The sequence below is a fragment of the Alosa sapidissima genome, chromosome 12, assembly GCF_018492685.1.
Source record: "Alosa sapidissima isolate fAloSap1 chromosome 12, fAloSap1.pri, whole genome shotgun sequence".
NCBI lineage: Eukaryota > Metazoa > Chordata > Actinopteri > Clupeiformes > Clupeidae > Alosa > Alosa sapidissima.
This window is the reverse complement of record NC_055968.1, coordinates 26796203-26855597: the sequence shown is the minus strand read 5'-3', so window position 1 is coordinate 26855597 and position 59395 is coordinate 26796203. Positions and strand designations below refer to the sequence as shown.

At 41.6% G+C, this 59395-nt stretch overlaps 2 protein-coding genes across 4 annotated transcripts; both read right to left on the bottom strand.

Moving 5' to 3' along the window:
- Positions 1–6064: 6064 nt before the first annotated feature.
- tsc22d2 (TSC22 domain family 2) lies at positions 6065–34374 on the bottom strand. Of its 3 annotated transcripts, XM_042056623.1 has the most exons (4): positions 31991–34344; positions 18736–18807; positions 8834–8885; positions 6065–8487 (listed from the first exon to the last, which is right to left on the bottom strand). In XM_042056623.1, exons 1-4 carry the CDS (start codon positions 33592–33594, stop codon positions 8182–8184), a joined length of 2034 nt encoding a protein of 677 aa, XP_041912557.1. In that variant the 5' UTR covers positions 33595–34344; the 3' UTR covers positions 6065–8181. The 3 variants fall into 3 exon arrangements, with proteins under 3 accessions (XP_041912557.1, XP_041912558.1, XP_041912559.1); XM_042056624.1 differs by lacking the exon at positions 18736–18807 and having other exon boundaries at positions 31991–34331; XM_042056625.1 differs by lacking the exons at positions 6065–8487; positions 8834–8885 and adding an exon at positions 12904–13694 and having other exon boundaries at positions 31991–34374.
- Positions 34375–48188: 13814 nt separating this feature from the next.
- LOC121678033 lies at positions 48189–51294 on the bottom strand. The gene is made up of 3 exons (XM_042057212.1): positions 51048–51294; positions 50044–50127; positions 48189–49733 (listed from the first exon to the last, which is right to left on the bottom strand). Exon 3 carries the CDS (start codon positions 49629–49631, stop codon positions 48648–48650), a length of 984 nt encoding a protein of 327 aa, XP_041913146.1. The 5' UTR covers positions 49632–49733; positions 50044–50127; positions 51048–51294; the 3' UTR covers positions 48189–48647.
- Positions 51295–59395: the final 8101 nt, after the last annotated feature.

The window sequence follows — 59395 nt, the reverse complement described above, 5'->3', positions numbered from 1 at the left end:
TATTGTGATGAAAACACCTAATTTTTTGCTTTTTAATTTTTAACTAGGTGGCGCTATACATGAAATAAGTGGTAATGGGATGGGTTGACATGCCCCCTTAAGACCAACATACATAAAAAAGGTGGACCTCCTAGGCCCTACGGTTCTCGAGATATTCACAGAAAACTGTCTCCGGCCACCTACAGGCCAGTTGGTGTATAGTAACATAAATTAATTTATTGTGTGGCCCCCCATGAACGGAATTCCACAAAACTTGGCGTGCATACAGAGGGTGTCATAATGATCCTACACTTCCAATTTCGTGCAGTTTTGACTATGTTAGGTCACAGATACCTTCAATTACAACACCTCATTTTTACTTTTTTGTGTTTAACTAGGTGGCGCTATTCATGAAATGAGTGGTTATGGAATGGGTTGACATGGCCCCTTGAGATCAACATACAAAAAAAAAATGGTCCTCCTAAACCCTACGGTTTTCGAGATATTCACAGAAAACTGTGTCTGCCCTACCCTCCTTTCGGGGGGTCCAGTCCAGCGGGGGGGCTACAGATCAAAAAGAAAAACGATGGTTCCATGCTATCCATGTGGGGTTACATGCCCACCAAGTTTCGTGTACCCCGGTCTTTCAGTGTCCCGGGAATCATTGACGGAAATTTGGGCATGCGAAAAAGAAAAAAAAAAAAATCTGACTAAACCTATATGACCGCCGCTTCACTGCGCGGCGGTCATAATAAAGGAACAGGCTTGTAAGGCTCTTTTGTCCTTATTTTCATGGGATATGTCCACTCCTCAGCATACTGTTGTTCTGTTCTCTGTTCTGAACACACTGGAATGAAACTGTCTCAACTGCCTTACCTAAAATGTCCACATGGCGGTGAAATGGTGGTGGAATGGATGTGCAATACTGGATATAGAAACAGAGTCAAACCTGGAGGGCGCATTCAGGACATGGAGGGAGAAAAAAAAAAGTTCCTTACTTTGCCTTTATGTACATTATGACTATGACTGTCTTACAATATTGCTCAATGACAGCGTCATGTGTTAGACAAAACACAGCCTGATGTATTCAATGTGGAGTCAAAGTAACCTCACCCAGTGTGGGCCAGGATATGAATCATGAGACTGAGTGGCTCCCAGCCCAAAGAGATACCAGCTGATCCATTAATGGGTCCATTACAAGTAACTATGAGTATAGTCATAAGGCATACTGTACAAATGGCTTTACGTGCCTTTTCACATGGCATGTGCAACATTATTTCTAGCTGATGATGTCATAAGTAGATTTGAAGAAAAAGGCACAACCAAAGATCCTTGATTAGCTCCGCTTTAACCCTCTCTGACACAACTGCTGAATGTGCGCATTAGAAAAAAAAGCATGTGAAACACTATTTTACATGACATAAAAATATCATGATTATGCATGTGTCCATGTATCATGTGTCATCCAAAGAAGAAAACACACAGAGACGAGGGTAAACAAGATGATAGGGAATACTTATGACAGGATTTGCTACAGACCTTAATCCTCTTTTTATCTTCAAATGTTTGGTGTAAGTTAAGAGCGTCTTCATAGAAGTCTAAATAGAAGTCTTCAAAATCATCACAACTGAAGCTTGTGTTTCAATGAAAGGTCTATCATATGATCTATAAAATGTGCAAGAAGCTAAACTTTTGCAAAATAGTTTCACAGATGGACATGACATTTGATAAAAGGTAAGAAAAAGCGATTTTTTTTACCTGATTTTGATTTTCTTATGTTAAAAAATGCTGTAAAAAAAGCCAACTTATTTTTTTGGATAAAAATATCCAAATTAGTCATGCTACTTAGATTGTAGCCTATATCTTCTTTCTTATTATTTAAGTATAGCAATACTGTTGACCAGTGCAAAATGTCCTGTGCAATACTTAAAAATAATCCTTTCATACCCTTATTCTAGCTTTAGCTATATATATATATATATATATATGTGTGTGTGTGTGTGTGTGTGTGTGTGTGTGTGTGTGTGTGTCTATATATATAGCTGCCTGTGGAAAGCACACTCAGATTCAGTTTGACGTGACCCGAAAGCCTGACGAAGAGACGACAGGATTGTGAAATTGGTGCTTTCTCAAGCTGTTTTTTTTTTTTTTTTTGGCTCCGGAAAGGACCATGGGGCGGGAATCGAACCCGGGACGCCGGCGTACGGTGCAGTTGTGCCACGGCTGGGGCCTCAAGTTGTTTTAATAGTGAAATTCTGTGTGTACCAGTGCCCTTAGCTGCTTTCAGACCTACGTGTAAGTTTGCATGTTCTGCGGATGTCAAGCAGTTGCCGTATAGCCTATCTGAACACCATAACCGGCCATTTGGAATTCCGAACTTATCCGACTGTTACACTAGCCTACTCCCCTCCTAGTATTTCAGACACACATTATGTAAATGAGCTTGTGCCTGAACGAAAAACATGCAGAGATTCTGAATGTGCGTGTTCAACCACACGGAGATTCTGTTAATGTGCGTCGTGTCATTCACACATATGTAAGGGGTAATGTATAGAACGCCCGTCATTATCGGAAAAAAATAAGTCCCGACAGAGCGAACAGGACAACGATGCGCTAGCGGAGGGGTTTTGTGTCGTCCTGAAGGGACTTATTTTCCAATAATGACCGCCATTCTATTGCACATGATATGACTCTTTACATTAATTTGTTACCGTTTCATTGTGGCTTTTACTGAGAAACAAATAGTTCGTAACTAGCCTGGGTGTTCCCATGCTGCCTTGCGCGCGATTTCATTCACGCTGCTAAGGCAGCCTGGAGACCATGGAGCAAATTTTCGCCTGAGATAGGGGACCAATCACAGAACAAGGGGGAAAGCAAGACAATGATGAGCTATGCACAGACGCATTTGATAGACATCCGTGGCACCCAATAAACGGAAAATTAACGTTTGGTTCACAGACCACGTCTCATTGAGAAGTGGTGGCGCTAGCCAGGCTAGTTCGTAACACACGCTGAACTTGAATCAAACATTCTTTAGAACACAGCTGATCAACCCTCTGCTTTCACTTTTGAATGAAGTTCCATTGCAAGAAGTGACCAGACTACTTGCGGAGTGATATGAAAGACGTGAATAAGAAGCACAAAACCCATTTTCCCTGACAGAGGTCTGTTATACTTAGCAGCAATGGTCTGTTATCGAGAAATATCAGACCACTGAACGTTGGGAAGGCCCATTCAAGTGAATGGAGCATTCTGCAGTATTATGAAGAGCTGTGTAATAGGACTGCATAATGTCAGCATGTTAGCATCATATCTGAATCGCCCGAAGGGTTGGACCTCAGTTTGACAAAGCTCTACATATACCGTGGAAATTTGAATTTATATGTCACATGTGTCACTGTGCAACAACAAATGCAGTGAAGTATATAAATATACCAAGATATTACTGTATATAAATATACTTTTAGGCTTTACTTATGAAGAGTGTCAAAAGGGTATGAAGTGCAAACAGTGTTGTGTTGTGTATTAATGAAGTGATCATGCCCTGTATGGCCTGGGGGAAAAAGCTCCTTCTCAATCTCTCACCCCTGGCTTTGATGGAACTGCGATGCCTAGAAGGCAACTATTGGAAACTAGTGAACCATTGACAAATCACAACTTGAAACGGTGTATTCCACTTTATTCCCTGTAAAGGAAAGATTGTGAACATGAATCTGCTTGTCTAATTACACAGAGGATGTTAAATGGATTCCTGTCCAAACAGGTCCGTGTTGACGCATGGAAACTGGGCCATACATGCATAGGCTTCACCAGCCAACACGTGCATGTGTATTCCAGTGAATGCTCTTAAACTTGGTGAAGTCAATATGGATATCACCCCGTGGGGGACTGTTGCTCTTTGAGAGCTTATGTATTTAACATTTTCCACTCTGATTTTGTTGTCTGTCAACCACTGCACCAAGGGTGTGGTTTAAATGTGACGTGGCTAACCACTCACTGACCAGTGATTCATCACTTGAGTCATCAGTGGTATGAGACTATGACATGCCACTGCTTGCCCTGAGGGCAAATTCACTTGAAATGAGATGTACTGTGTGGCGGTGGATACAGCAATGCCCTGACATAACTTCCTGAGACGGCATCTTTTGAATTTCATATTAACCAGTATTGATACCGCAATCCTCCCACATAAGATTGTAATGGGAAAGTGGGAAACAACATGCCCGCTGAAATGCACATGATGACACTTCTCAAACTGAAGACTTTTATGCTTATCATACAACCCCAAATCAGAAAAAGTTTGGACGTTGTGTAAAATGCAGATAAAAACAGAATGTAATAATCTGCAAATCTCTTAAACTCATTTTTAGTTGCAAAAGGGACACAGACAACATCAAATGTTGAAAATGACAATTTGTTAAAAATTAAATTTTGAATTTGAAACCAGCAACATGTTTCAAAAAAAGTTGTGACGGGGGTAATAAAATGCTGGAAAAGTTGTATAATGATAAAGAAAACAAAAGGAGTTATGTTTCACAACTAATTAGGGTAAGTGGCAACACGATTGGTAATGAAAAAGAGTATCCCAGAGAGGCAGGGTCTCTTATAAGTAAAGATGTATAGGGGGATTCATCACTCTGTGTAAACCTGTGTGCACAAATGATGAAACAATGCAATTTTAATGCTTCTTAACATGAAACTGTGAAGTATTTGGATAGTTCATCATCTACAGGACATCATATATTTAAAACATTCAGAGAATCCAGAGAAATCTTTGCAAACAAGGGAGAGCTGAAAAACAATATTGGATGGCCGTGGTCTTTTGGACCTCAGATGGCATGGCATCAAAACCAGACCTGTTTCTCTAAAGAAAATCATTGTAGGGGCTCAGGAAAACCTCTGATAACCATTGTCTATGTGCACAGTTTGATCATTCAAAAACGTTAAACCATGCAACAGACAAAATTGTATTGAGACATGATACAGAAAATACCACCGTCTTATCTGGGCCTGAGCTTGTTCAAAATGGACTGAGGTAACGTGGGAAATCATTCTTTTTGGAAATCATGGACTCGTCTGGGCTGAAGAGGAGAGGGCCTGTCCAAGTATCCAACCTATCCAACTTGTTTTAGTGCTCAGTTCAAAACCCAACATCTATGACGGTGTGGAGTTGCATTAGTGCCTACAGCATAGGCATCTTGCACATCTGGCAAAGCACAATCAATTCTGAATGATGTATACAGGTTTTGAGCAACATATACTACCATCCAGGCAATGTCTTTTCCAGGGAAGACCTTGAGTCAGGAAAACAATGCCAAAATGAATTCTGCACATATTTAAACAATATGGCCTGTTAATGTTAATGGCCTGTCTGCAGTCCAGACCTGTCAAATTAGGTGTATCATGGATGGAATAAAAAACATGACTAAGAGTACCTGTTGAGCATCTGAAATCCTATATGAGGCAGTAATGGGACAACATTCCATTCTCAAAACTCTAGCAACTGGTCTCCTCAGTTCCTAAACATTTACAGAATTTTGAGAATGAGAGATGAAGCAGCACAGTGGTACACATTTCCTGCCCCAACTTTTTTTGAAACATGCTGCTGGCATCAAATTCAAGATGAAAATATATTTTCCATGAAATAGTTCAAATTTTAATTTTCAACATTTTATGTTATATGTCCTTTTTGCTGTTAAATCTGGGTTTACGAGATTTGTATACATTCTGTTTTTATTTGCATTTTACACAACATCTCAACTTTTTCTGATTTGGGGTTGTAGTAAAAACAATAACTCTCGAGTCTTTATAGTGACATTTCCTATTCAGTAGAAATGTTAGTGTAAGTTCATTGACAATTAAAATATTCAGTAGAATTGAGTGTAAGTTCATTGGGACATTTCCCATTTGTAGGAATGAGAGAGTTCATGGGACATTTCCAATTGAGTAGATATGTGAGTGCAAATTAATTTTTCTTATCTGTATTTCAGCCAAGAAATGTCTGAAGTTCAAAAGCACTATGAAAAGTCTGGTAACCTGCATGTGAACAGGTCAAAAGGAAATAAATACCACAAGGCATCTGACATGATTGGGTTGTTCTAAATAGAACAGTAATTTATTTTTGATGGAGAAAACAAAATGTCAGAAATAGCACATTACAAGGGCATTTCTTTTTTTTTTTTTAAAAGATCTCTCAAAGGCTCAGTGATCAAGTTCATACAATACAATTTGCTTGTTTACTAAATTTCCTTCAGACAAAACACACAATGCCAGTGGAGAATGGAAACGAAAATCTGGCAGAGGAGACAAGACTGTACAAGTAACCCATGTGTGTTTGGTATGGATTCGTACTGAGCTACAAACTATGACCCAGGTCAAGTACAGAAGCAACGGTACAAGAGGCACAGAAAACATTTAGAAAACACAGAGGACATACCATATGCTTCTCACAGATCTGGCGCTTTCAAATGAGATTGCTAAAAAAAAATAATAATAAAAACACACAACTGTTCATCTTTTGTGGGTGTTCAAATTTTGGCTTTCAATTGCCATGTTTTAGGAGTTTCAGTACTCAAAGTACACAGTTCTGAATCTAAAATGATTACATGTCAAACATGTTAGAATTGTCCACACCCCAAAACCTTTTATTCTGCATATGAAGTACATCACTGAACATTGACAAGATGACTGCTCACTTCATTTTTGTACTAGCACATTTTAAATAACTCCAAGCAAATCCTCCAGCAAAACACCATCTATAATACCCCTCCACCTCTCTAAACACCAACACTTGCACCATTCTTTCCAAGATGACAGTTGTTCACAGACTACTATGTTACGATAAGAGTGCCAAGTACAAACATGAGGTAAGAAAGTGGTTGGATTATACATCATGCAGAACATGCTAAACAGATCCCACTCAAACAAAACTGATGTGAAGTTTAAAAAAAAAACAAAAAAAAAAACATAGAGTGTGCATTACAAAATTAAAAAATAGACTTACACAGCTTTGCTTCTTTGGTTACAAACAGGTTGTTGAACAATTTCACAGCTTTTTGCCCCCCACCTCCCAAAACAAACTATGCACCTTTTTAATTTTCTCAACTAGTCTGGGGATGTATGGCAATCACCTCACCATTCTCAAAAAAAGAACAAATGAACAAGTTTTCTTCATCAAAATATCTCACTATAGATTTGTTAAAATTTGTCATTTCATAAGAACTGGTGTTTCACCTGTACAAACTTGCTATGCTCTTAATACTTTACACTCTTTACAAATGTACATTCATTGTAGACTTTACCTACTGTTTGTTAGCAATGCCAGTTTTATAATTGCCATTAGTGTTGAGTTGTCATAGGGATTTCTATTGTCTTCACTGTGTCTAATTCATGTGGTGTAACATTCAAATGTGTGACTATTTGAAATTTCATAAGCCAGGAATTTTATCCACTACTAAACTATTTCTGTGGCATTGTTCATTTACGTTATGAAAATAGCAGCCCAGTAATAAATAAAACAGCAAAACAGTAAAATCTGAACTGTTGTCTTTATCTGTCGTTTTCATGTTGAATAATAACCTCAGGAGACAGAAAAGGAAGGGGGGGAAAATGACTGAATGCGCAGTTCTTGCAACATGAAAACAGGACTTTTAAAACCAAAAAGGAAAAAACAAGGCTGACCATCGCACCCAAGACCCCCGTTTTCCTAAATTAAGCATTCATTCCCCCTCAAAAGTGTCCAATTCCCTGTCAAAACTCATTCCACAGAACCAACACCTTAAGCAGGACTTGCTGCAGCTGGACAAGCTCCTCCGCAGGCCTCTCCCCCCAGCACTGCCTCTAGCCAGCCAGCCACCCAGCCTTCCCGCTCTTCTCTGTACTCCGCACAACCTCCTCGCCCCCTCCGGCACCCCTGGGCCAGCCCCTGCTGCGGATGCTTGGCGCACGGCCAGAGAACAGGAAAGCACTCACATGATGATTGTCTAATACTGGGAAGGCCACACAACACAGCACACTGAAGCATGGCTCTTCACTAGTTAAAAGACGTCGGTGGCAAAAATAAACAAAAAAAAAACAAACAAGGCTGATTTTTTTTTTTTCCTTCTTGACAAAAAGAAAAAAACTGCAAAGATGTTTGCTCTTTTTTGATTCTTAAAATGTTTCTACACATCCCGTGCTGTGCCGGGAGACAGAGAAAGCACTTCAGGCGGAGGAGAGGTTGTGGGGCTGGAGGGGGGGTGCTGCAGGTTCGGCACTGGTGGGGGGGTTCTGCTGGGGCTGATAAGGCTGCTGCTGCTGCTGCTGCTGCTGCTGGGGGGGCGACGTGCTGCCCGGGGGGGTGGTGATCTGGTTCGAGAGCTGGGAGAGCTGGTCAGTGTTGGCCAAAGACTTTAGCACGGCGTTCTCTCTTTCCAGCACAGAGTTCCTTTCGTACAGCTCTTTAATCTGCTCCTTAAGGACCTCCACCTCCTCACGCACAGCATACATTAGATGGCTTTTCACCAGATCCTGGTAGACAAACACAGCCATATAAAAAGTGTAACTATAGGAAACGCATTAGGGACAGTGATGGACAGATTTAAACCTCAAAACAAAGTCAGGTCAGTCAGTTAAAACACTTCAGAACATGATTAACATTTTCAGTTTTTTTTTTTAAATTCACTGGAATTGTGCTACCACTAAACAATAATTTGAAAGTTCAAAGTAGGATCTTTCAAGGCCACTGTGGTTATATGATGACACACTCTGATATGGTCTCACCGCCACTTCCCATCCACTGCAGAGTAAGAATAGCTACCCTGTGCTATTTTAAGATAAAATATAGGCTAGGATAAAAACAAAAAGCCACACTCACCATTGCCTGCTCGATTTTATTATCAATGGCTACAACGCTGGCTCCAGAAGCACTGAAAAGAGAAGGAGAGAAATGTTAGGATGATAACATTCCAACATAGTGAGTGTACCCTCAAAAAAGGGGACAACAGCAGACTCAATTTGAAAGAACAAGCTCCAACAAGATCATTTATGACATCAAGTCAAGGAATCACGTCTCAGGAAACCTGGCAAGAGATCACAATTCCATGTTTTAATGACTCATCTGATCATATTTGCCATCTCCCAATAGGATGGATCATATTACCACGCGACAGCTTAAACCTACTGTCCTGAGATCACATCTGTAGTTTACACGTGAACAATGAAGATGGCGGTGCGGTCATAAAGGGCAGGGTGTGGGACACTGAAAGCGGATACACCCCCCCCACACACACACACACACAGACGCGCAAACACAAGCACTCAAAACGTTATTGTCCGGAAGAACACATTAGTTGGCAACACAATGCCACCTCTCAATAGGTAACATTGAGCCAGCAGCAGAGTGCACAGGCCCCACGTGACAAGGCATTTTGCGCGTGTGGTGCACATCCACAAGCACCGTAAAGGCACACCCAGTAGACCCTGATGTCTGTTTTTTTTTCATGATTAGGCAGGTAATTTGATCAATTAGTAATACATTTCAAGGCACGTATAGCTAGTAATACTTATCGCCAATCTGAAATACCCCCACCCATCCCCTCTAAACGTAAACAAACGTCACCGATTTATCGGATTCTTTTCAGGTAGCCTACCATTTAGTCTATCAAAAGTGTATAATTTCCCAAAGTTTGTGACGGTTCATATCAGCTAGGTTGTAGGCCATCAACGTAAGATTTGAACTCCTATCATTCCGAATAAGGAACACGAGTTGGCCACGAGTCAAATATAGAGAAAACACTTTCTGTACCCATATAACGTACACGATAAGCAGCAAATTGACACAAATCCACCCACTCGACCGGTAAAATCTAATATGTAATCCTATTTTGGGTTGGCGCGGACTAAATTGCATTCTCTTCTCCAGGGAACACGCTGTGCTAACACGACAGAACATAAGACTACCCCTTCTCAGGAAGACCAAGGATATTAATGTTGCAACAATACGTATGGATTTACTCACTTCGTTCTGTGCAAAGCCGATAATGCCTGCGTTACACCGCTGATATCTCTATCCTTATGATATAAACTTAACCAGTTTATCAACACAATTCCATGCTCCCTCCGTGCTGCCTCTCCGTCGTTTTCTGGCGAACAAAGAGACCTCCCCGCAATGCACTACTACTCCAACAGCAGGCGCTCCAGCGGACGCTGTTGGCTCAGCTGTAGGCTACTGTATGATGAATTGCAGCCTATACACTGTGCAAGTTTACAGTGCTAGTGAAGCTTACAAGGCCACATGCAATTGCGACACTAATGGTGTTGGTGGCATTCGATCATCATCGATTCATCATCACGTCGTTAACAAGGAGAATTCAATAGAACGCCTATAGCATCGGCTACAGATTAAAGCAAGCTTAGGTTACTACTTTAAACAAGTTAATACGGTACCACGTCAACCGAACACCAAAACGGCCATCCACACCAAAAGTTAAACCGGTGCAGTCCTAACTGCAAATATAGGCCACAACATGAACCGATCCTATTCATCTGTAGCCTACATGTTGCCAGCGTGTTATGTGCACGTTCCATACGTGACGCGCAACATGTCAGAATGGCACAGAAACACTATACACACACGCCTCGACAGTTATTCCCCGGCGGCGTTTTGGCTACATGAAGGATTTTTTAGAATATCTGGTCCAGTGACCTAGATAAACGGCCAATATATCCACCTTTCCCACCCACACATGTCCATCCGAAACAACTCAAGCCTAGAACATTTGGTTACAATTCAACGTTGTAACAGAATCAAAGAACTGTAGGCTACATCTAAATTCCACCTGACAAACTTCATAACACACATCTACTCTAACACTTAGAAGCACATAAGCAATGTTCAGAAATGCCAAGACCAAGAGATTGTTACCTGCTGCATCGCGCTCGGTAGCACATCAGTCGCCCCGAATAAGGTGGCGATGAGCCGGGGGAGCAGGGAAGACTGTAACTCATTTTGCACCTCATGTCGAATGTTGTTTTCTATCAATTTCTCCTTCAAAAGTCAGAGGAAATCCACTCACACGCGTCCACAATCAGACTGACTACAAACTTACTTCCGAGGCAGTTTTAAACACTCGAGGAGAGGACGCAGTTCATAAGGGGGAGGAGTTGCGCCACGACTGAGTTTGGCGACGTGAGGAATGTGCCTCGGTACAGCTAGGCCCTTCTCTTTATTATTCTAAGCATACTCTAAAGTTCCTTTTAGTGTTATTCCTCCACCCCATGTTTTCCCTCAATTCTCTCCATCCTAACCTTTACAGATTCACACTTGAACCCAACATAACAGGAAAATATGCATTTTTTATGTTAGGAATACAATAAAAAAAATCGCCATATCCCACCAATAATTTATCTAAATAAGTGGGCCAATACCGAAACTGACAAGAACTACTGACTCAGCAACAGCAAACTGATAACAAAATCAAAACAAATGAATGACGCACTATCCATATAAAAAAAGTTTCTCATTACTCATGCTTTGTCCTACATAAACTGATCAAGAAGTATCCTATAAATATTGTTACATCTTAAATGCCTTAATTTAATGTGCATGTATCATTTTCTGCTAAAGCAACATTTGTTGTGTTTACAGTATACACATCCAAACTGACCTCACTCTCTTCAGGTTCAGATAAGATTATTTTTTCATGGGTGTAGTTACAGTCTCTGTGAGTAAGCATGAAGCAGAAAAGTATCTCCATGGCTGACTGATACACCGTGGAATGTTTTATTGCAAACCACTTACTCCCTGGCTGCCACATTTCTCCAGCGTTGGTAACTGGAATGGCCTACTTTCTCTGAGCTAGGTGGATGCCTTGGCCATTGTTCTGGCTGTTTAGTGGTTTCTGCTGGGAGGGGAGCGAATACAGCATGTGCCTGGCAAGGCAGCTGACATTATGTCTCCCAATCCCCTCTGCTATCTCTGGACTGCCATCTAATTGTTTATCCAAACAGTTGGGGGACAAGACATTCTTGCCTTTGAACACTGATTAGCATGGAAGGGACAAGAGCAGAGATAGTACTTCACCAGCTAGACCGGGAATGTGTTTATGAATGCCGGAGCCGTGACAACATTGTCAACATCACATTTGGATTAATGATGGTGTGTGTGTTTGTGATGGTATCCCATTCTTAGAGAATGAGGCAAAACAGTGACCCCCTCCCAAAAAAAACCCCCAACAACAATGGCGCCTGTACATATTCTTCTAGAAGGCATATGAACTGCTTATGTAAGGACAACTTGCTGTGTCACCACCAAGAAAACCCTGCTGGGGACCAAAACATGTCAAGCACTGACCCTGCAGAGACCATTATATCACTTTTTTTTTTTTTCAAAACACCTACTCAAAATCTGTTCTTGATTAAACAGACACACAGACACACACACACAGACACACACACACACACTCACATTTTATTTTTCCAAAACAAAAAAACACATACAGGGGGAGCTTTAAAGTAAAACATCCCTCTCTACTTGCTGTAGCCGAGGTGTCCTGATCATCTAAAAAGCTGAGCCTGCTGTCGATCGCATTTACATGCAAATGTATGATTAAGGCTTTTCACTTTTGTATGCTAATGGATAATCACCCAAATGATCCCAATGGGCTCAACAATGGCCTCTCCGATAAACATGTCATAGGTCTGAGCTGATATTCCATGGCACCACCACCAAATGGGTACAGACTGCTGATAAAGGGGGCGGTGTTAGTGTAGTGGTTAAGGAGCTGGGCTAGCGTGCAGTAGCCTGAAAATTGTCGGTTTAATTCCCGGCTTGAGCAAGACACTTAACCCCAAGTTTCTCCAGGGAAAATGTGATCCCTTGTAACATCTGACATATATAAGTCACTTTGGTCAAGAAGTGTCTGCTAAATGTAATGTAAAGTAATGTAATAAAAGAACTTAAGACTGTCTACAGATGTTATGCGAGAAATGGTCCTGAGATTAACTAGTGGTGGGACGTTTATTTGCAAGCCGTAGGTTATTTCAGGGCAAGCTTGCTGGACATGGTCTGAGGGTTGGTTGTGGTGAAGGATGGGGCTGTAAAGACCGCCTGTCCTCTGGAGCCAATGTGCAAATTCTGAGAAACAGGGTCACCCCGGGGGGGCACATGGAAGTACACGTTCCAAGGCTAACCCTAGAGCCATCAGGCCACAGCCAGGTGACCTGATGCCAGGATATCACGCCCTCGCATGTTTACGTACACACACACACAGACACAGACGATACCACACCAAATCACTCCACCCACAACATACTCCCAAGAAATCAAAGTCTTTTGATTTGAATTCTTAAACCTCGATTTGAGTCGTAAACCAAACTCTTGATTTCACAAGTGAAGCTGTACCAGTGCCAAACCTCACACCAACAAGCTTATGTAACAGCTTTGCATGATGATGATTAATTTCATTCTCAAGAGCTGAATGGCATGTCAAAGGACGCTCACTTGCCTGTTGTAACCCAGGCAGGCTTTTCACCCAAATATCCCAGACCTCCCCCACCCTTTCCAAAGCACCCTGAAAGCGATGATGGGATGACCAAGGGGGGTTTGATCAAGCATGTGTGCTTGTGTGCAGAAGAAGCTGCTGGCCTGGGATGCCCTGCCGAAGGCTCGAGAGCTCGTTACAGCTCTTAAATCAGAGTCATGGGTAGGCTGTCCTTCATCCCCCTCCAGTCCGTTGCTGTAAACAGAGTCAGAGGTTTCGTAAATACAGCCAGAGCACTAATTCGCTCCCCATTCTTTGCTCTTGTTGCATAATCTGCCCGGAGCCTTCACGAACAGCTGGGAAGGGGCACAGGTGGAGAGGCTGGGGCAGGAACAGACATCCCGTGGCAGGACACATCGCCTGAGGCCAGACAGGGTTGTGTTCCTGGCTGTTATGGGTGACAGTAGTCATTAACGGTCATAACCACATGAATTAAATTTGAATATTACATCTCTTGCACAGACATGGCATGAAAAAAAGCATGAAAAGTCCATTTTATAAACATGCTATGACAAAAACATCGGACTGCATGAGACTTGACATTGAACACACAGCTCATGATCTGTGTACAATTTAGAGCAAGATCGAAGACCATATTAATAAATAGGACCTTTCATGTTTTTTTGGCTGCTTATTCTGAGCAGATGATTTCTTTAGTCTGTGTTCTCTCAATGCAGTACCAATCATGGTAAAAATGCTTACCAAAGTGTAAACCAGTGGTTCTCAAATGGGGGTACGTGAGATTATATTTATATATAAATAGAATCCATGCAAAAATACTTTAAAAACTAATCTGATAATGATTTTTTGTGCACACAAAATGTGTTGATATAATTTAGAAAAAAAAAAAAAAAAAAAAATTATATATATATATATATATCTTTTTATAGTTCAAGAGAGAACACTACAAATGAGTGTTTTGCATATTTATGGAGTTTTAATTGGTTCATTTAATAGTATTAAATAGTTATATGGTCATTGTTTTCACTACATTAGTTTGAATCATTTGCAATACATTTAGTCATCCAAAATATTTTTTTTCCAAATGTTTGAATTTTGTATGTATTCATTTGACACTCATGACACAGTGCTCTGTTTTAAGTCTTTTTTCCTCAACTAAAAATGCTTTGTGCTGGTTAGGGGGTGCTTGGCTGAAAAAATATTTCACAGGGGGTACATCACTGAAAAAAGGTTGAGAACCACTGATGTAAACCAATTAATATTAGTCCTGATAAATTTACTTTTTTATACAGCTACAAAAATCTTTTGCAAATTCTCAAAAAACACCTGACTGGCTTTAACGGAGAACATAGCCCCATCTGGTGGAACATTGGGTCTTAAAAAGGGTCCCCAGAGTTGTTCTAGGGTACCTTTCAACACTTTATTTATTTATTTAAATTGAATCTGTATTATTTATTTTTTTGGAGGGGAAAGAAAATCACTGGCCTGCTCTTAGATGTTGGTGATGTAGAAGGTCTTTTCTCTGAATTAAAAAAAAAAAAAAAAAAAGATGTGTTCTTGTGTTTTTCATGTGATCTATTTCTTCTTTTCCATGTTTTGCCTTCATCCTTGCCTTAATGCTTGGCCAATAAAAGGTCAAAGGTTGTTTAAGCGAGCCATACACCAACAACACCCCCCCCCCCCCCCCCCCCACACACACACACTTTCAGGAAAAGCCCATGTCTCTTTCATCAAGTTGATGGTAATATTTACATCCCCTAATACATTTCTTGGCTTAGCTTAGTTTCTTTCAAGAGGCATTCTGTATTTAGTAACTTGAGTGATGTGCTGCAGAACCTTCTGCTTAAACTGACGCCCAAAGAAAGTGTGCCCTTTCAACAGCCCTTGCCATGTGGAAGGTGTTAGCAGCACTGCAGAATGTGTCTGTACTGGGAATACTAGTACAGACACCCTCAGATGGTTATTATTAAGGTGTTGGGCAGTCAGGAGACAGTTTACGGTCACTGAATCTTAGCATTTGCATTGATGAGTAGGCTACTACAAATTAACGGGAAGTTCAGGGTTCATTTACATTTATTCATTTAACATATGTCAGTTCTATTTCAAGGGACTACATTATCCCTGGTTAAGTGCTCAAGGGCACAGCGGTGGAAGCCAAATTGAACCCATAACTTTTCAGGCTACCGCATGCTAGCCCAGCTCCTTCACCACTAATCTACCACTGCCGTGGTGATTTGATCTACTGTTTTTTTCTCTCATTTATTTACTTTGTAATTATATTACATTTAATTCTGTTACAAATATGACTTAACAACACCAATTCATAGAATGCTTATATAACATACTCAGGAAAACATGTTTTAGAGTTACTGAGAACTAATCTTTTTTTTTCTATCTGAAATGTCGACTTTTGACCTACTTCAGAAGCTGTGAAGGTGCACTGTGGGTAAATGTTGCACCTTTAATGTGGCGTTCACAGCTCACTCATTTAATTAGAGTCCAGCTTTTAAAACCCATCACCAGCTAACCCACACCATACCGCATACTGCTAGACAGTGTGTACAACTAGACACACACCTCCTCTAGACCAGAAACAAGTCTGGAGCAAATTACTGACCCCTTACTAAATGGGGACTTACTCAGGTACGTTTAGCAGACACTTAAATCTTTCCCCTACTTTATGACCCATAATCACAAAATCTTTTATTTGGGCGGCAGGGTTATAAAAACCGCTACCTCTGGTCCTGTTTACGGCCACCTCATTTTTTTTTCTCCCCTTCTAGCCCCGACAATGGTCTCCTTTCAGCCAGACATCGCTGCAGCCTTCTTGGAATGTTTACAGAGAGGATAAACATGGTCGTATCCAATTAAACGATCAAAAATGAACTCATCCCCGGGTGGATAATGGCAGAAAGAACCACTGACTTGGGGAAAAATAGCGATGGGAGTTGAGCAGACACATTAGGCCATTGGCCTCATGATACCCCAGTTCTGATGTGGGATGGAGCACTTCTGTGACTCCTTGTGAATAGCATTACCTAACAAGTGACATGTACAGACCAAACATAAACAGGGGTATTTGTTTTCTCAGCTTTGTTGAACAAAACGTATAACGTAAATGCTGGAGGGAAAGCAGGAGAGACAACAATCAACTTGACTAAACGACGGTTTGATCTTCTTCTCTTTTTTAGTTGCACGTTTCACCGTACGTACGAGATCAGGGAAACATAAAAAAAAAACTTTTTCCAATGCATTTGATTTTGAAAAGGAAACAAGATTCAGGAAACACAAGCCAGGCAAGTACAGGCTCTGAAATAATAATAATAATAAAAAAAAACAAGAACAAAAAAGCCAAAGTGACTCACAGCCCTATCGGGCAAACGGCTTCTGTTCAGATGACATGCCAGCTTATTTGATGGCTTTACTGGGCTAAAGCTCAAAACTCATACCATTAGGATAACTACTCTGGAAACCCTCAAGGGAATACAGTGGTGAAAAAATGGTAAATTGACTGTCAGCCAAAAATGTGTGTGCAGGCAATGTTGGGAAAGACATTGGAAAAAAAAAAAAAAAAAACTAAACTAAAAAAGACATTTTCAGATAAGGCAACTTTGACCTCACGGGGTCCTAGGGACGTGCCCTGCTGCATGTCTCCTGAGAATGTGAGGGGCCTCGCACATACAAAAGAAGCTTGGATTAGAAAGGGAAAGGGGTAGGGGTGGGGGGTGACATCAGGACTCACAATCCCCATTGTTTAAACGTAATTCAAGATTAAATGGGAAAAGACTGAAATTCTGGAGATCTAAATCCGAATTTTCACAAATTTCACAAATGTTTTTTCTTGTTTTAAAATGCTGGCCTTACTTCCACAACAGTAACAGACTCTGTAGCCATTTTACTGCACAGAATGCATAAACGACAGTTAAAGAATTCTGTTTAGCCTCAAGGATTTGATGTTTTCCTAACCCTGACTTAGGCTAGCTGACGTTATACCATCTTACCATGTCCAAGTTCAGAGTTTTAAACTTTATCTCCATCTCACATTGATTGTGTACAGTCCCTTTCCAGAGGTACCTGCGAGGATGTTTGTCTTGAAATGGAATACAACTTCTCAAATACGCCCTGTAAGAAGTTTAAATCTTAAAACTACCTCAAGTAACAAATACAAGTTGTGTAACAGGTCCTCTAGATACGTGTCAGAATTGTTCGATGTAGTGATGGATAGTTCAGTATTCACAAAACTTAAGACCTAACAAAACGGCTCAAGGGAGACTGTGAGGGCACAATGAGCCAAAATTCTTCTAATGTGACCCACATTCAAATGCTGGCAAGAATCCTGCTGCATAGCATTTGGCAAAATGTCAAACACACAATTCAAAAATGTGTGTATGGCAAGCTGCTTCTCCAATACAAGCATGATCGAACATGAAGCCTATTTGGAAAGGCTTTCATCTCATCCCACTTATTCATTCATCATAAGGCAGTAAATAATTTGTTTCCCAGCCCGTCACACCACATCAGTGAAACACGCAAAAAACCTGATGTACATGCACCCATTTGGCTACATTACCAGGCAACTGTTCACCACAATGTGAGTTACATCAAAGTTGACAACAAGAAACAATGGTAATAATAAAAATGTAAAAAAAAAAAAAAATAAATAAATAAAAAAGTTGCAAATACAAGACTGACAGATAGATGGGCTGTAGAGAATGTTATGGAGATTTCAATGAGTATCGTTAACTTTGTTAGGAATCAGAAGCCATTAGTAGACCAGTGGTTTAAGTCCTCCTGAAGGGGTGGATATCTACCCTCATTCAACTTTCGTTTTTGTTACTCTGTGCCTAACTCGAGTCTTTACTGCAACAGGACTCCAACATGGTGATGGAGGGGCCACTTAAGGTGAACCACCTCTCAGCTCATAAAGCTGGGTCCCTTCCAGGGTCTGCACAGAGCTTACAAAAACGGTGCAAGGTTTCTCAGGTTTCTTCCATGATTTTCATGTCATTTTTGCTATTTACAGACCTCCACTCTGGCATCAGCCCACAGAACTTATACTGGTTTTGGCTGGCCGTAGGAAACCTGAGCGCTTGTGTCTTATGACTGGGAGATTACCGCATCCGAAGTGTTAACAACCTTGAGAAAACCCTGCTAATGCATGTGAGTGAGAGAGAGTGAGAGAGAGAACCATGATGGCATGCTCCCCGCAAGCCCATTCACATGTGACTAAAACATCAATATTCCCAAAAAAATGCAAACACATACAGAGCCATACCTATCACCCAAGGGCTTTAACTCCCGCAACTTGCTAGTTTGGAAAGCTTGGAAGAAAGCCGTAGATGGGTTCCTGTTTGACAGTGGGGAATCAGACATAAGAGGAAAGAATTACCACCAGAACAGACAGGATCAGAAGGAAAACGTAAGATACAAATCAGAAGTAGAAAGCAAGCAAGGAAGAAAAATAAATAATAGATAGAATAGAAAGCATGCAAAAAATGTGTAGAAAACACATTATAAACTCTGTAAGATAGTATAAATTTCACTTTTATTCATTGAAAATTGTTAGATCTATTTTTCCAAATCACCTACACCCATCATGAGCATCATACACAAAAATGAAATCTCATTTTGGGTTGAAGTGTTCATGTCAAAAAAGGATTGTGCTTTAAAATGGGCAAAGTTATGATTCTATCAGCTTCAAACTTGCAGTGATTTCTCCATCTACCGTCAAGTTGTTTCAATGTGAAAGGTGACTGACTGTGATACTCATGAAGATTTTCCCTCTTTGTTTTTAACTTTAAATCATTGTCCTATGCCTGCAGACCTATTAAATAGTTCCAAGAATAGGAACTGTTATATGTCTCCTTTCTTGCCAATTTTCACAGCTTTCAAGTCTATGGTCTTTGTGTAAATCGGGTTTGAACTGAGAAAATGGAGAACTGTTAAGATTGTGCCGGTTCTCCCCTATAGGCTACTCTCAAGAGTTGGCTCCATCTTTTGACGAGGCTAGGCTATGTTTTGAAGTTTGGTTTAGAAAACCTTGAAGCAATGTCATAAGATGATCCCTCACATAACATATCCCGACAATGCACACTATGTGCACACGTGCAGGCCAGTGTTTTACAGGAATTTATTTATGTATTTATTTTTTTGCGGTGATGACTGACGAGCTCAGACCCATGGTAGGCGTCAAGTGACTGCGGTATTGCGTTAATGCGGTTACAGTTACTATCCAGGACTGCAGACTCTGATTGCACTGTGACTTACCATTGTCGAGCTGTAACATTTAAAGGCAAAACTGTGATGGTTGGAACAACAAATCAAGACAACCACAAGGGATCAGATAAATGCCTTCACAGAAGGGGATGCAATAAAACATTGCTTGTTTCAAAGCATTTAAGCTTTCCGACGGGGCTATAAACACTGCAACAAATTAGTAACTGAGGCTTGCATACTAATTGTATCGCATAATGTTGAAATTCAGTGATAGAAAGGAGTTCAGGAAACAAACTAAAAAAGGTTTTGGGTCAAAAATATTAAGGCTTAAAAAAAACAAAACATCAGCAATGCACTTTGAGGTGTGACTACCTTAGCATGCATGCATTTTATTATTTTTATAGCCACCCAAGTCACATGTTCCAGAATTGCCTGACTTTTCATATCATTGGCTTCAAAGAACATAAGTGACAAAACATGTAGCATTTCAAATAATGTGATAACATTCAGAAAACAGACATCTCTATTGCATAAAGTAATTCAGACTAGCTGCAGTTCTCCTTTACAGATGAGATGAGGAACCTTAGAAGAAATGGTTCCGAGAAGGTCAGCGCCTAAACTGGTCTATGAGGAACTATTCCTAAAAGCAGAGGGCCTAGATGTTTCAGCGAAAGACAACACTTGAATGTCAAGCCCCTATAAAAGAAACAGTTAACAGTGAGTGCAGCTTCTCTTAAAATGATTGATTCACATACTACTCATTGGTTAGTAAAGGTATACTTCCCCTCAATGACTTCAGACCGAAGTCTCTGAAATAGAAAAGAATGTGGGCTCTTTTTACAGGTAGGCCAACAAAACCCCCCATGAAATGATAAACGGTGGTGCTGCTGGTAGGAGAGAAGTGCCGTTTTCACAAGTAGTTAGCCTACATACTCTCCACAAATGGTTAACAAAAAGGCCGTTCATCTTTTATCCATAAATGGTGATCTGAGAGGGACAGACCCAGAGGACCATCTAGAGACATGTCCCCCCAGCAGAGGGCCCCAATTTTGACAGAGCATGGCCAACACAGAGGTGGGTATTGGGGTTGGGGGAGTGGACTTGGAGGACTAGGTGAGGTCAGTCCTTTTGTGCATGGAGTGATTGAAACCTGGACTGTGAACCTATTCACAGTCTAAATAGTTCAACCCATGTTTAACCTATTTGTTAATATAGGTTAAACCATACAGTTCAACCTCACAGTTCAACTTAAGTTCAACCTTTTATCACGTATCGTTCGAGGATTACGAGGAAAGAGAAAAAATTATATTGCAGGATGAGCGTGTAAATGAGTGCAAGAAAGACAAGATACAGGCTGATAAGAGTGAGCAGGTCTAAACAAATTTCTTTCATGATGATTTTGAAAAACCAGGACCGTGATCAGAGGCCAGCATCTTGGGCTAGGATAGGCACCGACATAGAACGGCCCACTCTGCTTTTCACATTTGATTACTTTAGATTCCATTGTTGCTAGTACCACCTTACCCCGCATATGACCACCGAAACCTTTTCGCCGCCACCTTGTAGATTACGATTCAGTTCTATTTTTGTCTGCGCCGTTCATTAAAATCCACTGCTTATCAAATGCTTTCCGCGCTGGTGTGTGTGTGGGCAAGTGACAGAAAATGTTGGTGCACTCATGTCAACAGCTTCATGCGCAACGCTTTAAAGAGATCACTGGAGGCATGCTGAGGACTGAGCCATCCATTCATTCCTAGAGAGAGGTCAGCTCAGCGCCTTTCTTTTGAGTAGTGACAGAAGTGGGCCAACGTGAATGTTGAGTTTAACCTACCACAAACAAAGTGAAAAATTCTCTACATACTTTCTTGCTTTCTTTCCATCTGGGATCGGTTCCATTGAGAGTGATTTCAGCACGAGATTGTATGGTAGAGGATGCAGGGCGGGAGTTTCATAGATGCTAGCGGTTGAAGTAGCACGTCAATAGATGACAGACAAGTGGCTTATCCAATCTTATGCAAGGATTTTTTAATAAAGGCCCAGCCTGCTGAAGCACCACTCCAATGGATCAATCCCAGATGGATGAGTGGAGCTAGGCGGCACGAAATTCATCTGGCGAGAGTCAGGTTAACATATTCTACCTTGTCTATGGACATCTTTATTTACAAAGCCGCTGGATAAACAAATAGCGTGCGTGCGACAGAGGAAAAGTTCTTTGGTGTTGCTTTAATGAAGAATGCCCCATTTTCTCACTAGCTGACAATAACCACACTGAAAACACATGCTTTGGATTATTACTTGCAGAGGTGTGCATGCACGTGACACCTTCAGGGCGGACAGTAATTTACAACAGCACAATGTCCCAAATAGCAATGACCCGTGAAGCAAACCAGGCGCATTTCTTGCAAGTGCCGATTTGTTGGACACGTTTACCAACCCCAGGCTGTGAAGTCAGCTAGGTAATGCCTCACCTGCCAGGAGACTTGCTTCAGAAGTGCAAAGACTGTTGGGTCATTAACACAGGCAATGACTCCTGCTCATACGAGAAACATGAGATGTGCCTTCCGGGGAAACAAGCATAGCGAAAGAAATATAAGGGTATTCCAGAGGAGAGAGTGGTGGCAGATTTAAGTATGTATAGTATATATACTCTTTTGATCCCGTGAGGGAAATTTGGTCTCTGCATTTATCCCAATCTGTGAATTAGTGAAACCCACACAGCACATAGTGTACGCACAGTGAGGTGAAGCACACACTAATCCCGGCGCAGCGAGCTGCCTGCATCAACACCGGCGCTCGGGGAGCAGTGAGGGGTTAGGTGCCTTGCTCAAGGGCACTTCAGCCATGCCTACTGGTCGGAGTTCGAACCGGCAACCCTCCGGTTACAGGTCTGAAGTGCTAACCAGTAGGCCACCGCTGCCCCCAACACCCCTGCCAGGTCTAACAGGTCTGACTCATTCTGTACTGAAACAGGACAGGAGTGGAGAGTTTCAGTTGCACAGGAGGGAGGGGGAGGGAGTAGCGAGCCAGCTCTCTGTTTTGTTTGAACGTCAACAGAAGTGACGTTACCCCGCCATCGCTGATACAACCTTTAAGATGAGGTACAGGAAAGAAGGTGATCACACTGCAAAGTCAAGCGTGAGTGGAAGACCCTGGACACAAGGGCTATGAGAGGAGCAATGACCGAGATGAATATGGATGACAAACATGAGTGAGAAAGATTGCGCAAAGGCAAGCAAGAAAAAAAAAAAACAAGGGGTGGTGGGGTGAGCGCAAGCGAGCGATATTGAGAGAGTTGGCCTGGGGACAGGGACCTGACAGGGGATTAGAGAAGAACAGGTTTTGTAAATATAGAAGCTCCACTCCACAATGCCTCTTTAGAAAGCAGGGGCAGAGGGAACTGAGAGAACCGGAGCAGAACTGTTCTAAGATTAAATCCCCTGCACAAAAAGAGACTTTTGGCTGCCCTTTCATATGCCCAACTGCATTACATAACATGCCCTCCTGTTAGCCTTTTAGCTTCTTTTCATGGCAGGGTAGTTTGTAGGGTCCCCATGAAATGACTGAGCAGGATGAAATTGGAGTATCAAAAACCTAGAGAGGAAAAAAGACGCATAACTGTACAATAACAGTTTGCTGTGAAAGTGAGACATTCTACGGCAGGGAGGCTTAGGAGTGGGCGTACGAAAACAAAAAACATTTAAGGGATTTATTGGGAGTAAGCAGGTTGCATGCAGTCTTTGGGGAGGCACAGCTCTAGATAAATCCTTTTCAGCATCTTAAGCCTTGGTTAAGGACAGAGATCAAGCCACTGTTAGAAGAGGAGGGTGTTGGACAATATAGGGTTAGATACCCCAAAGGGATGAGCTACAGCTCATAATGATGGAAAACCAGCGGTAATGTTTTGCAACCTAAATTGAAGGTCAAACCTCATGCTCAAAAGTTTGGCATTTTGGAAAGAGGGGATAAACCAATGGGGCCAATCTCAGAAGTGCCTAGAGCCTTGAGAACTAAGGGCAAGGGTTCAACACAAAATTTCAGAACCCAATGTGGCCCTTGAGCCAAAAAGTTTGCCCACCCCTGGCATAGATGAATAACACCACCTACTCCACATGATGACGTTAGACCATCATTGCAAACAGAAACCATCCTCTTCCTCTTTAGTCATGTGGTAATTACAATGTTTGTATGATAATGAACACCTGGTGTGAAATGAACCATGACTAATCATGAGGTGGTTACTAGGTAAAATAGTAACCACCTCAGGTGGTTAAATGCAAAGCACTGTTTCAGACTCACTGGAAAGATTTGGGGCGATGCTTGAAGCAGTCACTCAAGACGAAACTTGCCATGTTGAAAGTGCATTTATACAGAACTCCAGTCTATTATTGATTCGCCTTCATATACAGAGCAATATTCTCAACCTGTTTACTGTAAAAACAAGCCGTCCAACTGCCTCAATATTGAAATGTGAGGTCATAATCAACATAACCTGCTAAATGAAGCTGATTCCAGAGACACTCCGAGTTCTGGTTCATCTTTGCTTCTTTTCAAGTGTATACGACAACATAATTTTTTTTTATTTTTATTATATCAACCTGCTAAAAGCACACCCCAACTTAAAAAAAAATAAAAAAATAAACCTGACTAGTGACAAAGGACTAGTGACCAAACTCTTTCATGCAAGTAAGTGTGACCTACAACATGTAGATTATATTTCTCAGTGATGCCTGATAAGTAACAAGTCTTCACACTTCAAGAATTACCATGCAGAGGTGCCAAATGCTTGTAGGAGCCTAGATCGCCAACATGTCCACTTGAACTCCTCAAAACCTAGTGGCCATGTCACATTGAGTGTGGGGTGCCTGGTATTGAAAATGGTTTTTAACACACATACTGTATATACTGGATAAAAATTAAAAAAAACTCAGGGTGACCATCAGCACTGAACTGTAGAGAAAATTCTTTCAAGTGTTTATAGCAGGGTGTATACAGAAAGGGTTGAAGCGGTAGTGATCAAGGATCTTTGGTGTATACAATGAGTCAACGACTGACATCATCTAAACTCATTCACTCCATTTGAGATCACAGAACAATGCAAAGCCGCCTGAGGCTTAGATTAGGTTTATGGACTTGGCGTTAAAACTTGTTATCCTTGTACATAGGCTAATCCAAAAAGAGGGTTTTCTCAAATGCTTAAAAATGTTGAAAATGCTCATTTCCTTTCTACCCCAAACCCAAACACATTTCAGGGATCTCTGACTGAAAGCCTGTGTCACTCCAGGACAGACAAAGACTTAAGTCCTCTATTCTGTTAGTGATCAGACTGCAGGATCAAGGCATCAGGCAATGCAGCAGTCATTGGACTAGTTAGTGGCTGACGAGAAACTACTTCATGTTACACAAGACCAACCAAGTAGCAATTCAGTTGCATACATGTGATGAGAAACATCAGATGTTGGTGCCAGCCACCACCAGTCCCTCCCTTGTGACAAAAACCATCAAAGATCTGAAAGAAATTCAAGATAACCACAAAGGTAAACCTGAACCAGCAATTATACAGCATATAAATTACACTTAATTTCAGCCTGCAGCCAAAACTTTTGATATGCCCACACAGCACAGCAGGGTGGAGAGTGGTCAACAGTCTTATTATTATTTTTACTACTCGGTTAAACTTGCACAAAACAGTGTGTTCGACTTAGAGCTCACCTGATACTGAATTTGGCCAAGTGCTATGATCACTTTAAAACCACTCAAGCTGCCAGCAAATACAACTAACACACAATGGGCATGGGCCTGTACAGCCGAGTGGCCTTGGTGAAAATAAATTGAGTAAAAGAATGAGTAACTCCATATGGACAGTAACACTACGGTGTAAGAGCAGTCTTCAATTCTCCCTTCTTTAGTCACGACAGGATAGGCCCATTCAGCAAACTGACACAACAGACTTCCCATAAAGATAGTATTTGCCTGTTACTTCATTTGAAATCTGTGAATTAAACTCTGCATCTTGCCCCATCTAGAAACTTTGTGACTCACTTCCTTTTCCTGGCACAGCATGAGGGGGGAACAGAAAGCTCAATCTGCTGACAGGCGGAAATATAGACACCCAAGGGCCTAGTGACTTCCCTCGGTGATAAATATGGTGAAGCATGTGGGGCATTTCAGAGAGTGAAAGTAGAATAGAGGATAGGAATGGTGGTAGATAGGACATGCTGAAGAAGTAGGCGAAATGCTTTGAACCTGCAAGACTATATTCTCAGCCTTATTTTGGATTTGAACGTAACTTCCCGTGTGGAGACCATGTTAGTCAAAGAAGAGTCTGAATAAATATTGCAGTAGGGTTCAGTAACAGTTCAGTTTAGTCTTCAAGTACGGTTCAGTAAGGTTCAAGACTAAACCTTCCATTTCAGAAGCAAGATTACCTGGCTGAAACGACGGTTTCTAACAAGTCAGTCACCATACATCATTGACTCAAACTGACCCACTCATGCAGACGAAAACTTTCTTGTACTCTTATTGTGCAAATCAGTTTTTCACGCTAAATGTTGTGCCTCAGCATTCCAAACGGAAATGCTTTAGAATGCAAGAGAGCAGCTGAAACCCAGGGTGCTAGGCCCTGTGTGAGTGAGTCAACAGCAAACCATGATTTCCACACATCCTCATTGCTCATTGTTAGTCATCTCACCTCAGAGGGACCTGTTTGCTACCATGTGCCTCCTAAGCTGTAACATTTCTTTTAGTTCAGTCATAGAGGGGTTTAGCAATGGGTGGTGTGTCTAACAGACAAAAAGTTATGCATTGCCCACTGGAAGAACAGCTTAAGAAACATGATCCTATCTGACAGGGCCACAATAGATGTTCTAAAGTGGATATTCTTTTCAAATACCATATTTTTTCCTCCATAAGCCCATATTGTTCGCTCAGATCCACTTGTACGACAAGGAATTAGCCTAACAGGCTGACCCCAACAAGGTTAGCAGCTGAATTATTTCATAGTGCTTGCACACAGACAAGCTGGGTGCATCATATGGTAGAGTGACTTTGATTGTATACAGTGCTAAGCATATTCATTCATAAACATACATAACAACTTCAACACTGCAGACTTGTATCAGAGCTGCAATAACTAACTACTTTGAGCCTCGTAAATGGTGTAAAACAGTGATTTATTTGCATGGCTAGGCCGATGCCCGAAGCACCACAACGAAACACTGTGTTGGTAGCATTGGCTAACTAGCGCCAGATTTCTGAGTGCAGGGGACAAGCAGAGGTGAGCTATGAGACATACGTTCACACTCGTTATCATGTTTCAACACACTTTAGGTCAAAATCACACCGGAATTATCCTTTAACCCTTAAAGGAGTACCGTCACACCGGTGTGACGGGAATGTTGGGAAATTAACATTCTAAAGAATATCTGGGTTCATTGAATTCAACATAGAATTTTAGAACCTTCAATTGTTGCGGAACTTAGAATGTTCAAAAACCTACACCTTTAAGGGTTAAAGGAGGGGAAACGACACGGTTAACCTCTTAGATAAACACAAGTCTATAGGGGCAGCTATGTTCTTCGAAGAAATACTTGTGACATACTTTTGAACTGATTCAATTCTGTGTGGCTTCATGTAAACCAGGTTACATTAGGAGCTCAAAGAGGCTTTGTTGGTTTGCGTGTTTGTTTGCTAGACTAGTTCCAAACCCTTTTAACGTCAGATGATCCTCAAGAGGGAGAATAATTCTCCAAATGCCCTAACTTAAAAACAAATCCCACAATTATGCCTTTGCCTATTCTTTAAAGTGTCCATCAAAAGCCCATCCAACAACTCACAAATTAAGGAAAAAAGTAAATCAATTCACAGGACAGCTTTGAAGTTTGAAGCATAAATGAAAGCCAGGTCAGTCGTAGTGCAGACAGACATCTATGCTGACCATGCCCCAGTTCATTAGCCAATATCACAAAAGGACTGTGGAGGGCAGAAGAGCAGGAGGAGGGGGCACACTAATTGAGACCTAGCGATTAACCCCCTTGCGATGTGGAGTGGACCAGCAGACAGAGGGCTGGGGCCTTTGTGAATGGAGTGTTGGGCACGAGTGTCCTGCCATTGGACCAGAGGACATCTGACAATCAGAGTCATTCAGAGAGCCCCTGGAATTCAGCTTTGGAGGTCTGGGCAGGTCAGCTATCTCTGGAAAATGAGCTACTCCCTTGTCTCATTCCCAAAGTGCCCTGGCAACTGCACTATCTCTCTGCCTGTGTGTGCTGCCAGAGCCAAGAGGGGGTGCAAGCTGTGTGAGCGAGTGAGGGACAGTGTCAGTGCTTGTAGGATTCTTAAATTTGCCTATGCTGAGGAGCAGGAAGGGACCCAATCCTTACTCCCCTTCACACAGATCGCTCCCATAAATTATACTTTTAAACAAGCATGCCGGTCATGCCTTTCCATTGTACCGTCACACCAGAATGGCAGTTTACATCCACACAAACAAACGGTAAGCTGCCCTCACCATTGACCCTGTGCCTGAAAAGGTCAGGAAAACAAACACTGGAAGTCATTTGTCATACTAGCAACTACTTTTTTTTTTTTTTTTGGGGGGGGGGGGGGGGGGGGAGATGAAAAATGTAACAATTGGAATCACCTCTTTCTGTTCAGACGTTTTTAAAAGTCTCAAAAGAAATCGAAGTACAAATGCTACAAAGCTTTAGCGTTGCCAATGTGACAGTGTTGCCAAAAATAATAAACTGTGAAAGGTGTAACTAGTCATCTATGGGACGCTGAATCTGAAAACATCCACTCCTTATTAAAATAACATACAATTCTTTAAGAACAGATAAATATTCTGTAGCATTACAAAAAAAAAAAAAAAAAAAAATCAGGGTGAACTTGCATGTTGAATAATCAAGACCTCTTCCCAAATGGCCTGCAAGTGGCGGTTTGCACTTATGCACGTTCATACTCTGTCCAATACAATTCTGAAACAAAATTACCATCACTGAAATAATGTTCTAAACCCTGGGGAAAAAAGAAGGAACAATCAGTATAAGTATAAGTATATATACTCTTTTGATCCCGTGAGGGAAATGTGGTCTCTGCATTTATCCCAATCCGTGAATTAGTGAAACACAGTAAACACAGTGAGGTGAAGCACACACTAATCCTGACACAGTGAGCTGCCTGCCACAGCGGCACTCGAGGAGCAGTGAGGGGTTAGGTGCCTTGCTCAAGGGCACTTCAGCCGTTCCTACTGGTTGAGGTTCGAACCGGCAACCCTCCAGTTACAAGTCTTAAGCGCTAACCAGTAGGCCACGACTGCCCCAAAAATCATAGTAAATGAGAAAAGAAAACAAGACAAAACTAATCAGTAATACACATCAAGCTCTGATGCTGACATCACTTGTCAGGACTGGCTGACTGGGCACCAGACACCAACCACCCCCCACCCCCACCCCCCCACACACACACGAACATCAAGGGCTCCTTCAACACCTTCCTCTTAAGCTTGCCTGTTAACAATGCACAGGTAACTCCTGGAATGCTCATCCAAGGACAGAATGTACACATTCCTCTAGGCTGTCAGCGCCCACCTACCAACAGCCACCACCGAAAGAAAGAGACACACATTGTAGCAAAACTAAGCAGAAGATGTAAGCAGCAAGCTTGCCAACATGCGTTGAATGGCAAACATCAAGCTGAACTGACAGTTGACTGACTTGCTCATATGCTCAGCAAGAGGAGGAGAACCACTGATACTCACTGAAGGATCCATACTAATCAGGATCCTCTGAGATTCAGTTTGAGAAAAGGATCTCTTTTTACATCTCACCATTGTCCCCCTACCCTGGTCTCCTTTCTTTTGCCCACTCCCTTTTACACATACAACAGACATTTGACTGTCCATCGTCAGTATGAGCAACTCATGTCGGAAAACATTCATGTCAAAACTCTGGCCTTTTGACTAGCCTATTCCCTCCACCACACAGAAAGCGGTGTTTCTCCCTCATGTGCCAAGATGTGAGAGGAAAGCCCTGGAGACACCCATTTTCACTCTAAACACTCTGACCTATTCACATAGGGCCAGTCAAGTCAACCATTTAATGGCTAAATGTCAGGGTATGATAATAGCATTTAGCAGTAAACTGCCTTGATCTTAATACAACCACAGGCTTAGTGGGGCAAGTTAACTTACCCTCAACCTCCAAACATACACCTACAAGCATGCGTGTACATGTCACTCTCCCAAATTTAAAAGATGTGGTCAAACTCAATAAATAACATGAGCAACAGGAGAAGGACAAAAAAAAAATTTTGTTCCCAGAATTCTAATTGAATAAAAATTAAAGAGATAATCCATCTGAGGCCATTTCAGTCAAAGGCAGCCATTCTTCTCTGTGAGCCCAAGCTTGTCCGCAGGGCTGGCAGAGACCAGTTTGTTTATCAGAGAGGACTTTGCTGAGTCCAAGTGCTAACCCCTAACTGAGTCCTCTTCTCCTACATACACCCCCCCCCCCCCCCGGCCTCCACATACCCTCCTTGACTTCTCTCATTTTCTGCCCACTTTCTCTCTTCTATTTCTTCTTCTCTCTTCCTGTTTTGTGTGTTCTCCTACTTACCCACCCCCTACCACCCATCTTTTGTTCTTACTCGTCATGCTGCCTCAACTAACTCAGGCCAGAAGCAAATAACAAGCTTGGAGAGCATTTTGGAGGCAGTGTTTGGCGCAATCTGTCTTTCATAATAGTGAGCATCATGAGTCTCCCATCTCTGGTTGCAGTAGAGGAGGGGGTAGAGTGCTGAAATGGTAGAAGGGGGGCGTGGAGTCCTTCCATGTTACCGACCTGGCACTAGAGACCTCAAATGACTTAACCAAAAACAAGCAGCAAAATACTCCTGCTCGCAAACATGAATGAGAACAACTGCCCTCTGACACTCTGGGAGTTGTGTGTGGGAGGACAAGAGGGTGCCTTTGTGTGCGGGTCTATTGGAGAGACTGTGTGTGTGTGCGCGACTGTGCGTGTGTGTGTGTGCGACTGTGCATGCACACCAGTGTGTCCACTGACCAGACAAATTGAGACTGAGCCACTTAGGTGGAGCTGTATAGACATCACACAGAATTACTCACACACATAGATACACACAAGATACGACACAGGGATTTGAAAACTATCAATCTGTTGTAGGCAAGTCCCCAATTTCAACACAAGTCATCTGTTAGTCAGCACAGCGACCATTCCGAGGGCGTAATGGGGCAGCCAGGCTGGTGACACACTCTACTGTGGGGCTGGCCACTGAGATCACGTCACTCAACCACATGTGTGAGTGATTAGGACACGGGCACAAACTGTTCCACACGGCCTACATATCAAACACACACACACATACACACACACCAAACATACATGAACAAACATACACACAAACACACAACCACAAAACGACCTATTTCCATCAAGTCAATAAGATCTTGGAGAAGAGGAATATGCCTGAGTAAACAGAGATTGGAGGGTTTTGAAGTTGAGGGAGGTTGCTCAGGACAATGAAGTCAGACCTCACATAACCCCCCACACCCCAACACGTACACAAATGCAGACACACACTCAACATCCTCTGCCCAGACCATGTCCCCCAGGCCTTCTCCATTCCAATCCCACACACTGACCAAGAAAAACACTCGGACAGCACGCTTGAATGTAGTTTTGAGACGCCAGGAATGGACTGTGATGGATACATAAGCAGAAACTAACCAGAGCTCATGTTCAGTTCCATCATGCCTATATTGATCATATACCATATATGTCTCTTGCTGCATGTTAATACTGCAAAACATGTCAAGACAAGTAGTACAACATAGTGAATCTGGAGTGACAAATCATTATAATCACGTAAGCCTGTCTCATGACTGAGCTTGGCACTGCTTGGCAGGCCCCAGGGTCACCACCCATCCTGTAAAGTTTACTTAATGACTAAATCTAGAGTGGCTTTCCAAATTCACCGTCAGTGACAAACAACCTCACAGAAGTGTTAACTGAGGAGGGCATTCAGTGTAAAATAAACGCATGTGTGGCAGTGTGCCCTCATAATGTTAAACCAACAGGGGCAAGAGACCATTTTTGACTTAATTTTCTCCTCCCCTTGAGTGATCCTCATACTTCTACTTACATCACTGCATGGTACACAGAAGAGAAGTGCATAGTTTCACAAATCACCATGCCAACAAACCAACCCCTTGTGCCAAAGGAGTGAGCATAAGAACATACACACAACAACACAACAAGGATGCTCAGACATCATTCCCCCAGCTTCATTCCCCTCCTTACCTGTCCTCATCCCCATCAATGGAAATGGGAATCCCAAACAAAGCGTTGACAACTGGTGCTCCTAGCGTCAGGCCCTCTGGAATGACAGATTTGCCAGCGTCTTTTCCCAGCATGCCGGTAGGCTGAGGTAGGGCATCTGACTTCCTCTGGGTCTCCTCACTCTGTGGCGCCCCCGACCACGATGGCTGGGGCTGGTTCTGGCTTAACACCCCACCTGCCAGGGCCTGACTTGGCATGGTGTGAGCGGCAGTGGGGTTGCCAGATAGGATGCCAGGGATCATGGCTGTAGGGGCTGCCTGCCCAATGGGCTGCGTTGGCTGCTGCGGATGTCCACCCTGAAACAGGCCACCAAGCCCAGCAGCTGATTGCTGAAGCGGGAGACCCTGAGCTGATGCTGTCTGTCCACTGGAAAGAGACCCTCCAGCAGGTCCTGCCGAATCTCCCACATGGGTCACTAGCCCCAGCATATGGTGAGGGACACCAGCAGGAGTGATGACTGGTGAAGGGCCCTGGCTCAGGGGGGCTCCCACAGGGAGAGAAGCCACAGGAAGTGTGTGTGTCGTTGTGGATGTGGTGGTGCCTGGAGGCTGGGGTGCCACAGTCGACTGATGCTGCTGCTGTTGTTGTCTGTAGTCCAGCTGGGTGGGGGGCATCACTGATGGGAGGTTATGGCTGGGGGGATGATGCTGCTGCTGCTGCTGCTGCTGCTGTTGCTGGGGGGAGTAAGGAAACTGCTGGGGTTGAGTGGAAGGAGGCATGCCAGGTGACTTCTGCATATGCATGGAGGTTGGCGGGCCTTGAAGCACACCATTAAGTCCAGAGGCAGTGAAGCTTTGAGAAGCCCCTCCAAAAGCCTGATGCGAGATCCCATAACTCTGTGCCTCACCTTGGGGTGCAGACACGTAGCCACTCTCCGATGCGGACTCTGAGTGGGTTGCCACTGAACCAGCTGTGTCCTTGTCAACACTGTGGTCCAGGGTGACCACATGCTTACTGCTATCCACAGTCCTACTGATAGAAGAACTTTCAGAATCTTTGTCATAGAACTCTGTGCACGTCCATCTACCCCGTTTGAAAGGCTCTCCTGTACCATGATCTAGTTTAATGACTCTGAAGCGAGAACTGCAGCTAGTTGTTGAACTAGACGCAGCAGGGGGGGGCTGCGGAGTACTGCATGACTGACTGGCAACCGCTGTTGACTGCGGGGTGGGCGCCGCATACGTAGTCGCTGGCATATTCCCTCCTACAACATGCGTGTTGGCATGAGCAGGGCCAGTGTTTCGATAGGCAACACCCCCGTTAGGTGGACCTGACACTGAGGCTATATGCACATCCTGAGGTATATGAGACTTCATAGCAGAGGAGCTTGCCTCTGTCTCCGACACGTTGTTCAGAGTTTCCTCCGATGAACTAATATCACACACCTCCGGGTCATAGTCGGCCCTGGACACGTCAAAGATTTCCGATGACACGTCTTCGGTCCTTGATTCGTCTGGGTCGTCCAGACTCTCGGTGTCGTCAGTGATGCTGCTAGCCGCCACCTGAGCCTGTGTCACACTTGTAATCTGAAAACAGCTTTTCTTCTTAGCCGGCATTTTCGACATTTTGAACACTATGGTGTGAGCCACTCTAACTCCGTCAGCAAGATGAAAGTGTGTCGAGGTTTGAGTCTTAACTCAGGAGCACAATTTGGAAATATTTCAGAAAGCTAGCTGGTTAGCTTAGCTGGCAAACTATGTAACAAGTTCACAGTTGGTAACTGATAAAGTGACGATTGCACGTCATCTTCATGGCTCTCCACTCCTGTTGCATTTTACTGACTAAAAAAAAAAGCTCGGACGTTCAAAAAACGGCGTCCCCGCTATCCAAACTGATTCCAACCTACCTCCCCAATACCACAGACTGAGTGCAAGCTGTCCGTAATAGTCGGCCTGTTCCGTAGAGTCGCGAACGTTGGTGTCCCGGCTCCGGAGTTGCCAGAAGGCCGCTGTCGCAGATAGAGCTAACCAGCTGCTATCGATAATACAGTCTGAGGCGGGCCCGTTCGTCAACTCAATCCTCTTCAAAAGCACTTTCCTACCTGGGAACTAGCATGTAAATCATCCTGGGAAAAAGTTCGTGTTCATCTCCGTCTCTTGACGAGAAAAGACCAACTTCAGACGCAGATATCTACCGGAAAGGAAGTAAATTTAGCCTCCCTATAGCACAGTCCGTCCCATCTACAGGCTGCTGTTGCTGAATTTCACAAGCTGAAGCTAACGGCGTTTCTCTTCCTCTCACTCGACAAGATGGCTAGAAAACGCAAAGCACCATGGGAGCTGGATGTACGTAGAAGGCGAATACATACGTAGGAATATGAAGGCTACGCCGCAATTTTAGTAACCAAGTTTATCTTTCAGAATAGGCGCATACTTTGTTCTCGCATTTTGTTAAAAAAATATTTTAACTTATTATTATTTATAGGTATTATTAGTTTAATATTGAGTAAAATGGTGTTAGGGTTTCTTCCAATTTGGTTTGCGCATCTAGCCCTACCCCTGATATCAAACATTTTGGCTGTTCGTCTGGCATACGTTTGGTATTTTGGGGTTTGTTTTGGCATAGAAGCAGCAAAGTAAAGCTTTTGGCTGAACTGTGGCAAGATTGTGTTTTACGTTTCTTTTGATTTCTTACGTTTCTTTTGAGAGGCTCTGGGACCAATCCAATGGTAGTAGCCTATACTGAAAATCTATAGGCCTACTCAAGTTAAAGTAGGCCTACAATTACTCCCTTAAATAATAAAAAGTGTATATAAGCGTTTGGGTTTTAACCGATACCGGTGCAAAAGACAAATACCGATACCGGTGTGATAAGACAAATTTGAACATGAAATTAAACTGTTATATTCAATTTACTATCAATATCTCATTGCTCCTACACATAATACATTTAAATGTTAAAACAGCTTGCCATGGATGCACACACAATGGTAAGCTCTGCTTTCAAGTTTACACAGTGTAGGCGGTTTGCCATAAGGTATGTAAAACCGCTTGCCATAGAACTGCCAAGTCATGGACAATGGCATTTGCAAGCAAGCTAATCTAACAGGGACTCTACTTTCCAGTTAATTCAGTGTGTTCCCAAATGCTTCAAGAAATTTCATGTCTTCCCCCATAACCAGAGCCGGACAGTAACAGAGTACATTTACTTGAATACAGTACTTGAGTACAATTTTGAGGGATTTGTACTTTACTCGAGTATCATTTTTGGGGAGTACTCATGACTTTACTCAAGTACATTTAAGAGGCAAATATTGTACTCTTTACTCCACTACATTTCTATCCATAACCGTGAGTACCCGTTACACTCTAAAAAATGTTGGGTTAAAAATAACCCAAATATAACCCAGCCGCTGGTTAACTATTGGACCAACACCACATTGAGTTATCCTAACCCAATGGTCTGGGTACATTATTAAACCCAGCAGAATGGGTATGATTCTAACCAGGCTTGGAATTTCACCATTCTGGGGGCAAGGCCACTTGGCCTTCAGTTGGGCATATTTGGTGGGGGGCACAAAGGCCACATGTCAGGGCACCAAGGCCAAAGTTAACTATAGCATATAAAAATGATCAAAGTTGTATTTAGCCTATTCACTGCAGTAGACCTGCATCACTGTATGAAACATGACAAAAACATGAAAAATGACATATTACATAGAACTGTAAATCTTCTGATCATCTAATAATTACAGATATCTAGGCTACATATAACAGTTATTTTATATTTGGCCTGCTATGAAATCATGTATTAAACAATTTAAGCACAGCTCAGCTTTAAGAAACTCAAATAGCCTAGATGCATGCTTAGCATTTTGTGATCATTAAGGCTACTTTCACAAACTGTTAGTCAGCTGTCCTCTGATTTACCAATATCTAGGCGATATTTGTAACATTTATTTTGTATTTGGCCCATTATGAAATCATGTGGAACAATTTAAACACATTGTAAAACTTAAAGCCCAAATTTGGAGACATCCATGCATGTCGAAATTTTACTGCAAATTCGAAACTGGATTACTCCGGAACAGCTAACTGTACAGGGGACTGTTTTACACCTTTGTGTTCGGTAAGGTCTGCTGTTTATTCTTATATATGGTTTGTCATGTGTTAAAAGAAGGGTTTGTGAAGTATTCCACCGATATGAATGGGTAGGGAGATCATGGACGCAAAACCTTCAGTAGAATGTATGATTAAATTGAATTATATTATTTACTTTTATCGCGAACCATTCAACACAGCAATTATCGGCTAACATCGTTTAAAAGCTGAGAAAAAGCTCTTTCATGTGATACTTGTGATGTCTGTGTGATGATGAGTAGGCTACTTCGCAAGTAGTTAAACTGAGAAGAATGGGTGAATTTGGACGCACTTTCTTTCTTGCACTGTCACTTTCTCCACTGCGTAAAAGACTAAATTAATTTGCGCTGTGAATGCTAAGATTATTTTGACAGGCCACAGGCTAAATAAAAATCACTATTAGTAGGACACAAAGCAGAATATTGAAAGAAGGGGGCACCAAGGCCACCTTGGCCTGTAAACCTCTGATTTTCAAAGGGGCATCACGGCCAACGCAAGGGGCTACGACGGCCATGGCCGTCGTGGCCGCCATGAAATTCCTACCCTGATTCTACCCCAAAACGCTGGGTTATATCAACACAACGTTAGTTAAATTGGCACAATAGACTGGGTAAAGGTAACCAATATGCTGGGTTATAACTATATAAATGTTTAGTAAAATTCACACAGTATATTGGGTATATATGGATTTCTATGCAACGTCACGAAAACATGCGTGCGCAACCAAGAGGCAGAAAGCACCATAGAACAGCATAGAGCAATGCAAAAGAGCAAAAGAATAAAATTAGTTTTTGTGCTGAAAACTGCACCAATTCGAAATCACGATGGTTAGAGAATGTTAAATATGTTCAATATCCCTAATGGAATGCATGTCTTCGCCAAAAATGACAAAATACGATGTTATATTAATAATGCAAATGAACGTCAAACTTTGAAATATAGTCTGAAATGAGATATTATTATTGAGACAAAAAATCCGATTGTAGCTTACAGCAGCTGACTATTTAGGTTTAGTTTATAACGTTGTGGACGGCCACCAAGCGTCTTCTGCCTCACGGCTGCGCGCGCATCTAGTTTTGTTGGTAAACGGGAAACCCGTGTATAGATCATAGACAGTAAAAGAAATGGACGAACAGACTCCGTCGTTCTCAATGGGAGGTAGTGGAGTCTGTTTTGCCTTTGTAGTGTTTATGTGGATTACACAGAAGCTACAATATCGGCACAGGATATATGTTATATGAAGTTATGGTATTTCTAAAAAAATCCTAGAATGAATGGACTTCTATGGGAGTTAGCAGAGGGATGGTCCCTCCAGCCTACGTCGATTCTTCTACTTCCGGGAATTCGCCTGCCCCCTTGGAGGGCACTGAGTCATTTTTCAGTTGGTCCCCCCAGTACTGCGCAGACTCGCACTTAACTTCGTGACGTTAGCCCAAAGATTGTTAAGGCGGAGCAAGATATTTCATCAGGAGCCACTTCCGGGAACCCGGATCGCACGAGGGGGGGGGTCAAAATCCCCCTTTATGCAGAGCAGAGGCAGCGACTGCTCCATTGAAGTCTATGGCCATAGCTCAGAATTTCACCACATATGCTAAGGTCTTGGTTCTATAGAGTTAGGAATGTGAATTTCGGGCACATTTTCATGATCCTCAAACCCTTCTGAACATTTCAGGTACATTTTTAGCATTTTTGAGCAATCCAGTCTGGAGAAAATCAACCTTATATCAGGTGTGCGCCGGTTATTTCTGCCGCTGCTGTTGGCCGGTTGCAACTTATGCTCGTCAATACGTCATCGACACGCCTCTTTATGCAGACAGGATTCGATCCCCATTTCGCGCCCATAGACATGAACTACGACGAAGTATCTTGCTCCGCCTTAACAATCTTTGGTTAGCCATCGAACTGAATCTTGTAACTCATATGATAGATACACAGAAATTCTTCTCACACTTCCTTCGCCTTCAAAGTCATCAAAGTTAAACATTTATTTATGTATTATTATTAATATCATCCTCACCAAGTCGTGTTAATGTTGAAGCTACCACACATGATCATCTTCAAAAACAGTCATGCTAAAACAAAACAAAAAAGTTATAGCCTTGAAGCTAATCTTCTTTCCACTTTTCCGACCTACGGTCAATCCATCGAAAACCATTGAAATGATTAGTGCCGTTTTTTTTAAAATTAGGTTTACTTTTTTATTATTATAAGCCTCTGTGTAATGCTTTACCTTAACATAGGGTCACATGAAAGAGCTTTTTCTCAGCTTTTAAACGATGTTAGCCGATAATTGCTGTGTTGAACGGTTCGCGATAAAAGTAAATAATATAATTCAATTTAATCATACATTCTACTGAAGGTTTTGCGTCCATGATCTCCCTACCCATTCATATCGGTGGAATACTTCACGAACCCTTCTTTTAACACATGACAAACCATATATAAGAATAAACAGCAGACCTTACCGAACACAAAGGTGTAAAACAGTCCCCTGTACTGTACATCGATGTAGCGGTGGTTATCAACTCTCTGCTAACCCCATAGAACTCCCATTCATTTCGGATTTTTTTAAACTCCCATAACTTCATATAACATATATCATGTGCCGATATTTTAGCTTCTGTGTTATCTACATAAACAATAAAAGGCAAAACAAGACTCGACTACCTCGTACGTAACGTTAGGTTCCCGTAAGAAGAATGTTTAGCATGTCCGGTTGAAGGGAAGCTAACGCACTGAAGGGAGATAACCGTATTGTTTGGATAAGAAGCGTAGTCCAGCCAGCACGGAAACTCGTGAACAAAGCTATGTAGCCATAGACTGTATATATAGAACTGGACAGTGTGCCATCTGTTAAGAGCATAGACTGTATATAGAACTGGACAGTGTGCCGTCTGTTAAGAGCATAGACTGTATATATAGAACATACACACACACACACCCACGCACAAACACATAAGCAGATTCAACACCAGAAACAGATAACATTCAAGACAGCCTGAGATAACACACATTTATTTATGTATTATTATTAATATCATCCTCACAAGTGATATCAAGTCATGTTAATGTTGAAACTACCACACATGATCATCTTCAAAAACAGTCATGGTAAAACAAAACAAAAAAGTTATAGCCTTGAAGCTAACCTTCTTTCCATTTTTCTGACCTACGGTCAATCCATCGAAAACCTCTGAAATGATTATCGACTACCTAACGGTAAAACTACTGTTTTTCATTAGGTTTAGGCTACTTCTATGCTTTACCTTAACATACAATGCTATTGTAGGTTACATACATAGATCCCACATAAGATCCCACTGTGCACCGAGATATATTTTTTCTAAAAAAGACATCCCATCCACTCTGCTAAACTCTAGGAACGCAACCACTAGATGGCGATGAGATTACTTTCCCTCCCTATGGACCCTTTCAAGAGAGTTCCATTATCAGCATCATAGTTGGCCCCACAAGACTTCCTTTTTAACATTCCATATGTTATCTTAATGTAGAGGAAGTAGATTGGGGCCCAAATAGAACGTTCAAGCATTGTTTTTGTTTTTATTGTTGAAAGGGTCTATAGACCCCTTCGCAACGGTGGTGAAAAAATAAACATTCGGGTGGGCGTGACGTCACTGGAGGCAGAAACAATAGGGAGGGAAAGTGAAAACCAGCGCCCCAAGTGGTTGCGTTCCTATCGAAGAGCAGCTCCAATGTTAAGTCCCATAGGGAGGGAAAGTGAAAACCAGCGCCCCAAGTGGTTGCGTTCCTATCGAAGAGCAGCTCCAATGTTAAGTCCCACAGACCATATTTTGCCTTATTTAAAAAAATCGAAATTGCTCCTTTTGTTTCATAAACGAACTACAAAAAAGCCACGTGACTTTACCCTTCGACGTTACTCACGGTAGCATGGTTTGTTTATTAGCCTGGTTAGCATTGCCACTTAACCACTTACTGCCAGCTCTTCATGTGAGTAGAAGCACAACACCAGTTATCCAGACATAAAGGTTATCACCACGCGGTTTACATCACCTTCCGTTATTACAAAAATATGTAAACCAGTTAAGAAAATTGCTGTATTGATCAGTTAGAGATTAAGCGCCCAAACATGTGACTTTTTCGGTTCTGGCACCCGACAGCACAGCAAGATGAGACCATGATAACCTTTAGCCTCCCGAATATGACTGTTCGTTTAGCTTCCCAGCTGAGGTGATGGTTTGTTTTGCCTCCAGTGAACGTAATGACGTAGGCTCAGAAGGTACCTATATAGAACTGGACAGTGTGGCTGCATTCTACAGTGTTCTATGGAATTGAAGCCGCCGAGGCGACGCCATCTTGGAAAATTTGGAGCCAATTTGAAGTGCGGCTGCGCAGCAAAAGGTGAAGCATGCGCAGTGAAGAGGAGTCGCGGTCAGGCGACACTTACTGCCAGCTCTTCATGTGAGTAGAAGCACAACACCAGTTATCCAGACATAAAGGTTATCACCACGCGGTTTACATCACCTTCCGTTATTACAAAAATATGTAAACCAGTTAAGCAAATTGCTGTATTGATCAGTTAGAGATTAAGCGCCCAAACATGTGACGTCACATGCAGCTGTAGTTCCTTATCACCGTGTTACGACAAAAACTCAAAACAATTCAACTGATCCTAAAAATAAGGTATGACCACTTGAAGCAATAGAGGTGACCCCAGTGCCTAACATATGGAAGGCATTAAATTAAGATCCCAATGTGCACCGAGATATATTTTTTCTAAAAATAAATCCCATCCCCTCCGCTAAACTCTAGGAACGCAACCACTAGATGGCGATGAGATTACTTTCCCTCCCTATAGACCTATTTTTTTTTTTAAATGCTGTGAAGCCAAATCAGCGATCTTATCCACCAAAAATATTTTTCAGTGTCTATACAGTAATAATCTTCTAACTGTGAAAATGTCAGACCATATTTTGCCTTATTTAAAAAAATCAAAATTGCTCCTTTTGTTTCATAAACGAACTACAAAAAAGCCACGTGACTTTACCCTTCGACCTTACTCACGGTAGCATGGTTTGTTTATTAGCCTGGTTAGCATTGCCACTTAACACTTACTGCCAGCTCTTCATGTGAGTAGAAGCACAACACCAGTTATACAGACATAAAGGTTATCACCACGAGGTTTACATCACCTTCCGTTATTACAAAAATATGTAAGCCAGTTAAGCAAATTGCTGTATTGATCAGTTAGAGATGAAGCGCCTAAACCTGTGACGTCACATGCAACTGTAGTTTGTTATCACCATGTTACGACAAAAACTCAAAACAATTCAACTGATCCTAAAAATAAGGTATAACCACTTGAAGCAATAGAGGTGACCCCAGTGCCTAACATATGGAAAGCATTAAATTAAGATCCCAATGTGCACCGAGAGATATTTTTTCTAAAAAAAAATCCCATCCCCTCCGCTAAACTCTAGGAACGCAACCACTAGATGGCGATGACATTACTTTCCCTCCCTATAGCAGAGCCCTTTTACTTTACCTATCAACTGGCTAATGCTAGCATGATTTAGCATGCTATGAGCTAATATACTTAGCATCTACGAAAGAACAGCACATATCTTTTTTCACAAAGAATCTGTCACAACTAACAACGAAGTCTCTTACAAACAACTACACAATGTATGACTATCAATATGTATTTAGTCAGACTGTGATAAGATATAGCCTAATGATAATAACAGCAACACTTATTTAGGTTAGATTATGTGTCGAAATCAGGTGTCGTTAAAATAAGTGAGCGATGACGTGGTAGTGCAGCCTAGACGGTAAAACATAATGGACAAAGCGTCGTGTCTGCAGCCAGCCAGCTGTCAATCATAGAGGTGTAAACACACCCTTTTTAGATTTGTTAAAATAACATTTAAAAAAATAATTTCAGCGAGAAAAGAAAAATAGTGTGTACTGAAGCATCTTGAAAACTATTTTTTCGAATAAAAAGTTGTAGATGCAAAAATAGTTTTAGGTGAGAAAAGTGACACGGAAAGTTGGCTACTTGCCCATTGAAATAGATGGAGATGGGCGGAGTTACGCTTTGTACTGCAACCAGCCACCAGGGGCTCTGGACTAGCGCTCGCATCACTCTTAACCATAGACTGTATATATAGAACTTTCTTCCATTTCAGTTTGTGCCATCGTTTCACTGCCCCCAGTGACATTGACATTATTTGACAGACCATTTTTTCTTTGAGATCCTAGCAAACTGTGTGGAAACAGCAATTATAAATTGGGTTTTGCAGTCACTGTTCTCCAAGGGCAAGAGTGCCTGTGTGTTATCTCAGGCTGTCTTGAATGTTATCTGTTTCTGGTGTTGAATCTGCTTATGTGTTTGTGCGTGGGTGTGTGTGTGTGTGTGTGTGTGTCTGTGTGTGTGTGTGTGTGTGTGTGTGTGTGTGTGTGTGTGTGTGTGTGTGTGTATGTTCTATATATACAGTCTATGCTCTTAACAGACGGCACACTGTCCAGTTCTATATACAGTCTATGCTCTTAACAGACGGCACACTGTCCAGTTCTATATATACAGTCTATGGCTACATAGCTTTGTTCACGAGTTTCCATGCTGGCTGGACTACGCTTCTTATCCAAACAATACGGTTATCTCCCTTCAGTGCGTTAGCTTCCCTTCAACCGGACATGCTAAACATTCTTCTTACGGGAACCTAACATTACGTACGAGGTAGTCGAGTCTTGTTTTGCCTTTTATTGTTTATGTAGATAACACAGAAGCTAAAATATCGGCACATGATATATGTTATATGAAGTTATGGGAGTTTAAAAAAATCCGAAATGAATGGGAGTTCTATGGGGTTAACAGAGAGTTGATAACCACCGCTACATCGATGCTTCTACTTCCGGGAATTCGCCTGCCCCCTAGGTATAGATTCAACCCAAACCACTGGGTTATATAAACAGAACTGCTAGTTAAAATTACCAGTTGTCGGGTTTTCTAAACCCAGTGTTTGGGTTGCATTGAGAGAAAATGGGCAACAAATAGCCATGCAATGAAATAAAACAGTTCGACATAATTATTTATTTGAGAGTTTACTTTATTTTTGAATGGATAGTCTACTCTAAAAGCAGCATCAGCATGCGATTGAACGAACCTTCCCGGACTTTGTAATTGCGACCAGTGACTGCATTGGGTGAACGAAGCCGAAGTTGAAACTTAGGCTCCATGGCACATAGACTGTGGGCTCGCCCTTCTATGAATTGAAAAAGACTACAAGCTGCCCCACCGAGTTTGCGATAAAGTAAGCAAGAAAGGGGTTTTATAAGTCAGGATATGGCAAGTCAATGGCATTTATTCGTCCAAAGTTACAGACCAGTTTCCATAGTGCACATCTTATCAATAGTTTGAATGTCGTGTGTGTTTCTGGTCATTGACAAAATAGCATTCAGTATGATTCATGCCCAATTAATTTCCCCTGTTAAAGTGTTCGCCTTTGTTTCACTAGTTTGGTTTCATTTTGTATGAGATTTTGTGATGTAGGCTAGCCTATGATAAATGGCTTATGGCCAATATGTAACTCAGCTAGGCCTAATGTTAGTTTCCTCAGCCATGTCAGCTAGCCTCAGACTCATTATCTGCTATGGCTGCTAGTGCTAGTGCAGAGTAGCTTACCATGCCAGTGATTTAGCCGATTGTTGAAATCCAACATGGCGGCGCCCGTGTAACAACAACACCACTTTCAACGTACAATTTTATCCCTTTTAATAAATTCAGCCATTTTAATCATTCTACCAATGAGAAGAAATAAAATACATCTGTTATATCACCTTTACTTCAAATTCCAGTTCAGTTAATCTCTAACACAGCTGCATAGTTCTTTGAGAGTTCGGGGGAAATCGTTATTCTTTCAACCATCCATGCAGTCCAGCAGCTGTCAACATGCAGTGGAAATCAGGCGATTTTGGAAGGTATGTATCTGCTTTTAACTTTTTTATTATTATTATTCAGACGGATTTTACAAGTCCACCCAGATACCCTTCGTGATATGAATGGATATTCTGCCTGCCAATTTCGTTCAGCCTAGCAGCCTAGCAGAACAGGTTATGAATTGTGTCATTCAAGCCAGCTAACGATAGCTAACATTATCTTACAATTACTGCTCATGTAAATGTTAAATCTACACAAAGACAGACTCTTAAAAACATAGTTCTGTGTTCACTGGGTATGAACTGCTGAACAGAAACAAAACAAACTTTTACAACGAACTAAAGTTAGCATATACCAACAGCTGGCTAGGTTAACGTTAGCAGACGGTTGGTATGCTAATTAAATGCTTCGTGGTAGTGCTGCATACATACAGTCGAAGTAGTCTCTTCACACGTACGGTAATCATCATGCCAAACAACATATTAATTCATTCAGGCTAGCTTCATATTATAGCCATGTAACTTACTGGGTGGTTTTTGGTGGTAACATGAATGTTACAGACAACTTGAATTTAACTAACTGAATGTGTTAACATGAGCTAGCTAAAGGTAGAACTATCACTGCCACTAACTTCATTACTGAAGGTATGTTTTGTCAGTCTGCTGCAACTCCACGAGGTGGTCATAGTTTCCGAGTGTGTTGCGCTAATATTTTGTCTCCGGATTTTTAATGTTTGTCAACATCATTCACTGATAATGGTTCGTGAAAGTCTTTGTAAAGTTCTGTCAATAGCAGTGATTAATTCACTCTTTTTCTTTCTTTGATTGACATGGCTGACCCCCAAATGGACCGTGGAATCTAGCTGTCTTCATGGAAGTAACTTATCACATGCTGCTGCTGCTTTTAAAGTAGGCTATCCGTTCAAAAATAAAGTAAACTGGCAAATAAATAATTCTGTAGAACTGTTTTATTTCATTGCATGGCTATCTGTTGCCCATTTTCTCTCAATGCAACCCAAATACTGGGTTTGGAAAACCCGACAACTGGTAATTTTAACTAGCAGTTCTGTTGATATAACCCAGTGGTTTGGGTTGAATATATACCCAATATACTGTGTGAATTTTACTCAACATTTATATAGTTATAACCCAGCACATTGGTTACTTTTACCCAGTCTATTGTGCCAATTTAACTAATGTTGTGTTGATATAATCCAGCGTTTTGGGTTAGAATCATACCCAATCTGCTGGGTTTAATAATGTACCCAGACCATTGGGTTAGGATAACTCAATGCGGTGTTGGTCCAATAGTTAACCAGCGGCTGGGTTATATTTGGGTTATTTTTAACCCAACATTTTTTAGAGTGTACATGCCTGAGACTGAGACGCCTGTTTATTTTGTTTTAAGTGCGTGCAGGGTGTGAGAGGGGAATCGATGTTCTTTGATTCCAGCTTGGTAGTTGTAGTCTGTGAAATTAAAAAGCACGTGTGTGTTAAGTATCCAAACAATGACACCTTCATTTCATTATGGCTGCTTTAGCAACACACCTTAAGCTACTGTGTAGTGGGTCCCATTTAGAAGTGGCTACTTCATTTGCGCTTTCCTTGACTCATGGAACTGCGTGAATGTTATTACAACTTTGCGCCACGATATGGCAGTTTAAGTACGCTTGATACTGTAAGGCGTAAGCCATTGGTTGACAATTTATGTTGTAAATAGGCCTACCTGTAGCTTAGGGAAGCTAACAGCTTTCTATTAGGATCTAGTTTGTTAGTTACCGTTTTGTCATAACTCCATGATGCATTTTTGCATTTAGAATAGCCAGAGCGTGTATATCTCAATCGGAAAATTAAACAATATCGGGTGCCTATGGACTAGGCTGGGTGAACCCAGCCTGATCTGCCCGCTATTTATTTTTTGATTTCTTAAAAGATTGAGCTTGGTCTGATGAAAGCCAGACTAGCCATGGACCTCAGTTACACAATGCAAGGGAACATGAATCAGCCTATATTTGCACGAACAATAACGGACAAAAGCTCTTCAACTTTGGCCCGTTAAAATGTGTATGAACAGTCTAGCGACGCATTTCATCAAGGCCCATTTGGACATGTCAGTTATTTGCACCACTGGTTAGATGTAAAACAGCATTTCGTTTCAGACTACTGTTACTTAATTTGTGCATTATTAATAACGTTTCAGACTACTGTTACTTAATTTGTGCATTGACAATAAAGTATTACATGAACTAAAGATGACTAAAATCTTATGTAGAAGAAGAAACATCCATCCATCCAAAAATGACCTTTGTTTTTGATAGCTGTTGGAAACGGCATGGAACTGACAGAGATGTTTTTGTTTATAAATAAATAAATAAATAAATAAATAACATTATGCTGATACCTTTTGCTTTTCCCAAATGCAATGTAGCCTACAGGTGTAAGTGACCTTTCATCAATCCAGTTGCAATGGATGAACTGTGATGAACTGCCCTACTTGTGATTGTTTAGAGATTTTAAAGGTTTTATAACAATGCTACATCTTCTTTGGCTATTCTACAATCTATTCACCTTTTCAGCACCAGTAGGCTACTTTCTGTGCAGCCGCACACACACACACAGGCATGCCAAACAAGCATTGGGCATTGGATTGGATTGTGCAGGCGCCACTGATTGGGACAGCCTATCAGCAATCACCTTCAGCTTTCCGCCAAAGTCAACTCCATGGTCAGATTTAGATAAGAGACAAAACCATAGATGAAACAATGGATGAAGACGCAGCAGGTCCATCCCGGGAATGTGCCAACCTGTGGCCCCACCTCGCCAGACTATTTCAATTTTCTGAACAAGTTAATGATAGTTTTCGCTTCAAGTGTTTCAATTACAAAATAGTATTTTGTATTTTAAATACAAGTATTAGAAATACTGCCCATCCCTGGCAACATGCTAAGATGAAGATGAAATGACTTGATTTTACTTTCAATTCCTTTTACATTCTCCAAGGTATTAACATTAGCATTTTTCATAACTCCATGTAGGACGTTTCTGTACATAAATGTAAGCACTGTGGCAGTAGTAATGCAATATTTAGAAAATGTACTCTTGTACTCTCGATACTCAAGTACTTTTAAAAACAAGTACTTCAGTACTTTTACTTAAGTAGACATCTGACTGTTGTCCTTTTACTTGTACTTGAGTAAAATTTAGCAAAGGGTATCTGTACTTTTACTCAAGTAATGAAGCTGTGTACTCTGTCCGCCTCTGCCCATAACACGCAATAGTTTTGAACATATTTGGCTACATTATGTCGGTGTTAAAGTGTTTAGATTCCCAGCGCTAGTAGTAGGCATTTTAACAGCAATGGTTATGCGCCAACACCAGTCAGCTGAGTTTAATTAGCGATAACGTACGGAGACGGTTCCTTAGCCTCTTTGACAGCTCAGTGACATCAGGTATGTAACCTATTTATGTTTTTGCCAGATAACTTTTAACATGATCTTCATATTCATTGTGATGCTGCTATATGGGCCTCATGCACATGAAAGATTAATATCATGCCATTGTGTTGTTTAGAACACACAGTGAAATAAAGTTTTCACCTTACAACTTTGCTGATAACATTTCAAACTAGAAAATGTAATTTCGAGGAAATTACCAGTGCATGAAAATATAAACATACTGTATATTAACATAAAATGCCAAACAAACTTTTATTTGGAAACAGTTGGCAGGAGTCATAGTTGATAACAACTGACAGTTGAAATGGCTGAACAGTTAAATAGTTGAGTAGTTTAAATAGTTAAATTATTTAATAGTGAATTATTGTAGTGAGGACATTTATTTTGAAACAGTTGTGGGCAGAGGAAATAGTAGTCTTAAGAGAGCCAGATTGTATGCTTAAAGCCTGAGACTGAGTATATAGTTTAAAAGTTGAATGTAGATAATGAATGTATGCCTTTAGGCAAACTGAGTCAGGATTAGGCTACTACTATCAGATTCAAGTAGCAATGTATTGTGCAAAAATAAATAAATGCAAGTTCCTGGTATGGACCCCAAAAGAACAGATTATCCTAGATGTACCATACAACCAAGAGTGGACTGAAGAACACATCTCCCACCTGAAGAAGGTTTACTTCGAGTATCTCTTACCTGCAATAGCTACCAGAATTTCGCATGGTGTAATGACAGTGCGTGGACTCAAGTGATGTAGCTCTTGATTTTAGTAATAATCAACTGAATCAAAAGTCAACACATGTTGGTACGATCTTTTTCATAGTACATATTGTATGTGATTAAAACTGCCTCTTGTTAAGTTGTTAAATGAGGCCACAACTAAATGAAATAAACATGAAATTAATGATTTTCAGAGCAATGAAAGATTAAGATTAAAATAGAACTGTAGGAGACTGTCTAGACTTGAGTCTATGTGTGTATCTCTGTGTGTGTGTGTGGCAGGCAGCTCTTCACATCACATATGTAACTATACAGTACACAATAATACTAAAACAAGTGGTTTCCCTCAATGTCCTCTGCCATGTCCCATGAGTATTCATCACCTTCTTCTTGCTCATCAATGTGCTCATCTTCATCCAGATCAGATGCTTCTCCCTCAATTTCCTCTCGAATTAACTGAGGTTGCAATTACAAAGCCCCGCACAAATAGTTACAATGTCATCAACATGTTGTATTCTACCTGGGATAATATTACTCAAAATTGTAAAACCTTTCAATCGTCTAATAGTACGCTCTATGTGAATTATGACATTTGCCAAGCGACGTGTCCGTGTAACTTCATGCTCCGGAAGTTCTTTACAACCACGTGTAAACGCTGGTATGGCCAACGTCACTCCTGGAGGCAAAACATCTGTGATGGTGAATCCACGGTCTGCCAAAACTTGATCACCAGGAATCAGATGACTAATAAGACCACTGTTCCGTGTGATAAAAGTATCACTAGCCCTCCCACCAAACAATTTGGACACAAACATCACAAAGTCATTGGGAGCTATGCAATATAGGGCTTTGTATGTGTTATGGTGGTTGTAATTACTGTATGTTTGGGCTCGTTTCCTTAAGTTCTTTGGCCTTTGTACAAATATCTCTGTACAGTCTATAATAAATGTTGCTTTGGGATAATGTACACTGAAGCTCTGAGGCCTTATTCTCTCCAGAGTATCTTTAGGCAACCAAGCTATTATTTTTTCTTTCATAAACCTTGCGAGTATAGGTCTCCAGACCGCAAAGATCTCACAAGCTGTAGTCCTACTTATTCCAAACCGCTTTCCTAGATCTGTGAACATCAAGCCAAGGCGGAGCCTCATCAGAACAAGCAACAATTGGTGATGCACTGCCAACTTAATGGTCCTTGGGAGCGTTAAAAAAATCTGTGAGGGCAAACAAAAGCTGCCAAAAACTGGCGATATGTATGCCTGTGAAAAACCTACTGTCTTTGTCATCCAAGTCATAGGCTGAGATTGATGGTGCAGGATCCGTTTGTGTTGAACTGTCTTTTGTTGACTTGCATGAACAATAGTTGTGCTCTGAAATCTCTGGCCACTGGACGCCAACGTCACACTTCTGCAGAGGAATGTTCTCCAGATTATCCACATCAACCTCTACATCAGCAGGTTCAGCAGCAAATCTGTTGACTTGACTGTAAGGGGCTCAACACATCTTCTTTTTGGGGGGGCTCGACCAGGTGGCAGAAGTCCCTGTGGAAGGACAGGAAAACAACGAAAATTTGCTCACATTATTATGTAACACACAGTATTATTGGAAATGGTTAGACACAGAGAGGTAATAAGAAAATGCTTTTAATTAGGATCTATTCTGCAAAACATTATCACAGAATAAATGAAAAACAAGGATAAAATGTCAGAAATCAATAGTTCTTAACAGCATAGCTGGATAACACCATGGTATTCACACCAATTAGCACCCTGCAAGATACAGCTACAATACCCCCATCTCACAAATGTTCCTTGCCCTCAGATAAGAATAATGGTAAAGAAATCAACTTACAGTATGAGGTTCATATCCCATCTGCAATACTGGGTATGGGTGCTCTTTAGTTGGTCTGCCATCAGGGAAGTGTATTCCACAGACCTTGAATAGTAAATAACATAGACAGATAGATAGATACTTTATGGATCCCCAAGGGAGAATTCCAGGTCTTAAGGCCCATTCACACCAACAACGATAACGATAATGATAACTATATCCATAACGATAAAAGCATTCACACTGAACAACGATAAACAAAGTCTCTCCTTGTGTTAATGAATGTGACGGCTAAAATTCGATGGGTTCTGATTGGCTATTAGCATTTTATCGTTGTGAAAATCGCTCTGAAAGTGATCCCCAACGATATCGTTCTTCATGTCGTTGTCGTTATAGTTTATGTGTGAACGTCGTCATCCATATTAACGAGGACGATATTTATTTATAGCTATCGTTATCGTTCTTGGTGTGAATGGGCCTTTATCGTTCTTGGTGTGAATGGGCCTTAAGTAGCTTAGAAACACACACATAAGCTTAGCTGCTACATGCACCTTAAACATAAACATAACAAATAAAAATAATAAGCAGACATGCCTACCCAGGTAGCAAACAGACGTGTTGTACACGTTTTTTTTCGGTGCTCTGTTTGGTGTCAGACACGTTTAGAATTGGTTCAGAATAACGTTCATTTTTGGTAAAAGTGTAGGTTCCCGATTACGCTTTTTACACGTTCCAGAATAGTTCATATTAAGTGTCCAGTACGTTTTGTGCACGTTGGACAGTGAAGTATAATGAATACAGCAGTACACAAAAACAGGGTACTATCTAACAGTACTGTCCATATTTTACACAAATAACAGTGTTTCTTGTCACTGACAAGACTGCCTAGCTTTTCAACAACATCTGAGCCAAGTTCAAGTTAGCAGCTAGCTAGCTAGCAAACTGAGGTTGACCAGCTAGGTTACCCACATTGATATTGTCACAATTTGAAAGGGAAATGGGATTCAATACAGGCCAAAACTTACCCTGCTGTTGTTATTAGGAACCCATCCCTGTCTGTTGATATTTTTCACCCACTTCTGGCGAATGTCCTCATCTTGTGCTCGCCCAGGAAATCTGTGCAAACCGTATGGTACCAGACAGGGGCAGTCGACCTGGGGTATTTGGTGTATTTCACATTGTTTCTTCTTCCAACTAGTAATTTTATTGGTGCTATTCGAACAATTGAAAACGGAACATGTTTTCCCACTCGACATTATAAAATAATTAGTGAGATAGTCGTATATCGCGGGTTGTTATCCCAGTGGACGCAATTAAGGCACTGGCGCAACGCTACCCAGCAACAGCTCAGTAATGGTGCCTGCTTACTTCCGGTAGGATGCCATTTCACCCCCATGTTGAGGGGGCACAAGACTTAGTTTTCTCAGCTCAACAACTTGAATGTCACTATACCATACCATTGCTTACGACGCTGTTGGCACATGATGATTCACAGACGACATATGTTCACATTCATGGCACAAATCAAACGGGACCAGAAAATAATTATTTTCTCACATTCACTTGCATTGACGATTTTTCAATCTAGAGGTCCACTGGGGGTTTAGCGGATGGGCGGGACTTATAGACCCTTTCATCAATAAAAACAAAAACAATGCTTGAACGTTCTATTTGGGCCCCAATCTACTTCCTCTACATTAAGATAACATATGGAATGTTAAAAAGGAAGTCTTGTGGGGCCAACTGTGATGCTGATAATGGAACTCTCTTGAAAGGGTCCATAGCAAGGGGGCAGGCGAATTCCCGCAAGTAGAAGCATCGATGTAGCGGTGGTTATCAACTCTCTGCTAACCCCATAGAACGCCCATTCATTTAGGATTTTTTTGAACTCCCATAACTTCATATAACATATATTATGTGCCGATATTTTAGCTTCTGTGTTATCTACATAAACAATAAAAGGCGAAACAAGACTCGACTACCTCGTACGTAACGTTAGGTTCCCGTAAGAAGAATGTTTAGCATGTCCGGTTGAAGGGAAGCTAACGCATTGAAGGGAGATAACTGTATTGTTTAGATAAGAAGCGTAGTCTAGCCAGCACGGAAACTCGTGAACAAAGTTATGTAGCCTACAATAGCATTGTATGTTAAGGTAAAACATAGAGGCAAGTAAACCTAATGAAAAACAGTAGTTTTACCGTTAGGTAGTCTAACGATAATCATTTCAGAGGTTTTCGATGGATTGACCGTAGGTCAGAAAAGTGGAAAGAAGATTAGCTTCAAGGCTATAACTTTTTTGTTTTGTTTTACCATGACTGACTGTTTTTGAAAATGATCATGTGTGGTAGTTTCAACATTAACACGACTTGATATCACTTGTGAGGATGATATTAATAATAATACATAAATAAATGTTTAACTTTGAAGGCGAAGGAAGTGTGAGAAGAATTTCTGTGTATCTATCATATGCGTTACAAGATTCAGTTCGATGGCTAAAGTCACGAAGTTAAGTGCGAGTCTGCGCAGTACTGGGGGGACCAACTGAAAAATGACTCTGTGCCCTCCCATTGAGAACGACGGAGTCTGTTCGTCCATTTCTTTTACTGTCTATGGTATAAATTCACAAAGTCTCCAGTCATTCAATGCCTGCTAGAGTTGACTGTAGCTTGGAATGCAATCAGTTGCCATAATAGCTATCCTAAAATCCAGCGAAAAAACAAAGCATTAACTCATGAGCACCTGTCTGCCTATATGTATATCCTCTGATTGTAATGCTTACAGATATCTAGGCGATATTTGTAACATTTGTTTTGTATTTGGCCTGTTATAAAATCATGTAGACCTATTGAACAATTTAAACACATTAGGAACCGCAAAGTTGGAGACATGCATAAAGACATTGCTGCAAATTTAAAACCGGATTACTCTGGAATGGCTAACTGTACAGGGGCATGCTTTACACCTTTGTGTTCGGTAAGGTCTTCTGTTTATTCTGATATATGGTTTGGCATGTGTTGAGGTAAAGTTCGCGAAGTATTCCACCAAGATGAATGGGTAGGGAGACGGGCGCAAAAAATATGATTAAATTAATGTTACTTTTCTCGCGAACCGTTTACCACAACAACTAACCACTAACATTGTTTAAAAGCTGAGAAAAAGCTCTTTCGTGTGATATGTGATGTCTGTGATAATAGGCTACTTCGCAAGTAGTTCAGCAAATTTGGGTGGGACAGAATACCTATACAGAGCAGCAGCTCTGGCCATACTTACAACCGGACCCGCGTCACACAGAGCAGGTTGTTTGCGCCATGCCCCTTTTGAGGGGAAAACATTCCCTCAGAACAAGCCAGAGTGAACCGGTAGACATGTACCAACCACACAGCTAAGAACCCCTCCCTGAGTTTCTTTTGCCTACCATGTCCTCAAAAAAAATCCTGACAGAAGAAAATTATGGCTACAAGCCATAAGAAGAGAAGACCGTATGACACTTCTGGTCACTGAGTGGGGTTGTTGCACCACTTCGTAGGCTACTTGGGATACTGAAGAGACGTGTTTTTATATTAATTGAATTAAGCTTTTGTAGGTATCTTTCACGGTCAACGACCGGCAAAGTGGTTATGTATTGAGTGGTCATATTGATTTGTGGTATTTTTTGTTATTATTTATTCCTGCAATTTCTGTACGAATTACGTTTATTGACCCTAATTTGCGTTGGAGTTAATGAGAGGGGTTGTTTGTTTTCCCCCCGAAAGGGGCGGGAACGTTTGTCACGAGTCAAGTTCCCGGATGTGCCGGTCTAACGTATATCGGCTCTGGCTCACATATGTACTGCTTTAAATGCATTATCGCTTCACATACCCAACACGCGAACAAGAAAGAAAAGATAAAAGAAACCAATGTGCTTATATGTTGCGATTTCCGATAGGCCCAGGCCTAGAGAAAAAGACAGCTATGGTAACCTAACAATTAGGATTTGCTTTGCCTACACTGCTGTTTGGTTGTCCCAAACTTTGAGACGATCCATACTCGCATTAACGGAATCTTATCAACCCAAACTGCGATGTTCCAAACAGAGTGACAGGATGCAATGCCTAATAATAATCTCACTTAGTTAGTGGTTATTTAAACTACATCATAAGAATTTATTTCGTCAGTCATCATGCTCATTTTAATGAGAAAGAATGAAAGTTCTGCTGTGTTTATTGCAAACAACATTCCGCGATATCTCCCGCGAGTCACGTCAGGCAGACTGTGCCTGTCTGTCCGGGATGAGCTGCCCTCTGTTGTAGCTCCTCCCGGCTAGGCTCTGAAGATCACGTTTACGTAGTAAGCCAGACCAAGTCAGACCAGACTCAGTCGAAGTCGAACACGCCTATTGAGAGACCTCAGACGAGTCCAGGAAGTGACGTCAATTCCGGAAATAAGTACATAATTTACTTTACTCTTTATGGAGAATACAGCTGGACAAACCGTGTTTTCTTTTACAGTTCATGGAAAAAATAGTCACATTAGGTAGAAGCTTTTTGTTATTGTTCGTAATTCACATTTGTTTATTAAATAATCGATCGCGACTGACTGTCCACGAGATCTGCCAGTCAGCTGGAAGGAGCTCGTGATTCATGCATAGGGACTCACGGCAGATACTGCGCGAAATTTTGGTTTATGGCTATCGTTTAGGTGTCCTTCCTATTCATTAACATGAACATGATGACTGACTAATAAATGACTATGATGTTTAATAAACCATTGTAGGCATACAAGTTATCATTATATCACATCAATTAAGTGTTTTCTGTAGGCCAGGCTACTGTGTGACATGCTTTACACACTAGGCTACAGCATAAAACTCAACAATACGCTATCAACACGTTTGCAGTATCACTGTTGCAGAAATCACATACAAGAAGGCATCCTCTTGATTGTTTGTACATTTTTGCACTTTTTATCACTTGAAAATCTGCATATCTTTCTTTCACCAGTATCTTACACTATATTTTAAGCAAATACAGTTGTTTGTTTAGGATTAGTGAGTGTATGTTTTAACCTTTGTTGTGGCATCCGTGTTTGTCACACATTCGATGGCAAAGCACTTGAACACTTGCTGTCGGAAAAACAAAGTAGCCATGGGGGCGGTCCTTGTCATTCCGAGGTGCTCTGAATAGAGCATCACAGTCCCGCCCCTCCTCCGAGAGAGCTTAGTTTCCGGAAGTAAATTTCCCATTCATTTCTCCCATTGACGTTTTGGAAAAATCCGTATCTAAAGAGTTTTAGAGCATGTCTTAGGCTAATCAGCTACGGCGTAACTCATAAGCATACAACATATCATTGAGTGAAAAAACGAAGAGAAAGTCCAAAAAAAGTCAAAGGTACAAGACTGTGTACATATTTTTATTTCCGAGCGAAGGAACTACTCATCCCATAAACCACCGCGCCTCACTGAAAAATATAAGCAGCACGAACCAGCGCGAAATCATTTCCAACCATGTTTCCAACCGGCGACAGCACGCGAACCCTTTCCTCCAAACAATGATTTTTATATAGTTAATAGCAGTTATTTCAGGAGTAATCATGTAAATAATAGTGTTTTGGTATTGAATGTCATATTTACCATCGTGTGTGTGAAACCAGTTAACGTTAACGTTAGCAACATTGTGCAGTGCTTCATATCTGACTGCCATCCTGATGCATGGACCGGTGCATGGTCTGCTCTTCGACCACCATATTCAGTTTATTAACTTGCTGTGAATTATTACACAAAATGTTCATTAAATGTACGAAGAAGTATTTCTAGGTTAATGATTGATGATATGGCTCATACAGTATGAAGGCTACAGTAGCCTAGCTAATGTTAACTAGCATTACCAACCTCCCTGCAAAACTCACCACACAACTTCGTAGGTTTGATAGGTCTTGTCCCTCATGCTGGCCCTTACAAAACCCACAAGCTGACCCTCGACACACAACAGTCAATAATGTGACCCGATTTTAAAGTGGTTTTCACCCCTTTGGACACTCTTGATTTCGTCCTTGAAACAGTGAAATATTCACGGGGGCATGGACGGTTTGCTAACCATTTTACTGCAGTGTCTAGCCGGTGGTAGCATCCAGCCTGTGCTATCAGCTAGCTAGCTAGTTCATAGGTTTAAGTACTTAATGGGGATATACAGGGCTTTTTATGCCTCGACTAAGTTGATGTTTCATATAAACAACAATTCATATTCATAGAAACAACAAGGTCACTAAAACATAATATATTTCATACCTGTGTTGCAGCATGTAGGCTAATGTTAGCAGCATTATAATGACATTCTAATGTCTGAAAGGCTAATGATTAGCTAGCCTATCGGCTACCTGAAAAGCTAAGTGTTCAAACTAGCATTTCCAGTGTTCTATTTGATGGTGTATTGGCCCTGACTAGGTCCGTGTGATATATAAACCACAATCCTTGTTGATACAAGTACTGTTATATTTTATGTTGTACTATTAAACTGTTAATAGTTGCACGTCCACAGAATTAAATCTCGGACACCGGTTTCCACTGCTTGTCGTTTTACTCCCTATTCCAAAAGCAAGTGTAACATTAAACAGGTTCCCCAATTACACTTTATAACATAAAGTTCCTCTTAAAGAGATAGCTCTCTATTCAGTACATGACATCCCCCCTTTACTTGGACATAAATTCTTACGAAATAAACATGTCTTCTTTCAGGGCAATGTTCTCTGTCATGAATACAAACACAACTAAAATGTCTTCTCAAAACTTACTGTTTGTTTCTCATTTTAAAGTTACCCACAGCATTTAAACTGGTTACTCATAAATCATCTGTAAGATTCAAACACTGGTTATCAGAACTCATATGTAACTCATCTGCTTTAGTACAGCAAACATTTACATTGACAAAGAACAGTCAATTCTTTCTTTTTTCCAATCAAAACATGTGACTTAAGTCATGACAAAGTCTTTTAGTCTCTCAGGTGGTTTTCTGTGGCGCTGAGGCCTAAGAGGTGCAGGAGGGCTGCTCTGTTCAGCTGGCACAACAAGATTACTGGAAGTGTCCATAGCTGGTTGTTGCTCTGGGTTTGACCCAGTCTCCCCGTTTCCCACTTCTTCTGTTCCTTGTAGGTCTGTAATGTATTTCTTCACACTGGTTGTGTTTCGGCTGTACTGAGTTCCGGCAGGTGATTCCACGGTTACTTTGTTCCCGTACTTGCTTACTACTGTATGTGGTGTTTTGTTGAATGTTGTAGTGAACTTATCCACTTTCTCTTGTCTCATCAGCACTTGATCTCCAACATCCACATCAGAGTATTCTGCTTTTCTCTGCTCGTCAGCGTACAGTTGATATTTCCCTTTTTGTTCTGCATCTTTATCGCTTACTTCCAGATCCATTTGAGCAGATGTGATTTCTGGCAGCTTGCCTCGCATCTTCCTATTGAACAAGAGTTCCGCTGGACTTTTCCCTGTTGTGTTGTGTGTGATTCCTCTGTAAACAGTGGCATATCGCCTAAGCTCTTTCTGCCAGTCAAGTCCATCTGACTGCAATTCGGATGCGTTTCATGATTGAAGCATTCTAGCGCTCCACTTCACCATTCGCTTGAGCCCACTTTGCCGTTGTTCTCACATGTGTAATTCCATTCTCAGCACAATAATTTCTGAATTCATCAGACTTGAATTGTGGTCCATTATCGGATTTCAGTGTTACAGGTAGTCCATGTCGACTGAATATCGACTCAAGACTGTCAATCACTTTTTCAGTCGTTGTGGAAGTGAGTACATCATACTCATAGTATCTGCTATAGTAATCTACCACAACTAGGATTGAGTGTTTTGATGGTAGTGGTCCAAGTAAGTCCACGGCTAAATCTTTCCACGGCCCATCTGGCAGTGGCGTTGGCCTTAGAGGTTCGGGTGCATCAGGTCTTGATGTTATCTGACACCCATGGCATGTTCTACAATGTCTTTCTGCAGCTTTGTCTATACCTGGCCACCACACTTTGCTTCTCAGATGTTGTTTGGTTCCAACAATCCCCAAATGTCCCTCATGCGTGAGCATGAGTGCTCTCGCCCGTAAGGCTTTTGGTAACAATACGGGTACCGCGTAGCACAATGTAGCCAATAACACAGAGTTCATTGACTGGTGCGTATGCCATGCATTTTTCAAAACATCCAGTCTCTATTGCTTTTCTCACCTCTATCAGCTCCAGATCATTCCTTGAGGCTTCCTCCACCTCTCTTGTTGTCAGAGCTATAGGGGTGGCATTCACAGCAATGAACCGCACATATTCTTCAGATCCATGTGAATGTTGCTCTTTTATGGTGGTCTTCCCCAACATGCGTGACAATGGGTCAGCGATGTTCGCTTTTCCTGGCACATGGACAACTTTGAAGTCGTATGGCTGTAAACGTAAGACCCATCTTTCCACACGGGCACAGGGTTTCGATCGCGGGCTGTATATTGCCTCCAATGGTTTGTGATCAGTGACAAGCTCAAACTGTCTGCCATATACATAGGGATGAAGTCTTTCACAGGCCCACACCAAACCTAAGGCTTCCTTCTCTGTTTGAGAGTATCTTCTCTCGCAGTCACTCAAGCTTCTGCTCACATAGCAGATAGGAATCATCTCGCCCTGCTGGCGTTGCACAAGCACAGCGCCGAGTCCCACTGGGCTGGCGTCCGCTATCACTCGTGTTGGTGCATCCTTATTATAGTACGCCAAGGTTCCAGCTTTCGCCAGTCCATCTTTGAGTGCATTAAATGCTTTTCTTTGCTCTGGACCAAACACAAATTGAGTGTCTTTTCTGATTAGACGTCTCAATGGCTCCGCCAGAGTTGCAAATTCTGGAATGAACCGGCTGCTGTAACAGGCAAGACCTAGAAAGCTTCTCACCTCTGAGGCATTTTCTGGCTCTCTGGCTTCCACTATTGCCCTAACTCTCTCTTCAGTAGGTCCAATTCCTTTGTTTGTCAGCAGGATTCCCATGAAAACTAAGCGATCCATATTAAACTCACATTTTGCAGGATTTAATGTAAGTCCACACTCCCGCAGGCGCTTCAGGACAGCATATAGACGCTGGTCATGGGTTTTCTGGTCTGCTGCATGAACTACAATGTCGTCTGAGATGTTTTCGACTCCCTCTATTCCAGCTAATGCAGATGCAATTTCATGCTGGTACTGCTCACTGGCTGAAGACACTCCGAAGATCAGTCGTTTGTATCTGTAGACTCCATTGTGGACAGCAAATGTTGTGATCTGGCGTGATGCAGGTGTCAACTCCAGTTGGTGATAACCCCACTTGAGATCCAGTTTGCTGAACACCATGGACCCATTCATGCCTTGCAGGATTTCATCCACCGTAGGTATAGGGTATCGT

Bases quoted from the DNA above. Each gene is read 5' to 3' on its own strand.
- LOC121678033 (XM_042057212.1), bottom strand. From the start codon at position 49,631: ATGTGGATAATCTGGAGAACATTCCTCTGCAGAAGTGTGACGTTGGCG.
- tsc22d2 (XM_042056623.1), bottom strand. From the start codon at position 33,594: ATGTCGAAAATGCCGGCTAAGAAGAAAAGCTGTTTTCAGATTACAAGT. The intron at 18,808-31,990 runs GTAAGGAGGGGA...ACTGTCAAACAG, and splicing joins ATTGATGGGGATGAGGACAG to GAACCCATCTACGGCTTTCT. The intron at 8,886-18,735 runs GTATGGCTCTGT...TTCTCTTTTCAG, and splicing joins TTAAAGCCCTTGGGTGATAG to TGCTTCTGGAGCCAGCGTTG.